Raw genomic sequence first — 71095 nt, 5'->3', positions numbered from 1 at the left:
AGCTGGTCCGTCTCATTGGGAAGAGAAGCTCTGAGGTGAAGCAGCAGATCAGATCCCAGCAGAAAGAGGAAGCGAGTTGGGCCGAAGAACTTCAGGTGAAGCTGGAGCAGGATATCTCTGAGCTGAGGAGGAAACACACTGAGCTGGAGCAGCTCTCACACACAGAGGATCACATCCACTTCCTCCACAGTTACCCCTCGCTGCCACGTCTCAGTCAATCTACAGACTCACCCAGGATCGATATCCGTCCTCTGCGCTACTTTGAGGATGTGACTGCAGCTGTGTCAGAGGTCAGAGATAAACTACAGGACATTCTGACAGAGGAACGGCCTAAGATCTCACTGACAGTGACTGAAGTGGATGTTTTACTGCCACAACTAGAGCCCAAGACCAGAGCTGACTTCTTGCAATATTCATGTCAGATCACACTGGATCCAAACACAACATGCACAGCGCTGTTATTATCTGAGGGCAACAGAAAAGCAACAGGCATGAGAGAAGCACAGTCATATTCTAGTCACCCAGACAGATTCACTTACTGGCGTCAGGTCCTGAGTAGAGAGGGTCTGACTGGACGTTGTTACTGGGAGGTGGAGAGGAGCGGGGGGGGTGTTTTAATAGCAGTCTCATATAAAGATATTAGCAGAACAGGAAGTGAAAGTGGATTTGGATACAATGACAAGTCTTGGGCATTAGAGTGTAGCAGCAGGAGTTGTCACTTCAGACATAAGAGTATCAGAACTCCCATCTCAGTTCCTCTGTCCTCCAGAGTAGGAGTGTACCTGGATCACAGAGCAGGTATTCTGTCCTTCTACAACGTCTCTGAAACCATGACTCTCCTCCACAGAGTCCAGACCACATTCACTCAGCCTCTCCATGCTGGACTGTGGTGTTATTGCATTGGAGACACTGCTGAGCTGTGTATAGCTCAAGTAGACACTTATTAAAGCAACTGTGTGTGTGTGTGTGTGTGTGTGTGTGTGTGTGTGTGTGTGTGTGTGTGTGTGTGTGTGTGTGTTTTCTCTCCATCTTTGGTGCTTAGCTGTCATTGTTGTGGTGTTTCTGCACTGCACTTCCCACAGATCACCTGTCAATCAAACAGTGTGGGCGGGACTGTGATGTATTTTTCCAAGTTGCATTTTCTGTTGATTATGTTTGTTTCCTGTAGGTGGCGCTCTTTTCTTTGCCTTATATCAGTCAGTGATACCGAGTATCCAAACACACCTTCTTATTGTTGTGTATTTCTATTTTCTTTAGTGATTGATTGAATGTGTGATCAAAGTGAATGTTTGCAAAGATCAATAAAGAAATCCCCAAGAATGAATACAATATGTCTTCTGATTCATTCCAGGAAGTACATACTGTACATAACACTTGCATGAATGTAGAAAATAAGGACTTTAACATCGGGGGTTGATATGTTCCAGTTGTCACCTTTACAGACACACGTGTTTACAGATGTTCTCTTTTGAAACACCAAAAAAGTTTAGGAATTTTAACTTTAAACTCATGTTGAAACAGATGGTCTGCTGTGTGAGGATGGTCTACTGTGTGAGGATGGTCTACTGTGTGAGGATGGTCTACTGTGTGAGGATGGTCTACTGTGTGAGGATGGTCTACTGTGTGAGGATGGTCTACTGTGTGAGGATGGTCTACTGTGTGAGGATGGTCTACACTGTGTGAGGATGGTCTACTGTGTGAGGATGGTCTACTGTGTGAGGATGGTCTACACTGTGTGAGGATGGTCTACTGTGTGAGGATGGTCTACTGTGTGAGGATGGTCTACACTGTGTGAGGATGGTCTACTGTGTGAGGATGGTCTACTGTGTGAGGATGGTCTACTGTGTGAGGAGGGTCTACTGTGTGAGGATGGTCTACTGTGTGAGGATGGTCTACTGTGTGAGGATGGTCTACTGTGTGAGGATGGTCTACTGTGTGAGGATGGTCTACTGTGTGAGGATGGTCTACACTGTGTGAGGATGGTCTACTGTGTGAGGATGGTCTACTGTGTGAGGATGGTCTACTGCAGGGATACTCAACTTGCTTTGCCCGGGGGCCACTTTGGTGAAATGATAGAAGGCCAGGGGCCAGTTGATAAACAAACAATTTTCTTTCCAGAAATCATGACCCCGTTACTCAAGATAATCCACAGAGCTTGTTCTGAGCAGTTTCATGGAGGAACTATTTTCTTTTGACCGAACTACACCCGAGTATTCGACGACCTGGGAATGAGAACTATGTCGACTCAATCTTTCTCCAAAATCATAATATGTAGTAGGGTGAGGGTTAACAGAACACCTCGGGAGGCAAAACAGCTCTCTCATGATGACAAATTTGAAAGGCAAGGGCACTACCATTAACCTGACGCTGCCAGATGGATGTAAGTTCGTTCACATTTGTTTCACAACCAACATCCACAGGTGGGATTGTGAATTTGTGGAACAATACCGCCCCCATCTGGCAGAGTCAGGCTACACTACCATAGGTCCAGTCAATAACCGCCCCCACGGTGGCAATTACCCCTCCCTCTCGCTGTGATGCCCTGAGATCCCTAAGGCCACCTTGGCAGCAGTGCCCTGCTACCAGCCTGAGTGAGGAGCATAAGATATTATTTCTGAATGCTTGACTGTTTTATCTTTATGTTTTTTTAAATATGCAGATGACACGGCGCTGGTAGGGTTTTTGAAACCAGATAACTCTTCTATGGAGAGTTTTAAAAATGAAATAGAAGGTTTTATGAAGTGGTGCTCTGACCACTTTCTAGAGGTCAATGTCAAGAAGACCAAAGAGATGGTCATAGACTTCAGTAAAAATAAGAAAGAAGTCCCGCCCTTCGTGATCAATAGTCAGTCACTTGAACGGGTCTCCACCTATAAATATCTGGCTGTTGAAATTGATGACTGCCTGAAGTTTAACGAATGCGCACGGAACAAATCCAAGAAATTACAACAGAGGTTGTTTTTTCTTAGGAAATTGAATCATTTTAGAGTAGACCGTCGCATTCTTCAGATTTTCTATAAAGCAGTGTTTCAGAGTGTTCTCTCTTTTGGCCTAATCTGCACCTTTGGTAACATGCGTGTCCAAGATCATGTCAAATTACAGCGCTTGATCAAGACAGCAAGCAGGATCATTGGGGTTGATCAGGTGTCTGCAGCACAGCTGTATGACGACCTTATTAAAAAAAAGGCTGATCAGATCCTAGATGATCCTACCCACCCCCTCCACCTGAAATTCCTCAGGAGCAGCAGCTCAAATGGCAGAATTCTGCAAAGAAAAATCAGAACAACCAGGTACAGTAAATCTTTTGTGCCAACAACAATCAGAGCGCTAAACAAGAAATAATTGATCAAACTGTGTATATTGTTTGGACTGCACATACTGTATTGGATATTCAAGATTCAAGATTTTTTTATTGTCACTCCATGGTACAAGTATCACGTGTGAAATTCTTGTGCTGTGGACTCCGTTTACGACATAGTACAAATAGGCAACAAGCAATGAGCAATAGGCAATAAGAAATAGGCATCAATAAGCAATACTAAGCAGCAATAGGCAATGAGGCAGAATAGCGATAAGACAAGTCAGTGGCATATTCATTGCACATAGGTGCACATGTCATGTGCATACGTTAGACGTGTTCGGACATTTTAATTCGACGTATTTGACATACAGTGCAAATAGCATGTACCTTATTAAACATACAATTAAACATTAGGCATTGTGCATACGTTAGACGTGTTCAGACATTTTAAATTTGACGTAATTGACATACAGGTGCAAATAGCATGTACCTTGTTAGACATACAATTAAACATTAGGCATACATAATGGTAGCAGCTGCAGTACGGTACGGTACGACTACTACACTATTTGTGTATGTTAAGGAGTCTCGTGGCCTGCGGGAAGAAACTGTTCCTCAAGCGATTTGTGCGTGCTTTTGGAACCCTGTATCTCCTCCCTGAGGGTAGCAGGGAGCGGATATTGTATGCCGCTGTGTAATTTCTAAAAGTCTCTGCACCTTTAATGTGCTCAATGCACTCCCAGAATGCACTTTGCACTTGCACTTGTAACTTTTAAACCTATGTAGGACACTGTTGTAGTTTTATATTTTTGATATTGCGTGTGTGTGTATGTGTGTGGCTATGTGTATGTGTATATGTTGTGTACAGTGTGTACACGACATGTACTGCAACAGACGTGTATGACTACCACCTGAGTTTCCCCTTGTGGGATAATAATAAAGTTGACCTTGACCTTGACCTTGTACTTATCGTTTTACTCATTATACCATTACAGCTACGTAAAAAAATCACTTATAAAAGTTACACTTACAAGGCTTTGGAACTTTATTTTGAAATGTTGCACTTAAAGTGAGGGGGATAAGGGGGGGAGAGAGATTCATTGTAAGTTTGTATTTAAACACACACTGCCTCTTTAACGCTCCTCTTCCTGGAATAAAGCAAAGCCTGATAGCCCCTCCCTCTTCTCCCCGGTCTCAAACACAGCCAGTTCTATTCTCTCCACATATTTCCTGTTCCTCCCCTTTCACAGATCTGCCAGTTTAAAGATGGGTGTAAACATGCTGTGAAGTGCAAGAGCTGACCAGCCCATTCACTGCAGATCAGCGCATGAACATGAAGAAAACAACAGCGGTTTGGTTTGAACCAGAGCCTGCAGCTTGTTTCAGTTCAGTGGAAGTGAAACTATCTGACTCACTGTCACTGAGAAGTGAAATGGCGCAGCAAGGATTTCAGCTGGACGAGGAGAAACTCTGCTGTTCGATCTGTCTGGATCTACTGAAGGATCCGGTGACTATTCCCTGTGGGCACAGCTACTGCATGAGCTGTATTAAAAGCTGCTGGGATGCAGAGGATCAGAAGAAAATCCACAGCTGCCCCCAGTGCAGACAGACCTTCACATCGAGGCCTGTCCTGGTGAAAAACACCATGTTAGCAGAGTTGGTGGAGGACCTGAGGAAGACCGGACTCCAAGCTGCTCCTCCTGATCGCTGCTATGCTGGACCTGGAGATGTGGGCTGTGATTTCTGCACTGGGAGAAAGCTGAAAGCCCTCAAGTCCTGTCTGATGTGTCTGGCCTCTTACTGTGAGCAGCACCTCCAGCCTCACTATGATGTAGCTCCATTAAAGAAACACAGGCTGATGGAAGCCACCGTGAAGCTTCAGGAGAACATCTGCTCTCGTCACGATGAGGTGATGAAGATGTTCTGCCGTACTGATCAGCAGTGTATCTGTTATCTCTGCTCCTTGGACAAGCATAAGGGACACGACACAGTCTCAGCTGCTGCAGAAAGGGCCGAGAGGCAGAAAGAGCTTGGGGTGAATCGGCAAGAAATCCAGAAGAGACTCCAGGGCAGAGAGAAAGACGTGAAGGTGCTACAACAGGAGGTGAAGGCTATGAATCTCTCTGCTGATAAAGCAGTGATGGACAGTGAGAAGATCTTCACTGAGCTGGTCCGTCTCATTGAGAAGAGAAGCTCTGAGGTGAAGCAGCAGATCAGATCCCAGCAGAAAGAGGAAGTGAGTCGGGCTGAAGAACTTCAGGAGAAACTGAAGCAGGAGATCTCTGAGCTGAGGAGGAAACACGCTGAGCTGGAGAAGCTCTCACACACAGAGGATCACATCCACTTCCTCCACAGTTACCCCTCGCTGTCACGTCTCAGTCAATCTACAGACTCACCCAGGATCGATACCCGTCCTCTGCGCTACTTTGAGGATGTGACTGCAGCTGTGTCAGAGGTCAGAGATAAACTACAGGACATTCTGACAGAGGAATGGCCTAAGATCTCACTGACAGTGACTGAAGTGGATGTTTTACTGCCACAACCAGAGCCCAAGACCAGAGCTGACTTCTTACAATATTCACGTCAGATCACACTGGATCCAAACACAGCACACACAGGGCTGTTATTATCTGAGGGGAACAGAAAAGCAACACACATGAGTGAAGCACAGTCATATTCTAGTCACCCAGACAGATTCACTCAGTGGCGTCAGGTCCTGAGTAGAGAGGGTCTGACTGGACGTTGTTACTGGGAGGTGAAGTGGAGCAGGGGGGGTGTTTTAATAGCAGTCTCATATAAAGATATTAGCAGAACAGTGAGTGAAAGTGCATTTGGATACAATGACAAGTCTTGGACATTACAGTGTTACAGCGATAGTTATCAGTTCATACATAAGAGTATCACAACTCCCATCTCAGTTCCTCTGTCCTCCAGAGTAGGAGTGTACCTGGATCACAGAGCAGGTATTCTGTCCTTCTACAATGTCTCTGAAACCATGACTCTCCTCCACAGAGTCCAGACCACATTCACTCAGCCTCTCCATCCTGGACTGATGTGTTATATCACTGGAGCCACTGCTGAGCTGTGTAAGCTCAAGTAGACACTTATTAAAGAAACTGTGTGTGTGCGTGTGTGTGTGTGTGTGTGTGTGTGTGTGTGTGTGTGTGTGTGTGTGTGTGTGTGTGTGTGTGTGTGTGTGTGTGTGTGTGTGTGTGTGTGTGTTTTCTCTCCATCGTTGGTGCTTAGCTCTCATTGTTGTGGTGTTTCTGCACTGCACTTCCCACAGATCACCTGTCAATCAAACAGTGTGGGCGGGACTGTGATGTATTTTTCCAAGTCGAATTTTCTGTTGATTATGTTTGTTTCCTGTAGGTGGCGCTCTTCTCTTTGTGTTATATCAGTCAGTGTATCCAAACACACGTTCTTATTGTTGTGTATTTCTATTTTCTTTAGTGATTGATTGAATGTGTGATCAAAGTGAATGTTTGCAAAGATCAATAAAGAAATCCCCAAGAATGAATACAATATGTCTTCTGATTCATTCCAGGAATCCGACTTTAACATCGGGGGTTGATATGTTCCAGTTGTCACCTTTACAGACACATGTGTTTACAGATGTTCTCTTTTGAAACACCAAAAAAGTTTAGGAATTTTAACTTTAAACTCATGTTGAAACAGATGGTCTACTGTGTGAGGATGGTCTACTGTGTGATGATGGTCTACTGTGTGAGGATGGTCTACTGTGTGAGGATGGTCTACTGTGTGAGGATGGGCTACTGCAGGGATACTCAACTTGCTTTGCCCGGGGGCCACTTTCGTGAAATGATAGAAGGCCAGGGGCCAGTTAATAAACAAACAATTTGCTTTCCAGAAATCATGACCCCGTTACTCAAGATAATCCACAGAGCTTGTTCTGAGCAGTTTCATGGAGGAACTATTTTCTTTTGGCCGAACTACACCCGAGTATTCGACGACCTGGGAATGAGAACTATGTCGACTCAATCTTTCTCCAAAATCATAATATGTAGTAGGGTGAGGGTTAACAGAACACCTCGGGAGGCAAAACAGCTCTCTCATGATGACAAATTTGAAAGACAAGGGCACTACCATTAACCTGACGCTGCCAGATGGATGTAAGTTTGTTCACATTTGTTTCACAACCAACATCCACAGGTGGGATTGTGAATTTGTGGAACAATACCGCCCCCATCTGGCGGAGTCAGGCTACACTACCATAGGTCCAGTCAACAACCGCCCCCACGGTGGCAATTACCCCTCCCTCTCTTGCTGTGATGCCCTGAGATCCCTGCAGCAGTGCCCTGCTACCAGCCTAGTGAGGAGCATAGGATATTATTTCTGAATGCTTGACTGTTTTATTGTTTTACTCATTATACCATTACAGCTACGTAAAAAATCACTTATAAAATATACACTTACAAGGCTTTGGAACTTTATTTTGAAATGTTGCACTTAAAGTGAGGGGGATAAGGGGGGAGAGAGATTCATTGTAAGTTTGTATTTAAACACACACTGCCTCTTTAACGCTCCTCTTCCTGGAATGAAGCAAAGCCTGATAGCCCCTCCCTCTTCTCCCCGGTCTCAAACACAGCCAGTTCTATTCTCTCCACATATTTCCTGTTCCTCCCCTTTCACAGATCTGCCAGTTTAAAGATGGGTGTAAACATGCTGTTAAGTGCAAAAGCTGACCAGCCCATTCACTGCAGATCAGCGCATGAACATGAAGAAAACAACAGCGGTTTGGTTTGAACCAGAGCCTGCAGCTTGTTTCAGTTCAGTGGAAGTGAAACTATCTGACTCACTGTCACTGAGAAGTGAAATGGCGCAGCAAGGATTTCAGCTGGACAGGGAGAAATGGTGCTGTTCGATCTGTCTGGATCTACTGAAGGATCCGGTGGCTATTCCCTGTGGGCACAGCTACTGCATGAGCTGTATTAAAGACTGCTGGGATGCAGAGGATCAGAAGAAAATCCACAGCTGCCCCCAGTGCAGACAGACCTTCACACCGAGGCCTGTCCTGGTGAAAAACACCATGTTAGCAGAGTTGGTGGAGGACTTGCGGAAGACCGGACTCCAAGCTGCTCCTCCTGATCGCTGCTATGCCGGACCTGGAGATGTGGGCTGTGATTTCTGCACTGGGAGAAAGCTGAAAGCCCTCAAGTCCTGTCTGATGTGTCTGGCCTCTTACTGTGAGCAGCACCTCCAGCCTCACTATGATGTAGCTCCATTAAAGAAACACAGGCTGGTGGAAGCCACCATGAAGCTTCAGGAGAACATCTGCTCTCGTCACGACGAGGTGATGAAGATGTTCTGCCGTACTGATCAGCAGTGTATCTGTTATCTCTGCTCCGTGGACGAGCATAAGAAACACGACACAGTCTCAGCTGCTGCAGAAAGGAGTGAGAGGGAGAAAGAGCTCGGGGTGAATCGGCAAGAAATCCAGAAGAGACTCCAGGGCAGAGAGAACGACGTGAAGGTGCTACAACAGGAGGTGAAGGCTATGAATCTCTCTGCTGATAAAGCAGTGATGGACAGTGAGAAGATCTTCACTGAGCTGGTCCGTCTCATTGAGAAGAGAAGCTCTGAGGTGAAGCAGCAGATCAGATCCCAGCAGAAAGAGGAAGCGAGTCGGGCTGAAGAACTTCAGGAGAAGCTGGAGCAGGAGATCTCTGAGCTGAGGAGGAAAGACACTGAGCTGGAGCAGCTCTCACACACAGAGGATCACATCCACTTCCTCCACAGTTACCCCTCGCTGTCACGTCTCAGTCAATCTACAGACTCACCCAGGATCGACACCCGTCCTCTGCGCTACTTTGAGGATGTGACTGCAGCTGTGTCAAAGGTCAGAGATAAACAGTGTTGGGAAAGTTACTGAAAATTGGTAATTAGTTACAGTTACTAGTTACTTCTCTCAAAAGGTAATTTAATTACTTGAAAGTTACCAGTTACTTCAAAGTAATTAGTTACTAGGGAAAGTAACTTTTGCGTTACTTTTAAAAGTCTGCTTCGATTGTTATTAATGCACACATTATGTTAGTGTTGCTGTGCCACAGTGTGGCATTGAACCTTCGCTTATTGGGGAGGCTTATAGCCTATCAAGGTCATTAGCCTCTGGGGCTCTGGCTGCAGCTCTCTCCCCGGACTAGGTCTGAGGATCAGAAACTGGGTAATCCTCTGAAGTTGTCCGTTATTTTCATGTCCTAAAGTAACTAGTAACTAGCCCAGTTACTATTTTAGTAACTGTAACTGAGTTACTGAATTTGAAAAAGTAATTAGTTAGATTACTAGTTACTGAAAAAAGTAGTTAAGTTACAGTAACTAGTTACTTAGTAACTAGTTACTCCCAACACTGGAGATAAATTACAGGACTTTCTGACAGAGGAACGGCCTACGATCTCACTGACAGTGACTGAAGTGGATGTTTTACTGCCACAACCAGAGCCCAAGACCAGAGCTGACTTCTTACAATATTCACATCAGATCACATTGGATCCAAACACAGCACACACACAGCTGTTATTATCTGAGGGGAACAGAAAAGCAACACACATGAGAGAAGCACAGTCATATTCTAGTCCTCCAGACAGATTCACTTTCTGCTGTCAGGTCCTGAGTAGAGAGGGTCTGACTGGACGTTGTTACTGGGAGGTGGAGTGGAGGGGGAGGGGTTTAATAGCAGTCTCATATAAAGATATTAGCAGAACAGGGAGTAAAAGTGAATTTGGATACAATAACAAGTCTTGGGCATTAGAGTGTATCAGCTGGAGTGACTTCATACATAACAGTATCAAAACTCCCATCTCAGTTCCTCTGTCCTCCAGAGTAGGAGTGTACCTGGATCACAGAGCAGGTATTCTGTCCTTCTACAACGTCTCTGAAACCATGACTCTCCTCCACAGAGTCCAGACCACATTCACTCAGCCTCTCCATGCTGGACTGATGTGTAATATCACTGGAAACACTGCTGAGCTGTGTAAGCTCAAGTAGACACTTATTAAAGAAACTGTGTGTGTGTGTGTGTGTGTGTGTGTGTGTGTGTGTGTGTGTGTGTGTGTGTGTGTGTGTGTGTGTGTGTGTGTGTGTGTGTTTTCTCTCCATCGTTGGTGCTTAGCTGTCATTGTTGTGGTGTTTCTGCACTGCACTTCCCACAGATCACCTGTCAATCAAACAGTGTGGGCGGGACTGTGATGTATTTTTCCAAGTTGAATATTCTGTTGATTATGTTTGTTTCCTGTAGGTGGCGCTCTTCTCTTTGTGTTATATCAGTCAGTGATAGCGAGTATCCAAAACACACGTTCTTATTGTTGTGTATTTCTATTTTCTTTAGTGATTGATTGAATGTGTGATCAAAGTGAATGTTTGCAAAGATCAATAAAAAAAATCCCCAAGAATGAATACAATATGTCTTCTGATTCATTCCAGGAAGTACATACTGTACATAACACTTGCATGAATGTAGAAAATAAGGACTTTAACATCGGGGGTTGATATGTTCCAGTTGTCACCTTTACAGACACACGTGTTTACAGATGTTCTCTTTTGAAACACCAAAAAAGTTTAGGAATTTTAACTTTAAACTCATGTTGAAACAGATGGTCTGCTGTGTGAGGATGGTCTACTGTGTGAGGATGGTCTACTGTGTGAGGATGGTCTACTGTGTGAGGAGGGTCTACTGTGTGAGGATGGTCTACTGTGTGAGGATGGTCTACTGTGTGAGGATGGTCTACTGTGTGAGGATGGTCTACTGTGTGAGGAGGGTCTACTGTGTGAGGATGGTCTACTGTGTGAGGATGGTCTACTGTGTGAGGATGGTCTACTGTGTGAGGATGGTCTACTGTGTGAGGATGGTCTACTGTGTGAGGATGATCTACTGTGTGAGGAGGGTCTACTGTGTGAGGAGGGTCTACTGTGTGAGGATGGTCTACTGTGTGAGGATGGTCTACTGTGTGAGGATGGTCTACTGTGTGAGGATGGTCTACTGTGTGAGGATGGTCTACTGTGTGAGGATGGTCTGCACTGTGTGAGGATGGTCTACACTGTGTGAGGATGGTCTACACTGTGTGAGGATGGTCTACACTGTGTGAGGATGGTCTACTGTGTGAGGATAGTCTACTGTGTGAGGATGGTCTACACTGTGTGAGGATGGTCTACTGTGTGAGGATAGTCTACTGTGTGAGGATGGTCTACTGTGTGAGGATGGTCTACTGTGTGAGGATGGTCTACTGTGTGAGGATGGGCTACTGCAGGGATACTCAACGTGCGTTGCCCGGGGGCCACTTTCGTGAAATGATAGAAGGCCAGGGGCCAGTTAATAAACAAACAATTTTCTTTCCAGAAATCATGACCCCGTTACTCAAGATAATCCACAGAGCTTGTTCTGAGCAGTTTCATGGAGGAACTATTTTCTTTTGACCGAACTACACCCGAGTATTCGACGACCTGGGAATGAGAACTATGTCGACTCAATCTTTCTCCAAAATCATAATATGTAGTAGGGTGAGGGTTAACAGAACACCTCGGGAGGCAAAACAGCTCTCTCATGATGACAAATTTGAAAGACAAGGGCACTACCATTAACCTGACGCTGCCAGATGGATGTACGTTCGTTCACATTTGTTTCACAACCAACATCCACAGGTGGGATTGTGAATTTGTGGAACAATACCGCCCCCATCTGGCAGAGTCAGGCTACACTACCATAGGTCCAGTCAACAACCGCCCCCAAGGTGGCAATTACCCCTCCCTCTCTCTCCATGATGCCCTGAGATCCCTAAGGCCACCTTGGCAGCAGTGCCCTGCTACCAGCCTGCTGCTGTCAGGTGCTTTAAAAGCATCAGTGGTCTCAGTTTAATGTAGCCTGTCCTGTGCAAAGGATGTGTCATTTCATCATTTTAACCAGTGGTGTTAATGGCCAGGTTTTACTCTAGGAACCCTACTTACGCAGGACGGGGGTCCCTGGACGTGGGGAGCATAGGATATTATTTCTGAATGCTTGACTGTTTTGTCATTTTACTCATTATACCATTACAGCTACGTAAAAAAATCACTTATAAAAGTTACACTTACAAGGCTTTGGAACTTTATTTTGAAATGTTGCACTTAAAGTGAGGGGGATAAGGGGGGAGAGAGATTCATTGTAAGTTTGTATTTAAACACACACTGCCTCTTTAACGCTCCTCTTCCTGGAATAAAGCAAAGCCTGATAGCCCCTCCCTCTTCTTCCCGGTCTCTAACACAGCCAGTTCTATTCTCTCCACATGTTTCCTGTTCCTCCCCTTTCACAGATCTGCCAGTTTAAAGATGGGTGTAAACATGCTGTGAAGTGCAAGAGCTGACCAGCCCATTCACTGCAGATCAGCACATGAACATGAAGACAACAACAAGAGGTTTGGTTTGGAGGAGAGCCCAGCTTGTTTCAGTTCAGAGGCAGTGAAACTATCTGACTCACTGTCACTGAGAAGTGAAATGGCGCAGCAAGGATTTCAGCTGGACAGGGAAAAATGGTGCTGTTCGATCTGTCTGGATCTACTGAAGGATCCGGTGGCTATTCCCTGTGGGCACAGCTACTGCATGAGCTGTATTAAAGACTGCTGGGATGCAGAGGATCAGAAGAAAATCCACAGCTGCCCCCAGTGCAGACAGACCTTCACACCGAGGCCTGTCCTGGTGAAAAACACCATGTTAGCAGAGTTGGTGGAGGACCTGCGGAAGACCGGACTCCAAGCTGCTCCTCCTGATCGCTGCTATGCTGGACCTGGAGATGTGGGCTGTGATTTCTGCACTGGGAGAAAGCTGAAAGCCCTAAAGTCCTGTCTGGTGTGTCTGGTCTCTTACTGTGAGCAGCACCTCCAGCCTCACTATGATGTAGCTCCATTAAAGAAACACAGGCTGGTGGAAGCCACCGTGAAGCTTCAGGAGAAAATCTGCTCTCGTCACGACGAGGTGATGAAGATGTTCTGCCGTACTGATCAGCAGTGTATCTGTTATCTCTGCTCCGTGGACGAGCATAAGGGACACGACACAGTATCAGCTGCTGCAGAAAGGAGCGAGAGGGAGAAAGAGCTCGGGGTGAATCGGCAAGATATCCAGAAGAGACTCCAGGGCAGAGAGAAAGACGTGAAGGTGCTACAACAGGAGGTGAAGGCTATGAATCTCTCTGCTGATAAAGCAGTGATGGACAGTGAGAAGATCTTCATTGAGCTGGTCTGTCTCATTGAGAAGAGAAGCTCTGAGGTGAAGCAGCAGATCAGATCCCAGCAGAAAGAGGAAGTGAGTCGGGCTGAAGAACTTCAGGAGAAACTCAAGCAGGAGATCTCTGAGCTGAGGAGGAAACACACTGAGCTGGAGCAGCTCTCACACACAGAGGATCACATCCACTTCCTCCACAGTTACCCCTCGCTGTCACGTCTCAGTCAATCTACAGACTCACCCAGGATCGATACCCGTCCTCTGCGCTACTTTGAGGATGTGACTGCAGCTGTGTCAGAGGTCAGAGATAAACTACAGGACATTCTGACAGAGAAATGGCCTAAGAGCTCACTGACAGTGACTGAAGTGGATGTTTTACTGCCACAACCAGAGCCCAAGACCAGAGCTGACTTCTTACAATATTCACGTCAGATCACACTGGATCCAAACACAGCATACAAACAGCTGTTATTATCTGAGGGGAACAGAAAAGCAACATGCATGAGTAAAGCACAGTCATATTCTAGTCACCCAGACAGATTCACTTACTACTCTCAGGTCCTGAGTAGAGAGGGTCTGACTGGACGTTGTTACTGGGAGGTGGAGTTGAGCGGGAGGTGTGTTTCAATAGCAGTCTCATATAAAGATATTAGCAGAACAGGGCATGCAAGTGGATTTGGATACAATGACAAGTCTTGGGCATTAGAGTGTAGCAGCAGTAGTTATAGACATAACAGTATCAAAACTCCCATCTCAGTTCCTCTGTCCTCCAGAGTAGGAGTGTACCTGGATGGCAGAGCAGGTGTTCTGTCCTTCTACAACATCTCTGAAACCATGACTCTCCTCCACAGAGTCCAGACCACATTCACTCAGCCTCTCCATGCTGGACTGTGGTGTTGGAACACTGGAGCTGCTGAGCTGTGTAAGCTCAAGTAGACACTTATTAAAGCAACTGTGTGTGTGTGTGTGTGTGTGTGTGTGTGTGTGTGTGTGTGTGTGTGTGCGTGTGCGTGCGTGTGTGTGTGTGTGTGTGTGTGTGTGTGTGTGTGTGTGTGTGTGTGTGTGTGTGTGTGTGTGTGTGTGTGTGTGTTTTCTCTCCATCGTTGGTGCTTAGCTGTCATTGTTGTGGTGTTTCTGCACTGCACTTCCCACAGATCACCTGTCAATCAAACAGTGTGGGCGGGACTGTGATGTATTTTTCCAAGTTGAATTTTCTGTTGATTATGTTTGTTTCCTGTAGGTGGCGCTCTTCTCTTTGTGTTATATTAGTCAGTGATAGCGAGTATCCAAACACACGTTCTTATTGTTGTGTATTTCTATTTTCTTTAGTGATTGATTGAATGTGTGATCAAAGTGAATGTTTGCAAAGATCAATAAAAAAAATCCCCAAGAATGAATACAATATTTCTTCTGATTCATTCCAGGAAGTACATACTGTACATAACACTTGCATGAATGTAGAAAATAAGGACTTTAACATCGGGGGTTGATATGTTCCAGTTGTCACCTTTACAGACACACGTCTTTACAAATGTTCTCTTTTGAAACACCAAAAAAGTTTAGGAATTTTAACTTTAAACTCATGTTGAAACAGATGGTCTACTGTGTGAGGATGGTCTACTGTGTGAGGATGGTCTACTGTGTGAGGATGGTCTACTGTGTGAGGATGGTCTACTGTGTGAGGATGGTCTACTGTGTGAGGATGGTCTACACTGTGTGAGGAGGGTCTACTGTGTGAGGATGGTCTACTGTGTGAGGATGGTCTACTGTGTGAGGATGGTCTACACTGTGTGAGGATGGTCTACTGTGTGAGGATGGTCTGCACTGTGTGAGGATGGTCTACACTGTGTGAGGATGGTCTACTGCAGGGATACTGAACTTGCTTTGCCCGGGGGCCACTTTCGTGAAATCATAGAAGGCCAGGGGCCAGTTAATAAACAAACAATTTTCTTTCCAGAAATCATGACCCCGTTACTCAAGATTATCCACAGAGCTTGTTCTGAGCAGTTTCATGGAGGAACTATTTTCTTTTGACCGAACTACACCCGCTAGCTGCTAGCTAGTTCCTACATGAGACTGCAAAAGAAAATAGTTCCTACATGAAACTGCTCACAACAAGAGACATTGGACCAGTGTAGTTACACACACACACACACACACACACACACACACACACACACACACACACACACACACACACACACACACACACACACACACACACAGACAACTACAGTGTGACCTTTTTACTGGCTGGCTTTTTGCTGACTGTGTTCAGGCTGCACACCGTTTCAGCGACGATGACTTCTTTTTTTAATGACTCTTGCTGGTTAAAGCAAACGTCATTAGGTGGTAGAGCAGAGAGCAAGACATGAACTTTAAGTATAGCTCAAATTCAATAAAGTTGATGTCATTATTATTCAAGCCTAACTGGCACACACTAGTATTATTATTATTAAGTATTGTATTAAAGTATTAAAGTACTGTCATGCCTAAGCATCTGAGAATCTACTCTAGATTAGAATATACAGTAGCTTAGTGTCTTTGAGAAGTTTGAAGCTACATAGAATATGCCACCAAGTGGAGAGTGGAGGCTAGTTACTTGTATATTTGTGAGTATATTTGTACTGTATGGTAGAAATTGGGTACACAGGACACGTTCATTCAAAATAATCCTAATAATAGTAATCATGAAACCGTTTCTCAAGTGTAAAGCATCCTTAAGAGCCAATATGCAGCAATGTCACTCTAGTCTTTTTAACAATGATCTGGTTAGCTGGTTAACACTGTTTAGGCCAGACATGGTTCTCAAAGTGGCCCCCACAGGTCCTTGAGGGGGTTCCAGGGGGTCCCCAGCCAAAAGGGTAATAATTTATTATCACCAGAAATCCAACCATAAGTAAAACAATACACTTTCTGTAATACTAAATTATTGTTTTAACTAAAACTAAGGGAAAATGACTAAACTACATTAACCAAAAAGGTGCATCAGTGAGGAGGGAGAGAGAGAGTGAGTGGTCTACTCTAGGCTTTTAAATCCCACAAGGAGTACACACCAGGCCCCAGGTGCACCCAATCACCCTAATGACCCCAACACCAGGCTCCTGTAAGACAGGGCCACTGAGAGACGGCATAATTCATCATCATCATTCAGATATGCATGTGTGTGGTAGGCTTGCATGTGTTGCATTATTACCTTAAGCATGTTGAAAAACTATATAACACACACACACACACACACACACACACACACACACACACACACACACACACACACACACACACACACACACACACACACACACACACATATATATATCACACACACACACACACACACACACACACACACACACACACACACACACACAGATATATATATATACGGTATGGCAGTCGAGTTCCTACATGTAGGCCAATGCTGAGCGGTATTTTGCGTATATTACGTATGACGTCAGTACGTCAGCTGGCCGAATGTTTACATCCAGCAGTGGTGTGTTTCTGGCTGGATCCCCCCCCAACAACAAAAGGCTGAAGGAGAAGGAAAATCGCAAAGACAGTGAATAACAGCGGGCATTTCCACAAGGTACAACGTTAGTTTGATCAGGTGTCAATACGTAGACTCATGGATAGCTAGCTGATTGTTGCTACAGCTCTGGCAATCTTGCTGTTGTGTTGTCACAATCCGCAGCTGGTGGTTATCGATCGCTGGTGCGCCAGAGTGGACCACCAACCCAAAGCGTCAGTATTCGACGACCTGGGAATGAGAACTATGTCGACTCAATCTTTCTCCAAAATCATAATATGTAGTAGGGTGAGGGTTAACAGAACACCTCGGGAGGCAAAACAGCTCTCTCATGATGACAAATTTGAAAGACAAGGGCACTACCATTAACCTGACGCTGCCAGATGGATGTAAGTTCGTTCACATTTGTTTCACAACCAACATCCACAGGTGGGATTGTGAATTTGTGGAACAATACCGCCCCCATCTGGTGGAGTCAGGCTACACTACCATAGGTCCAGTCAACAACCGCCCCCACGGTGGCAATTGCCCCTCCCTCTGGCTGTGATGCCCTGAGATCCCTAAGGCCACCTTGGCAGCAGTGCCCTGCTACCAGCCTGAGTGAGGAGCATAAGATATTATTTCTGAATGCTTGACTGTTTTATCGTTTTACTCATTATACCATTACAGCTACGTAAAAAATCACTTATAAAAGATACACTTACAAGGCTTTGGAACTTTATTTTGAAATGTTGCACTTAAAGTGAGGGGGATAAGGGGGGAGAGAGATTCATTGTAAGTTTGTATTTAAACACACACTGCCTCTTTAACGCTCCTCTTCCTGGAATAAAGCAAAGCCTGATAGCCCCTCCCTCTTCTCCCCGGTCTCAAACACAGCCAGTTCTATTCTCTCCACATATTTCCTGTTCCTCCCCTTTCACAGATCTGCCAGTTTAAAGATGGGTGTAAACATGCTGTGAAGTGCAAGAGCTGACCAGCCCATTCACTGCAGATCAGCGCATGAACATGAAGAAAACAACAGCGGTTTGGTTTGAACCAGAGCCTGCAGCTTGTTTCAGTTCAGTGGAAGTGAAACTATCTGACTCACTGTCACTGAGAAGTGAAATGGCGCAGCAAGGATTTCAGCTGGACGAGGAGAAACTCTGCTGTTCGATCTGTCTGGATCTACTGAAGGATCCGGTGACTATTCCCTGTGGGCACAGCTACTGCATGAGCTGTATTAAAAGCTGCTGGGATGCAGAGGATCAGAAGAAAATCCACAGCTGCCCCCAGTGCAGACAGACCTTCACATCGAGGCCTGTCCTGGTGAAAAACACCATGTTAGCAGAGTTGGTGGAGGACCTGCGGAAGACCGGACTCCAAGCTGCTCCTCCTGATCGCTGCTATGCCGGACCTGGAGATGTGGGCTGTGATTTCTGCACTGGGAGAAAGCGGAAAGCCCTCAAGTCCTGTCTGATGTGTCTGGCCTCTTACTGTGAGCAGCACCTCCAGCCTCACTATGATGTAGCTCCATTAAAGAAACACAGGCTGATGGAAGCCACCGTGAGGCTTCAGGAGAACTTCTGCTCTCGTCACGACGTGGTGATGAAGATGTTCTGTCGTACTGATCAGCAGTGTATCTGTTATCTCTGCTCCGTGGACGAACATAAGGGACACGACACAGTCTCAGCTGCTGCAGAAAGGAGCGAGAGGCAGAAAGAGCTTGGGGTGAATCGGCAAGAAATCCAGAAGAGACTCCAGGGCAGAGAGAAAGACGTGAAGGTGCTACAACAGAACCTGAAGGCTATGAATCTCTCTGCTGATAAAGCAGTGATGGACAGTGAGAAGATCTTCACTGAGCTGGTCCGTCTCATTGAGAAGAGAAGCTCTGAGGTGAAGCAGCAGATCAGATCCCAGCAGAAAGAGGAAGAGAGTCGGGCTGAAGAACTTCAGGAGAAACTGAAGCAGGAGATCTCTGAGCTGAGGAGGACAGACACTGAGCTGGAGCAGCTCTCACACACAGAGGATCACATCCACTTCCTCCACAGTTACCCCTCGCTGTCACGTCTCAGTCAATCTACAGACTCACCCAGGATCGATACCCGTCCTCTGCGCTACTTTGAGGATGTGACTGCAGCTGTGTCAGAGGTCAGAGATAAACTACAGGACACTCTGAAAGAGGAACGGCCTAAGATCTCACTGACAGTGACTGAGGTTTTACTGCCACGACCAGAGCCCAAGACCAGAGCTGACTTCTTACAATATTCACGTCAGATCACACTGGATCCAAACACAGCACACACAAAGCTGTTATTATCTGAGGGGAACAGAAAAGCAACAGGCATGGGAGAAGCACAGTCATATTCTAGTCACCCAGACAGATTCACTTACTACTTCTCTCAGGTCCTGAGTAGAGAGGGTCTGACTGGACGTTGTTACTGGGAGGTGGAATGGAGCGGGTATGTTTCAATAGCAGTCTCATATAAAGATATTAGCAGAACAGGGCGTGAAAGTGGATTTGGATACAATGACAAGTCTTGGGCATTGTGTAGCAGCAGTAGTTATGCCTTCACACATAAGAGTATCATAACTCTCATCTCAGTCCCTCCCTCCTCCAGAGTAGGAGTGTACCTGGATCACAGAGCAGGTATTCTGTCCTTCTACAGCGTCTCTGAAACCATGACTCTCCTCCACAGAGTCCAGACCACATTCACTCAGCCTCTCCATGCTGGACTGTGGTGTTGGAGCACTGGAGACACTGCTGAGCTGTGTAAGCTCAAGTAGACAGGAGTTATTAAAGCAGCTGTGTGTGTGTGTGTGTGTGTGTGTGTGTGTGTGTGTGTGTGTGTGTGTGTGTGTGTGTGTGTGTTTTCTCTCCATCGTTGGTGCTTAGCTCTCATTGTTGTGGTGTTTCTGCACTGCACTTCCCACAGATCACCTGTCAATCAAACAGTATGGGCGGGACTGTGATGTATTTTTTCAAGTTGAATTTTCTGTTGATTATGTTTGTTTCCTGTAGGTGGCGCTCTTTTCTTTGTGTTATATCAGTCAGTGATAGCGAGTATCCAAACACACATTCTTATTGTTGTGTATTTCTATTTTCTTTAGTGATTGATTGAATGTGTGATCAAAGTGAATGTTTGCAAAGATCAATAAAAAAAATCCCCAAGAATGAATACAATATATCTTCTGATTCATTCCAGGAAGTACATACTGTACATAACACTTGCATGAATGTAGAAAATAAGGACTTTAACATCGGGGGTTGATATGTTCCAGTTGTCACCTTTACAGACACACGTGTTTACAGATGTTCTCTTTTGAAACACCAAAAAAGTTTAGGAATTTTAACTTTAAACTCATGTTGAAACAGATGGTCTACTGTGTGAGGAGGGTCTACTGTGTGAGGATGGTCTACTGTGTGAGGATGGTCTACTGTGTGAGGATGGTCTACTGTGTGAGGATGGTCTACTGTGTGAGGATGGTCTGCTGTGTGAGGATGGTCTACTGTGTGAGGATGGTCTACTGTGTGAGGATGGTCTACTGTGTGAGGATGGTCTACTGTGTGAGGATGGTCTACTGTGTGAGGATGGTCTACTGTGTGAGGATGGTCTACTGTGTGAGGATGGTCTACTGTGTGAGGATGGTCTACTGTGTGAGGATGGTCTACACTGTGTGAGGATGGTCTACTGTGTGAGGATGGTCTGCACTGTGTGAGGATGGTCTACTGTGTGAGGATGGTCTACTGTGTGAGGATGGTCTACTGTGTGAGGATGGTCTACTGTGTGAGGATGGTCTGCACTGTGTGAGGATGGTCTACTGTGTGAGGATGGTCTACTGTGTGAGGAGGGTCTACTGTGTGAGGATGGTCTACTGTGTGAGGATGGTCTACTGTGTGAGGATGGTCTACTGTGTGAGGATGGTCTACTGTGTGAGGATGGTCTACTGTGTGAGGATGGTCTACTGTGTGAGGATGGGCTACTGCAGGGATACTCAACTTGCTTTGCCCGGGGGCTACTTTCGTGAAATGATAGAAGGCCAGGGGCCAGTTAATAAACAAACAATTTTCTTTCCAGAAATCATGACCCCGTTACTCAAGATAATCCACAGAGCTTGTTCTGAGCAGTTTCATGGAGGAACTATTTTCTTTTGACCGAACTACACCCGAGTATTCGACGACCTGGGAATGAGAACTATGTCGACTCAATCTTTCTCCAAAATCATAATATGTAGTAGGGTGAGGGTTAACTTAACACCTCGGGAGGCAAAACAGCTCTCTCATGATGACAAATTTGAAAGACAAGGGCACTACCATTAACCTGACGCTGCCAGATGGATGTAAGTTCGTTCACATTTGTTTCACAACCAACATCCACAGGTGGGATTGTGAATTTGTGGAACAATACCGCCCCCATCTGGCAGAGTCAGGCTACACTACCATAGGTCCAGTCAACAACCGCCCCCACGGTGGCAATTACCCCTCCCTCTGGCTGTGATGCCCTGAGATCCCTAAGGCCACCTTGGCAGCAGTGCCCTGCTACCAGCCTGAGTGAGGAGCATAAGATATTATTTCTGAATGCTTGACTGTTTTATCGTTTTACTCATTATACCATTAAAGCTACGTAAAAAATCACTTATAAAAGATACACTTACAAGGCTTTGGAACTTTATTTTGAAATGTTGCACTTAAAGTGAGGGGGATAAGGGGGGAGAGAGATTCATTCTAAGTTTGTATTTAAACACACACTGCCTCTTTAACGCTCCTCTTCCTGGAATAAAGCAAAGCCTGATAGCCCCTCCCTCTTCTCCCCGGTCTCAGTTCTATTCTCTCCACATATTTCCTGTTCCTCCCCTTTCACAGATCTGCCAGTTTAAAGATGGGTGTAAACATGCTGTGAAGTGCAAGAGCTGACCAGCCCATTCACTGCAGATCAGCGCATGAACATGAAGAAAACAACAGCGGTTTGGTTTGAACCAGAGCCTGCAGCTTGTTTCAGTTCAGTGGAAGTGAAACTATCTGACTCACTGTCACTGAGAAGTGAAATGGCGCAGCAAGGATTTCAGCTGGACGAGGAGAAACTCTGCTGTTCGATCTGTCTGGATCTACTGAAGGATCCGGTGACTATTCCCTGTGGGCACAGCTACTGCATGAGCTGTATTAAAAGCTGCTGGGATGCAGAGGATCAGAAGAAAATCCACAGCTGCCCCCAGTGCAGACAGACCTTCACATCGAGGCCTGTCCTGGTGAAAAACACCATGTTAGCAGAGTTGGTGGAGGACCTGAGGAAGACCGGACTCCAAGCTGCTCCTCCTGATCGCTGCTATGCTGGACCTGGAGATGTGGGCTGTGATTTCTGCACTGGGAGAAAGCTGAAAGCCCTCAAGTCCTGTCTGATGTGTCTGGCCTCTTACTGTGAGCAGCACCTCCAGCCTCACTATGATGTAGCTCCATTAAAGAAACACAGGCTGATGGAAGCCACCGTGAAGCTTCAGGAGAACATCTGCTCTCGTCACGATGAGGTGATGAAGATGTTCTGCCGTACTGATCAGCAGTGTATCTGTTATCTCTGCTCCTTGGACAAGCATAAGGGACACGACACAGTCTCAGCTGCTGCAGAAAGGGCCGAGAGGCAGAAAGAGCTTGGGGTGAATCGGCAAGAAATCCAGAAGAGACTCCAGGGCAGAGAGAAAGACGTGAAGGTGCTACAACAGGAGGTGAAGGCTATGAATCTCTCTGCTGATAAAGCAGTGATGGACAGTGAGAAGATCTTCACTGAGCTGGTCCGTCTCATTGAGAAGAGAAGCTCTGAGGTGAAGCAGCAGATCAGATCCCAGCAGAAAGAGGAAGTGAGTCGGGCTGAAGAACTTCAGGAGAAACTGAAGCAGGAGATCTCTGAGCTGAGGAGGAAACACGCTGAGCTGGAGCAGCTCTCACACACAGAGGATCACATCCACTTCCTCCACAGTTACCCCTCGCTGTCACGTCTAGATGATTTTACAGACTCACCCAGGATCGATACCCGTCCTCTGCGCTACTTTGAGGATGTGACTGCAGCTGTGTCAGAGGTCAGAGATAAACTACAGGACATTCTGACAGAGAAACGGCCTAAGATCTCACTGACAGTGATTGAAGTGGATGTTTTACTGCCACAACCAGAGCCCAAGACCAGAGCTGACTTCTTACAATATTCACGTCAGATCACACTGGATCCAAACACAGCACACACAGGGCTGTTATTATCTGAGGGGAACAGAAAAGCAACACACATGAGTGAAGCACAGTCATATTCTAGTCACCCAGACAGATTCACTCAGTGGCGTCAGGTCCAGAGTAGAGAGGGTCTGACTGGACGTTGTTACTGGGAGGTGGAGTGGAGCAGGGGGGGTGTTTTAATAGCAGTCTCATATAAAGGTATTAGCAGAACAGGGAGTGAAAGTGCATTTGGATACAATGACAAGTCTTGGACATTACAGTGTTACAGCGATAGTTGTCAGTTCATACATAAGAATATCACAACTCCCATCTCAGTTCCTCAGTCCTCCAGAGTAGGAGTGTACCTGGATCACAGAGCAGGTGTTCTGTCCTTCTACAACGTCTCTGAAACCATGACTCTCCTCCACAGAGTCCAGACCACATTCACTCAGCCTCTCCATCCTGGACTGATGTGTTATATCACTGGAGCCACTGCTGAGCTGTGTAAGCTCAAGTAGACACTTATTAAAGAAACTGTGTGTGTGTGTGTGTGTGTGTGTGTGTGTGTGTGTGTGTGTGTGTGTGTGTGTGTGTTTTCTCTCCATCTTTGGTGCTTAGCTGTCATTGTTGTGGTGTTTCTGTAGCCTAGGTAAACCCAGCCCCCACGTGACCTGCTCTCTCAGTTCCCAGTCACTAGCACATAGTGCCTGAGAACAGGTCTGAGAGCAGGTCACGTGGGGGATGGGTTTACCCAGGCTAGTGTTTCTGCACTGCACTTCCCACAGATCACCTGTCAATCAAACAGTGTGGGCGGGACTGTGATGTATTTTTCCAAATTGAATATTCTGTTGATTATGTTTGTTTGCTGTAGGTGGCGCTCTTCTCTTTGTGTTATATCAGTCAGTGATAGCGAGTATCCAAACACACGTTCTTATTGTAGTGTATTTCTATTTTCTTTAGTGATTGATTGAATGTGTGATCAAAGTGAATGTTTGCAAAGATCAATAAAAAAAAATCCCCAAGAATGAATACAATATATCTTCTGATTCATTCCAGGAAGTACATACTGTACATAACACTTGCATGAATGTAGAAAATAAGGACTTTAACATCGGGGGTTGATATGTTCCAGTTGTCACCTTTACAGACACACGTCTTTACAAATGTTCTCTTTTGAAACACCAAAAAAGTTTAGGAATTTTAACTTTAAACTCATGTTGAAACAGATGGTCTGCTGTGTGAGGATGGTCTACTGTGTGAGGATGGTCTACTGTGTGAGGATGGTCTACTGTGTGAGGATGGTCTACTGTGTGAGGATGGTCTACTGTGTGAGGATGGTCTACTGTGTGAGGATGGTCTACTGTGTGAGGATGGTCTACACTGTGTGAGGATGGTCTACTGTGTGAGGATGGTCTACTGTGTGAGGATGGTCTACTGTGTGAGGATGGTCTGCTGTGTGAGGATGGTCTACACTGTGTGAGGATGGTCTACTGTGTGAGGATGGTCTACTGTGTGAGGATGGTCTACACTGTGTGAGGATGGTCTGCTGTGTGAGGATGGTCTACACTGTGTGAGGATGGTCTACTGTGTGAGGATGGTCTGCACTGTGTGAGGATGGTCTGCTGTGTGAGGATGGTCTACACTGTGTGAGGATGGGCTACACTGTGTGAGGATGGTCTACTGTGTGAGGATGGTCTACACTGTGTGAGGATGGTCTGCTGTGTGAGGATGGTCTACACTGTGTGAGGATGGTCTACTGTGTGAGGATGGTCTGCACTGTGTGAGGATGGTCTGCTGTGTGAGGATGGTCTACACTGTGTGAGGATGGTCTACACTGTGTGAGGATGGTCTACACTGTGTGAGGATGGTCTACACTGTGTGAGGATGGTCTACACTGTGTGAGGATGGTCTACACTGTGTGAGGATGGTCTACACTGTGTGAGGATGGTCTACACTGTGTGAGGATGGTCTGCACTGTGTGAGGATGGTCTACTGTGTGAGGATGGTCTGCACTGTGTGAGGATGGTCTACTGTGTGAGGATGGTCTACTGTGTGAGGAGGGTCTACTGTGTGAGGATGGTCTACTGTGTGAGGATGGTCTACTGCAGGGATACTCAACTTGCTTTGCCCGGGGGCCACTTTCGTGAAATGATAGAAGGCCAGGGGCCAGTTAATAAACAAACAATTTTCTTTCCAGAAATCATGACCCCGTTACTCAAGATAATCCACAGAGCTTGTTCTGAGCAGTTTGATGGAGGAACTATTTTCTTTTGACCGAACTACACCCGAGTATTCGACGACCTGGGAATGAGAACTATGTCGACTCAATCTTTCTCCAAAATCATAATATGTAGTAGGGTGAGGGTTAACAGAACACCTCGGGAGGCAAAACAGCTCTCTCATGATGACAAATTTGAAAGACAAGGGCACTACCATTAACCTGACGCTGCCAGATGGATGTAAGTTCATTCACATTTGTTTCACAACCAACATCCACAGGTGGGATTGTGAATTTGTGGAACAATACCGCCCCCATCTGGCAGAGTCAGGCTACACTACCATAGGTCCAGTCAACAACCGCCCCCACGGTGGCAATTACCCCTCCCTCTGGCTGTGATGCCCTGAGATCCCTACGGCCACCTTGGCAGCAGTGCCCTGCTACCAGCCTGAGTGAGGAGCATAAGATATTATTTCTGAATGCTTGACTGTTTTATCGTTTTACTCATTATACCATTACAGCTACGTAAAAAATCACTTATAAAAGATACACTTACAAGGCTTTGGAACTTTATTTTGAAATGTTGCACTTAAAGTGAGGGGGATAAGGGGGGAGAGAGATTCATTTTAAGTTTGTATTTAAACACACACTGCCTCTTTAACGCTCCTCTTCCTGGAATAAAGCAAAGCCTGATAGCCCCTCCCTCTTCTCCCCGGTCTCAAACACAGCCAGTTCTATTCTCTCCACATATTTCCTGTTCCTCCCCTTTCACAGATCTGCCAGTTTAAAGATGGGTGTAAACATGCTGTGAAGTGCAAGAGCTGACCAGCCCATTCACTGCAGATCAGCGCATGAACATGAAGAAAACAACAGCGGTTTGGTTTGAACCAGAGCCTGCAGCTTGTTTCAGTTCAGTGGAAGTGAAACTATCTGACTCACTGTCACTGAGAAGTGAAATGGCGCAGCAAGGATTTCAGCTGGACGAGGAGAAACTCTGCTGTTCGATCTGTCTGGATCTACTGAAGGATCCGGTGACTATTCCCTGTGGGCACAGCTACTGCATTAGCTGTATTAAAAGCTGCTGGGATGCAGAGGATCAGAAGAAAATCCACAGCTGCCCCCAGTGCAGACAGACCTTCACATCGAGGCCTGTCCTGGTGAAAAACACCATGTTAGCAGAGTTGGTGGAGGACCTGCGGAAGACCGGACTCCAAGCTGCTCCTCCTGATCGCTGCTATGCTGGACCTGGAGATGTGGGCTGTGATTTCTGCACTGGGAGAAAGCTGAAAGCCCTCAAGTCCTGTCTGATGTGTCTGGCCTCTTACTGTGAGCAGCACCTCCAGCCTCACTATGATGTAGCTCCATTAAAGAAACACAGGCTGATGGAAGCCACCGTGAAGCTTCAGGAGAACATCTGCTCTCGTCACGATGAGGTGATGAAGATGTTCTGCCGTACTGATCAGCAGTGTATCTGTTATCTCTGCTCCTTGGACAAGCATAAGGGACACGACACAGTCTCAGCTGCTGCAGAAAGGGCCGAGAGGCAGAAAGAGCTTGGGGTGAATCGGCAAGAAATCCAGAAGAGACTCCAGGGCAGAGAGAAAGACGTGAAGGTGCTACAACAGGAGGTGAAGGCTATGAATCTCTCTGCTGATAAAGCAGTGATGGACAGTGAGAAGATCTTCACTGAGCTGGTCCGTCTCATTGAGAAGAAAAGCTCTGAGGTGAAGCAGCAGATCAGATTTCAGCAGAAAGAGGAAGTGAGTCGGGCTGAAGAACTTCAGGAGAAACTGAAGCAGGAGATCTCTGAGCTGAGGAGGACAGACACTGAGCTGGAGCAGCTCTCACACACAGAGGATCACATCCACTTCCTCCACAGTTACCCCTCGCTGTCACGTCTCAGTCAATCTACAGACTCACCCAGGATCGATACCCGTCCTCTGCGCTACTTTGAGGATGTGACTGCAGCTGTGTCAAAGGTCAGAGATAAACTACAGGACATTCTGACAGAGGAACGGCCTAAGATCTCACTGACAGTGACTGAAGTTGATGTTTTACTGCCACAACCAGAGCCCAAGACCAGAGCTGACTTCTTACAATATTCACGTCAGATCACACTGGATCCAAACACAGCACACACAGGGCTGTTATTATCTGAGGGGAACAGAAAAGCAACACACATGAGTGAAGCACAGTCATATTCTAGTCACCCAGACAGATTCACTCAGTGGCGTCAGGTCCTGAGTAGAGAGGGTCTGACTGGACGTTGTTACTGGGAGGTGGAGTGGAGCAGGGGGGGTGTTTTAATAGCAGTCTCATATAAAGATATTAGCAGAACAGGGAGTAAAAGGGCATTTGGATACAATGACAAGTCTTGGACATTACAGTGTTACAGCGATAGTTATCAGTTCATACATAAGAGTATCACAACTCCCATCTCAGTTCCTCTGTCCTCCAGAGTAGGAGTGTACCTGGATCACAGAGCAGGTATTCTGTCCTTCTACAACGTCTCTGAAACCATGAATCTCCTCCACAGAGTCAAGACCACATTCACTCAGCCTCTCCATCCTGGACTGATGTGTTATATCACTGGAGCCACTGCTGAGCTGTGTAAGCTCAAGTAGACACTTATTAAAGCAACTGTGTGTGTGTGTGTGTGTGTGTGTGTGTGTGTGTGTGTGTGTGTGTGTGTGTGTGTGTGTCTGTGTGTGTGTGTGTGTGTGTGTGTGTGTGTGTGTGTGTGTGTGTGTGTGTGTGTGTGTGTGTGTCTGTGTGTGTGTGTGTGTGTGTGTGTGTGTGTTTTCTCTCCATCGTTGGTGCTTAGCTGTCATTGTTGTGGTGTTTCTGCACTGCACTTCCCACAGATCACCTGTCAATCAAACAGTGTGGGTGGGACTGTGATGTATTTTTCCAAGTTGAATATTCTGTTGATTATGTTTGTTTCCTGTAGGTGGCGCTCTTTTCTTTGTGTTGTATCAGTCAGTGATAGCGAATATCCAAACACACGTTCTTATTGTTGTGTATTTCTATTTTCTTTAGTGATTGATTGAATGTGTGATCAAAGTGAATGTTTGCAAAGATCAATAAAAAAATCCCCAATAATGAATACAATATGTCTTCTGATTCATTCCAGGAAGTACATACTGTACATAACACTTGCATGAATGTAGAAAATGAGGACTTTAACATCGGGGGTTGATATGTTCCAGTTGTCACCTTTACAGACACACGTGTTTACAGATGTTCTCTTTTGAAACACCAAAAAAGTTTAGGAATTTTAACTTTAAACTCATGTTTTCGGGATTCCTTCATGAACTGACCTTTGTTCTGATCCTGTCACTGCCTTGTTTTACTGTTTATATTGTTCTATTTTTGCTAGTCTCTGACTTGTATTCTTGCTGGTTTTTTATTGTAAATAACTTGTTGTACGTCGCTTTGGATAAAGCAAGGCGTCTGCCAAATGAAATAAAGTAAAGTAAAAGTATGTTGAAACAGATGGTCTGCACTGTGTGAGGATGGTCTACTGTGTGAGGATGGTCTACTGTGTGAGGATGGTCTACTGCAGGGATACTCAACTTGCTTTGCCCGGGGGCCACTTTCGTGAAATGATAGAAGGCCAGGGGCCAGTTAATAAACAAACAATTTTCTTTCCAGAAATCATGACCGCGTTACTCAAGATAATCCACAGAGCTTGTTCTGAGCAGTTTCATGGAGGAACTATTTTCTTTTGACCGAACTACACCCGCTAGCTGCTAGCTAGTTCCTACATGAAACTGCTCACAACAAGAGACATTGGACCAGACACACACACTGACAACTACAGTATGACCTTTTTACTGGCTGGTTTTTGCTGACTGATTTCAGGCTGCACACTGTTTCAGCGACGATGACTTCTTTTTTTAATGACTCTTGCTGGTTAAAGCAAACGTCATTAGGTGGTAGAGCAGAGAGCAAGACATGAACTTTAAGTATAGCTCAAATTCAATAAAGTTGATGTCATTATTATTAAAGCCTAACTGGCACACACTAAAGTATTGTATTAATGTATTAATGCATCTGAATCTACTCTAGATTAGAATTGGCTTTAGTGTCTTTGAGAAGTTTGAAGCTACATAGAATATGCCACCAAGTGGAGAGTGGAGGCTAGTTACTTGTATATTTGTGAGTATATTTGTACTGTATGGTAGAAATTGGGTACACAGGACACGTTCATTCAAAAGAATCCTAATAATAGTAATCATGAAACCGTTTCTCAAGTGTAAAGCATCCTTAAGAGCCAATATGCAGCAATGTCACTCTAATCTTTTTAACAATGATCTGGCGAGCTGGTTAACACTGTTTAGGCCAGACATGGTTCTCAAAGTGGCCCCCACAGGTCCTTGAGGGGGTTCCAGGGGGTCCCCAGCCAAAAGGGTAATCATTTATTTTCACCAGAAATCCAACCATAAGTAACACAATGCACTTTCTTTAATACTAAATTATTGTTTTAACTAAAACTAAGGGGAAATGACTAAACTACATTAACCAAAAAGGTGCATCAGTGAGGAGGGAGAGAGAGAGTGAATGGTCTACTCTAGGCTTTTAAATCCCACAAGGAGTACACACCAGGCCCCAGGTGCACCCAATCACCCTAATGACCCCAACACCAGGTTCCTGCAAGACAGGGCCACTGCAGACGGCATAATTCATCATCATCATTCAGATATGCATGTGTGTGGTAGGCTTGCATGTGTTGCATTATTACCTTAAGCATGTTGAAAAACTATATATAACACACACACGTGTGTGTGTGTGTGTGTGTGTGTGTGTGTGTGTGTGTGTGTGTGTGTGTGTGTGTGTGTGTGTGTGTGTGTGTGTGTGTTTAAGCTTGAGGGAAGCCATTTAACTAGCTATTACTAATTAATAATAAAGTATGGAACATGAGATACATACCGGTATTAACATTTGCGTTCTGTTTTTATTGTGGTAATAACGACCCCCCTTGAGTGGCAGTCGAGTTCCTACATGTAGGCCAATGCTGAGCGGTATTTTGCGTATATTACGTATGACGTCAGTACGTCAGCTGGCCGAATGTTTACATCCAGCAGTGGTGTGTTTCTGGCTGGATCCCCCCCAACAACAAAAGGCTGAGGAGGAGGAAAATCGCAAAGACAGCGGATAACAGCGCGCATTTCCACAAGGTACAACGTTACTTTGATCAGGTGTCAATGCGTAGACGCATGGATAGCTAGCTGATTGTTGCTACAGCTCTGGCAATCTTGCTGTTGTGTTGTCATTCTTGTCTCGATTTTTCTCCTCTCTAAAAGAAGACGGGATTCTGCGGTTGTTTTTCCGTCTTCACCTAACCTTGCCAGTGCACGTACAGGCCGTTATAAACGTGTAATTTTATTGTTATCTGTATCCGCCGATTGTTAGATCGAGATCTGCTTCAATGTTATGGGTTATACAAAATTAGCTTACTGAGTGGTGGCGAGGGGGGGGGGGGATAGCAGCCGCAGCGTGTGAACGTTCAATGTATGCGGTGAATTCAGATCGTGTGACTGCTGATGCGTAATAACAATGTAAATAAAGGAGTGATCATAGTCATTCATTGCCTCAACAACTGATTTGTGAAATATAAATACAGTAGCATTATTTCGCAGGAAGTGTGTACCCTACTAGCCTACTAAACCAAATGGTGTGTTAGAGGATGGGTTACAGTGCCACCCTGTGGTTACTTAGCGTTAGGAATTCATAGTCCTAACAAGCCATTTATCATAGAGGTGAGGTGATATGTGACATGGTTGCCTGATTCTCTTCCCTGCACGTAGGCGTTTAAGGGATGCCAGGTCTGTTTTTTCTCAGGAGAATGGGCTCACAACATCCCCTTCAAACTCAACCAACTGGCATCAAACGCAGGAGGACCAGCAGTGATATTTAAATGGCCGGGCTCCTTTGTTCTTTATGACCTGGCAAGCATTTGGCTGTGATCTTTGTCCCTCCCGTCCTTTGGCATGACCCTTGACCCTTGCTGTTGTTTTTAACACCACAGCCACTGCAGCAGAAATCACACATCAGCCCGCTGCTGCCAAAAGCTTAATTTAGGCCTCTGAAATTTTGGTTGGCTCAAGTCAGGTCAAGTTTAATCAATCAATCAATCAACCAATCAATCAATTTTATATTTATATAGCGCCAAATCATAACAAAAGTTATCTCAAGGCGCTTTACAAATAGAGCAGGTAGAAGACCAGGCTCTTTATTTTAGAGTAGACCCACCAATTGTAACAATTCTCCGGCTATTTAACTGCACAGGTCATGTGGCAAGCAGTAACTCAGTAATATAATTTATAATCAATAGGATTTCAGTAATATTATACCAGTTACTTTTTCAAGTAACACAAGTTACAAATGCATTTATTTTTTAAATCAAAGAACATATTTAAATAAAGATTTAATCATTTCCTAATCAAATTGTGTGGTTTTATGCAAATAACCACTATAGATAACAACAAACAAAGGAAAAGGATAACATTTAGACTTCAAGAGTTTAAATTATTTTTCGGGATGCTTCCGGCACGGCGATGGCATTCTGCTACTGCAGTTATTTTGGTGAAAGTAATGCAAAAGTAGTGTAATAAGTAATGAGTTACTCTACACAGACAGTAATATTGTAAAGTCACCCATTAGTTTCAAATGAAAGTAACTAGTAATAATTACATTTTGAAAGTAACTTGCCCAACACCGAGTCTTGGACTGTGACTGTGTTGTGGACTCATGCTGTAGTCCATCTGGTCCATTATCTGTTCCAGCAGGTTCTGGTCGTTGGGGTTGAGCGGAGCCACGCTGATGTCTCTGACGGCCCTGAACTCACCGCAGTTGTTCAAATGCTCGTTCTCCAGTCGGAAGAAGTTCCACACAAAACGCCTGAAGACCTCCATTGGGGCCAGTATGGTCGCCAGTAGGTCTGAGATGCTGGGGTAGTTACAGACTCGGCTGAGGGTGACGGTTAAAGTCCACGAAAAACGCAGCAGCACATCCTCCACTATGGCGCTGTAGTAATACGCCTTATGTGGGTAGACGATCTCCTCTCTCAGGAAGGTGTTCTCCCCGGCATTTCGGTCAAACAGGCCCCAGTCCATCTTCAGGTCCCAGATCAGCGTGTAACACGAACTGACCACCAAACAGCCGATATACAAGTAGAAGAAGATCTGGGTGTCGGCGTGCTTTTCGGCTTCATGGCTGCTGTAGAGGCCGGCGAAGGTGGCGACGAAGAAGGAAGTGGAGTACTTCCCGGCGTTCACCAGGTGAGGGAAGGCGCGCTTGGTGTCGCGGTAACGCCGCAGACACTGGACGAATCGAAACCAGGCGGGAAGACACTGGATCACGGCGCGAACGCCGTACGAGTACGAGTGGCACACGTCTTTACTTCCGCCGCCGATGAGTCCGTCGCGCTTGTGCCAGTCCAGCTCGAAGCTGTAGAAACAGATCATGTACTCCAGGTCCACGAGGACGACCACCAGAGAGTTCAGCTGGTCGGCCAGCCAGAAGTCGGCGAACTCCACGCGGTGGAACGGCGCCGTCACCACTCGGAAGAGCAGCTTGAGCAGCCAGACGCGCGACTTGTAGTAGCAGGTCTGGAAGGGGTTGATGAAGAAGAGGAGGAAGAAGCCGTACAGGGCCAGGGGGTTGGCCTGCATGGGCACCAGGATGCTGCCGCTGAACATGCAGGACAGCAAGCTGACGCACCACGACACGCCCAGCAGACCGGCGATCTCAAACAGATGCTGGTGGGACAGGTTGTTCCTGGGGTTGATTTCAAATATGAGCACATGGTTGACTCCTGCCTGTCTCCAGCCGTAGGTGTTGATGCCTAACAGGAAGAGGAACTCTATTAACAGGAAGCCTCCTCGATAGATCCGGACCATAGGCCAAACATCATCGCTATCGATCACCACAGCTCCTGTGATGACCACGGTGACGATGACGACCAGGAATATTCCGCAGTAAAGCCCGACTCTAAAGGTGGTCCAGGCAGGAGCAGGCTGTGCAGCTCCCAGGGGCGGTACCCTCAGCCTCTTCATGGCCTTCGGCCTGTCGCCCCCCTCCAACTCTGTTGTCACCAACGCCTCGGTCTCCGAGATGATCTGTGTGATCTTCTTGCAGGTGTAAAACGGAGCCACGTCGACGCGCGACGCGCGCCAGTCGTCCCCGCTCGACGTCTCCAGGATCTTGTCGTGCTTCTTCAGGAGCTTCCTGAAGCCGGTGAAGTTCAGGTTCTGGTAGTTCTGCAGCAGTATGAGGCTGAGGTAGAACTCGGAGAAGGCCAGCCGCAGGTCCTTGATGTTCCTGTGTTTGCATCGCTCCTGCTGCGACAGGGCGAACAGGCCCTTCCTCCTCAGGCCCTGGGCCTGGGCCGAGCTCATCCTCTGGGTCTCCAGCGACGACTGCAGCTCCCTCTGCAGCGTGGCGAAGCGCCGCTGGGCCTCCGCCAGCTTCTCCGAGTAGAACGTGTTGATCTTGGTCAGCTCCTCTTCGAACATCTGGAAAAGCTTCTCCTCAAACTCGGCGTAGTACCTCTTGACCGTGTACTCGTCTGTGACCTGGAGAGACGGGGCCTGGTCCTGAGCAGAATACAGCATCTCTTTGAAGGCCTCGTACTGAAGGTACTGTGTTCTCCACTCCGGCGTGATGTGCACCGAGAGATGCTCCGTGAATCTCATCTCGGCGCTTTCGGTGGCTTTCCCCCCTCGCCGGGTCTGACCGTTTTATCAAGCCGTCAAAGAAACGTAATATGATATCTGGCCACTGGGGCCACGGGATGTCATCGGTGATGTCACTCGGTCATCCGTGAGGTCACTCGAGCCATTGTGATGTCATCGGTGATGTCACTCATGCACTTGTGATGTCACCGGGGATGTTATCAGCAGGCTTGGGCGCGCTATCTATTTTTTCATACCTTCATACCTTCATACCCTGGTATTCACCTTATGTAGTAGCCCCGTCCACTTGACCCAGTTGTGTTAACTTTATGTGTTGGTTATTTGTGGTCTGATTCGCAACAGAGGCCTACTAGTATTTAGCCTTTCTGATGAAATCAGTGATTTTTGTTTTAATGAATGGGGGGCGGGAAGTTGGTAGCCACAGTGGGAAGTGGTACTTGTGAAATTTGGTACTTGGTCTGAAAAGTTTGGGAACCTCTGCTCTACAGCGTTGTGTGTCCAGCTGTCTTGAATCCACAACGTCGGTTGTAGAGCCACTTACAGAATGAAAACAATACAGGCGGTGCATTATTCTTAAGATATATTTTATTAAGGGAAAATGTTTAAAAATCTTTAAAAGTAAAAGTAAAAATCTTTACTTTATTGGCATTTAGCAGATGCTTTTATCCAAAGTGACGTACAGAGACTATGTACAGCACAGCAATAAAACAGATAGAAAAGCAGTAAAAATCAGCAGCAGACAAACAGAATAGACAGCACAGTCATAAAAAACAGATTCACAACACAACCAGAGATGAAACGAGATATAAAAGTGCACACAGTTCAGTGTTTAAAAACAGTGAATAGGTGGTGGATGAAGAGTTCAGTCAGTTGGGAATCAAATGGAATCTAAAAAGATGTGTTTTTAGTTTTTTTTCTCGAAAGGAGGGTAGTGTTTCTGCGGTTCTGATCACGGGGGGGAGTTCGTTCCACCATTTCGGCGCAAGGTGTGAGAAAAGTCTTGATGAAGATGCATACATGGTCCATGAAGCGGTGGAGGGGCGAGACAGCATGCACTGGTGGAGGGGCGGAGGGAACGGAACGGTGGGGGGGTTTGGAATTTGATCATGGATTGTAGGTATGGAGGAGCTGTGGAGTGAACTGATTTGTAGGCCAGTACTAAAGTCTTGAATTTGATGCGTGCTGAGATGGGTAGCCAATGAAGGTCACGGAAAAGGGGAGTGACATGGAAAAATTTTGGATTGTTTTCCCCTTGTGTGTGAGGAAGAGCGTGAGCACAGGTGTGCTGAGGTCCTTGGCTTGAAGCAACTCAAGCAGAGTCCATCTTCTCCTTTTTCTTCTTCTTCCTCGGACGGATAAAGAGATTGATGAATCTTCTCATCATGGAAGCCTTCTTGGGTTTTCTGAAGAGCACATCTGCTGTGCTGCTGTATTTGATGACAAATTCAGCAGAAGTCTTCTTCTTCAATCCTCTCCTCCTGAAGAGGTTCCGGTTTGTCAAGTCCTCCCGTGCATGGAGCGTTTTCAGCTCTTCGGTTTCTTTTCGGAGTGCCTTCACCAGACTTTCCATCTCATTGGCTTTGTACCACCTCATGTACAGGCTCGTCTTCATCGTCTCAATTTCTTGCATGAGGTTAGTGACCTGCTCTTTGAGCTTCTCGTTCTCTTGGCGGAGGAACTCCTGCTCCTCTGCCTGCTCACTTCTGTAGAAGCCCACCTGCTCTGTCTCACACGCCTTCAGCTTGCTGGCTAGCTTGATGTAATCCATGGGTCCATCCTCCTCATTGTGGAGCTGTTGATCGATGCCTCTCTTTGATAAGGCCTCCATTGGCATGTGCAGCATACCATTTGCCCAACTTTGCATCACTGATGACATCACAATGCCTATGACATCACTGCTGATGTCACAATCCCTATGATGTCATCAGGGTCTATGACATCATCAGTGATGTCATAAGATGATTTTGGTCAATAATTATGTCACTGATGACATCACTGATGATGTCATATACACTGTGACATCATCAGTGGGACAAAAATTGAAATAGAGTCCACTTTTATATAACTAGGCATCTCACGCTCAACGCGCGCTCGATTCCTAGGCTCGCCCGCACTGCAGCTCGCCCAGCTGGCCCTGCGGCTCGCATACGCAGCTCGCCCGCTTCGCGGCCTCGCCCTGGCTGCTCCTTGGTGGCATACTTCAGGAATGCTGGATCACATGTCCTGGCGCTGGCAACATACAGCTGTCCATGGCTGAAGACGGGGGGTCTGAAGCCAGACTCCCACTTCTTTTTTGTGACATCAATGATCACTGATGATGTCACAGTGGGATTTATGACATCACTGATGATGTCACAGTGAGATTTATGACATCACCGATGATGTCACAGTGGAGAGACAGAGAAACAAACAGAGCCCCAGCTCCCATTTATATACTGCCTGATGATAAAGCATGCCCATTCCTCTCTTTCTCTTCAGTCAAGATGGGCGGAGCTGTGAGTGCCGGCGAGGACAACGACGAGTTGATTGACAACCTGAAGGAGGCGTACTACATCCGCTCGGACCTGGTAGAGCGGGCCTTCCGTGCCATCGATCGGGCCGACTATTACCTGGATGAATACCGGGACAACGCGTACAAGGTGAGTGATGTATAATTATAGTGGGGCTAAAACGAAAGCCAGCGCTTTTAAATGAAGCTTGTATTCTCACAACAACACAGCCAAAGACAGAATGGACTGTTTTCTGCACTTGGCCTACATCATGTAACAGGGGGGGCGGGGCATAGTGGGTAGAGAGAGACTGTCCTTCAACTGGAACTGAAGGCCTTGGCGAGAGGAACCACGGCACCCACCCTGCTGAAGTGTCCTCGAGCAAGACCCTCCTCCCTCTTCTGTCGCTGAAGCTGCTCTAATCTGCCTGTGGAGTGGAACGAGACAAGTGAATCTGCCTACAGGGACCAATCATAAAGCATCAGTTTGCAGCATTTATGATCATAGTGGTTTTGGGGGGGAAATGGCGGCGGATGAGACAAGTTATTCCTGACTCACCCTTTAGAATCAGAATCAGAATCAGAATCACTTTTATCGCCACAGTATGCAAGTTACATACGAGGAATTTGTCTTAGTGTCTGTATGCAGCGTAGCGGTCACATCAATATACAGAGAGATAAGAAGTAGGAAGATAACTAAAGACAATCACAAAGTTGCAAGTGCAATCAAATCGAGTAAATATATATAAAATATGTACATGAGTGGTGAAGTGTTCTGTGGATAATAAATATGAATTTACGTTGGATTTACATGAGATTTACAGACTGAGTTAAATAGACGTTAAATAGGCAGTGGATTTACATGAATTTACAGTCTGAGTTAAATAGAGTTTACATTGAATGTACAGGAAATTTACAGGCTAAGTTAAATAGGCATTAAATGTGCAGGGAATTTACATGAATTTACAGTCCCAGTTAATCAGGCATTAAATTAGATATGAGTTACAGTTTTATGGGGGGGGGGGGGGGTTGTTCAGTTGAGTTTTGGTGAGGTCCTTGGCGGAAGGGGTTTACGGGCCTTGTTGGTGAGGCTGATGGCGGTTGGGAAGAATAATTTAATAGTGATTTGCATCATGTGAATATAATAATAATAATATTTGTGAGGACACAGTTAGTGGTGCACAATGAGATTCGTAGGCATTTTGGGTGTGCGGAGAAACTGCTCAACGTTGACTCTTGTTGTTGCCAGGACTTGGCGTGGCGGCATGGCAACATCCACCTGTCTGCTCCATGTATCTACTCTGAGGTGATGGAGGCTCTGGATCTCCACCCCGGCTTCTCCTTCCTCAACCTGGGCAGCGGCACCGGCTACCTCAGCACCATGGTCGGCCTCATATTGGGTAGGTGGTAAACGCAGATTTGCATTTTTGACATGGTTTAGTATAATAATAATAGATAAAGGAGTGAGGATAATACAGTACATGCTTTGAATCCCTTAGTTTGAGCTATGCAGTGTTCTAAGCAGACTGGATGACATGCAGCAGATGATAGAACTCTCATCCATAGGGACTTGAGACTTGACTTGGACTTGTGACCAAAGACTTGAGACTTGACTTGGACTTGCCCCTCAAAGACTTGAGACTTGACTTGGACTTGAGCTCAAAGACTTGAGACTTGACTTGGACTTGCAAAAAATGACTTGTGAACATCTCTGGCTTATTGTGAGTATGACCAAAAAAAAACGGAAAGAAAACACACACACACACACACACACACACACACACACACACACACACACACACACACACACACACAAACAAAAGTATGATGTTTATATGCCTGCCCTTTCTCACACTATTGTCTTCATCGCATCACAATGACATGTCCAGTGTTTGTGTCAATATGGTGAATGTAACATTGTGGCGTGCTGACTGTTCCAGGACCGTTTGGAGTAAACCATGGTGTGGAGTTACACGCAGATGTGGTGGAGTATGCCTACCAGAAGCTCGACTATTTCATCAAAACCAGCGAGAGCTTCGACAAGTGGGTCTCCCAACTGTAGTCTCCAGTAAATATTTGACGGTACTCGTCACTCGTTGGCCGCTTGCGTACAGCGTTTGCATTGTCTTCGCTTCAGGTTCGAGTTCTGCGAGCCGTCCTTTGTGGTGGGAAACTGCCTGGAGATCCCTCCGGAGAGCCGGCAGTACGACAGGGTGTACTGCGGGGCGGGGGTGCAGAAGGAGCACGAGGACTACATGAAGAACCTGCTGAAGGTGGGGGGGATCCTGGTGCTGCCGCTGGAGGAGAAGGTGGGTGTCCCATCTGGTCAGATTTAGTCTCTCAGACCCAAATCTGACAATATTTTGTATTGTTAGATAAGATTTTATTGTTTGATATGGTTTTATCGTTAGATATGATTTTATTGTTAGATATGATTTTATTGTTAGATTATGATTTTGTCCAGAATTCCATGACTATATAGAACTAGCGGAATACCTGTCCCCATGTGACTGGCCATTTAGTCAGGCCTCGCTCACAGAGTTGGCATCATGATGCCTCATGATGTCATATATATTGTGACAACACTGATGATGTCATAGACGTTGCGACATCATCAGTGGGACAAAAATTGAAACAAACAGAGCCCACTCACTCACTTTTATATATGATGATGATGATGATGATGATGATTATAGGATGTAGGTAGAGAGAGAACAGATAAACTATGATCAAAACACTCATTCTTCCACATTCTGTGTTAACTCATTGTACATTAAGTAATGGCGAAGTTGAACAATTCCTCGCTTTACTGGGGACCCCCTCAAGGACCCCATGGTGGTCCCTGGTGGTCCCTGGACCCCACATTGAGCACCACTGCCCCAGGTAACCCAGGTTGTTTAGCCCCCCCCCCCCTTCTGGTTTGGGACGGGTGACACACACAGCCCATGGTGGCACAAGCTATTGTCAAGTATGCCAGTCACAACCAACAATCAGGAGAAAATATTTAAAAATTTGAATTTAAATAATGAAATATTCTACAATGTGTTCAGATGCTGCGGTCGAGTGGAGTCGAGTTGCAACAGTTTGTTTTTTCATGTGGAAACAAGATCTCAAAATAGCTAACAGTCTTAATTTTGTAATTTTGTCAACATTTATACAGTAAGTCTCACAATATTCATATTCATATTGATTTAATTTTGATTGAAGTCAGCTGTTTATGTTTAGTCACATTAGAGAAATTAGAAAATGTAATATACTCTACACGAGCAGTAGAAGCACTCACACACAGCTCCTGACTTCAGTGCTGGTGTAATAACCCCGTACGTCCTCCTGTATTCTCTCCAGTTGACCAAGATCACCCGTACGGGGCTGAGCAGCTGGGAGACCAAAAAGATCATCTCTGTGTCCTTTGCTCCTCTGGTCCTGCCCAAACACAGCAGCACTAATGGCAAACCCAAGACCGTCCCGTTACGTGAGTCTCACTTCAACCTCTTCCATGCATGACTAAAGGCACATTGGAGGACCTGTGTTTTTCACATCAGAACGCTTTGGAAATCGTGTCGAGACTAGTCAAGTCAAGTCAAGTCAAGTTTATTTGTATAGCACATTTCATACACAGAGGCAATTCAAAGTGCTTCACATAAAATGGTTGACAGGAAAAGAAAAGAAAAGAAGAGAGTAAAACGGACATTTAAAAGCATCACAACAAAACTTTAAAAAAAAGAGTATAAAAAGTGTATTACAGGAAAATAAACGAAAAGAAGAAATAAAATGGACATTTAAAAGCATCACAACAAAACTTAAAAAAAAAAGAGTATAAAAAAGTGCAATAGGCAGCAGGCGCAGCAGTTGCAGAAAGAGCTAAAACTTATAGAGGACTCATTGGGTTTGCATAGTAGCTGTCAGCAGTTAAAAGCGACGGTAAACATAAAAGTCTTTAGTCTATTTTTAAAAGTAAGTAAGGTTGGGGCAGATCTGAGGTCTTCTGGCAATTTGTTCCAGCTAGCAGAAGCATAGTGGGTAAATGCAGCCTTCCCGTGATTTGATTTGATCCTAGGGACAGTTAATAAGCTGGACCCTGTTGACCTAAGAGTTCTAGACGGTTCGTAGCGTGGGAGCAATTCAGCTATGTATTTTAGGCCTAGGCCATTAAGTGATTTATAGACTAATAACAGTATTTTAAAATCTATTCTCTGACACACTGGCAACCAATGTAAGGACTTAAGAACTGGAGTGATATGCGCTTCCACTGCGCTTCCACTGCGCTTCCACTGCGCACAAAAAACAGCGCACGGAGCGTTTTCTTTGTGTGTGTTTTGTTTTGTTTTTCCCTGCGATCGTACGCAGTACAGTTCAGGACGCAACGATCACACGGACGGTAGCCAGCTAGTTTAGTCTGTTTGATGTTGTTGAGTGTTCGCACTGTAAACATGAAAGCCAGATTATTGGCTTATCTGGCAGCAGCAGAGGTTGAAGATCCCCCCCTCGCAGAAGAGGTAGGAGGAGTGAGATTGACGAGCAGCGCGCTTTTCCTCCAAATGATTAACTTTTTTCAGCTTGAGACACCCAGAGCGCCCCGCCCCAAAAAACACTAGCTGCCCAAGAGCGCTTAAATGCAAATAAATTCATGTTAGCCATACTTTACATTTGTCAAAATTCGAATCTAGTTGCATTCTTCATGAAGTGTTTTGGTCATGAAATAACAATAGTGTTATTGTTGCCCTCTAATAACGTTAGCATCCCTCCTGTTCACTTTGCAGCCATCTACGAGGTGCGGACGTTACAGGAGCTGGCTCGCATCTCCATCCGCCACACTCTCCGGGTGATGCCGGACGGCGCGGACGGGCAGCCGCGCGGCCGCGGCTCGTCGTTCAGCGTGGGGCGTGGCCTGGCGGTGGCCGGCCTCCACAAGTACGGCCCGCGTTTCAAGCGGCGCCGCGTCCACCGGCGCCACTGCAACGCCCTGGTGCTGGCCACGCGCCAGGTGGTGGCCAGCGGGGGCGGCATGGGCCACCCTGCGGTGCCGGTGCCCCTGGACGGCAACAACAACCAGGGCGGAGGAGGAGGAGGAGGAGCAGCGGGGAGGGTGGAGGAGGAAGACGAGGAGGAGGAGGAGGCGGACGCCGGCGGCGCGAGGGAGTCGGCCAGGCGGGGGGCGAGGGGGGGAGGAGGAGGAGGAGGAGGGAGGAGAGCGGGGGGCAGGGGGCGAGGTGCGAGGGGGCTGGTGGAAGAGGAGGAGACGGTGGAGGAGGAGGAGGAGGAGGAGGAGGAAGAGGAGGAAGAGGAGGAGCGGGAAGAGGAGGAGGAGGAGGAGGACAGAGGAGAGACGGGCGAGCTGCTGCGGGCCGAGCCGCAGGTCAACGTGCTGAGAGAGCGGGTGCTGGGCCTGCCGCTGCCCGAGCCTCTCAAGATGTACCTGCTGTACTACAGGGAGAAATGAGCCAGGGGGCGCCGCTGAGCTGGAACCAACAACCCTATCGCCGAGGGTCCGAAGCCTCCGTTAACCCCACCGCCACCTGTACGAGGCAGGGCAACAGGCCGCCTACCTTACTGACCCCGCCCTCCCGCCCCGAACCCAAATCCCCCCCACCTCCCCACCTCCGATCCGGGTCTTCCCACACACTGTCCTCCTCATCCTCTCCATCTTTCGTTGTCTCCCGCTCACTTTCGTGATTGATTTGCTGACGCCGTACAGCGTCAGCTCAATTTGTCCAGAGGAGGAGGAGGGGAGGGAGGGGTTTTCTACGCCGGGAATAGCGACACTTCAGCAGTCGGACCACAGATAGCTCTCTCAAGTCACGCCGATGTGTCCGACAAACAAACACTGACGTGTATTATAGCCCCCCTGTGTTCTCCTCTCTGTCACCGTCAGTCTCCTCTCCAGTCACTGACTGTATTATAGCCTGTGTTCTCAACCCTGTCGCCCGCCGCCAGTCTCCTTCGAGGCGGACAGAAATAGAATCTGTATATCGGTTCATAATGCATTTATACTCAAGTTTATCCGTTGTCTTTCTGCAGAGCTCTTCGATGCTAACGTGCTAAGTCCGGCACGGCCTAACAAAACAGTCGCCGGGAGCGCTCGGGGTCGGCAGATCATCGAAGGAAAAGGCAGTTTGGGCAGCGACGAGAAAGAGCAGCCGTCGTCATTTTTAGTCCAGCAGACTAGACCTTCTAGTTCAGGTGTGTGAATGTATGAGCTGTGGCACCAAAAGGGAGAGAGAGTCTTTACCAGGGAGCAGATGGCTTTTTGAGTAGAACAGAGAAATGGGAGGGGGAGGGCTCTCTCTCCCTCTCACTGACTCACTCTGAGCCCACTATTCGAGGTGTGTAACCTGTGTTGTGTAGGAGGGTGTGTGTGTGTGTGTGGGGGATCTCTGAGCTGGCCTGTCCATGTAAGGTAGTGTGTGATATTGGCGAGTGGGGGAAGGTGTATTTTTCCCGAAAAACAATTTGTTTTTGTTTTTAGAAAGGACCGCTGGACATAAAGTCCGCCATGTGAGTGAGAAACGTGCAGGTTGAGCGGTTGAAGATGACGTGAGAAAATCCAGTAGATACGCCAACATCACGTCGAAGGATACCGTAGCTACAGCTAGCGGGTTTTAGCTACAGCTAGTGAGTTTTAGCTACAGCTAGTGAGTTTTAGCTACAGCTAGCGAGTTTTGGCCGTGATGGTGTGGCGGCGGTTGTGATGATTTTCTACTGATTTCCAGATAGAAGAGGCGTTTTTGTCTTGAGTTCCGACCCCCCCCCCCCCCCCCAACCAATTAGATAATTTAACATTAAATTATCTGCTTTTCCAAGGGTGGTAAATGAATTTCCATTTGAATTTGCTGGACACTAGTTGAAATTTGATTCATGCGTTTTTCTATCCAGATGTTTCATGTAAATGTAATGCGTTGCAGTCCATCTCTGCCGTATGGACTATAAACTGAGCTAAACCCTGTAATCGAGTATCCAAACAAGGCAGCCTCAATGTTTCTCTCCACATGCCATCGCAATCTCTCACCCAAAAGAGAATGACCATAAACGATCACATAAGTACTATAATATTCCAACTTACATTTGGAAACCAGCATGATGAAGACATAATAGTGAAACCCATCTTTTTGATTGACTGTGCAGGTTTTTCCCCCCCGCCACCGTCAACACATTTCGTTGATGCTTGCTAGTGCGCTAATCTTTTTTTTTTCGTGTTCTTGTATTATTAATACTTTTATTTTCTGAACTTTATTTGAGACTTGAAGTGGTGTGTGTACACACGTTTTGATTTGTGAGTCATAAAAACAATACAAGATGTTTTTGATGAGTAGAAGAATATCCTATGGACATATTATTCCTGTATAGTTTCTAGATAGATGGGGCATTATTATTGTTATTCCTTTGTACTATTGCTTTGGTACCAAACTCTCTTCTCCCTTCTGTGCCAAACTTATGTTGCATGGACTCTCAATTCTTGACAGGAATCTCTCTTTTTTTAATAACAGATCAACAGGAAGTCGGTCATTTGAAGAAAAAACAAACAAACTCTCTGTGTAGTACTATAAAAATGAAATAAAGTGAAACACTACTGGCACTGGTGAAGCGACATTTTTGAGAGGTTGTTTTTACTGTTCATCATGTGATCAGTTCCGTCAGTTAAAAAGCCTTAAATCGTTCCTAGTCTGATTTGAAAGGTCGAGTCTGCGGTACGGAGAGCAAGGTGATCTTTGCACAAGGCAATAGAGAGGCAAAGTGAACGTCTACTTCCTGCTTCAGCACTGTACCAGAGGTTTTCTTCCGCAATTTATTTCCCCATAGACATTGCGTAAAAATGCTTATAAAAAATAGTTTTACTTGGTCAAACCAAACGGGTTCAGCTATATTTAGAATCGGGAGAGACCGTAGAACATTTCGCACGCACAAAAAAACGTTGAAAAAGTATTTTCTTTAAACCCACATTTTCTTTGAAACATTTTGGTCTGAGTGAAATGCTATGCATCTCTCCTGCTTCTAAATATATCTGAACCGTTTGGTTTGAACCAGTAAAACTATTTTTATAAGCATTTTACGAAATGTCTATGGGGAAAATAAATGGCGGATGAAAATCTCTGGTACAGTGCTGAAGCAGGAAGTGACGTTCACACTTTGGCTCTCAATGCAGGAGCGGGTCAGTGTTACAGAGTTCATTGGCTAGATTAGGGAAGTGAGCGATCACAACAATGGAAGGAGCCGATTGTCCAAAAAAGGAAGTCTTTATCAGGCCAGGAGAATGACATCCCATAATATCTCCTACTGAGATATTATATATATATATATATAATATGCTTCAGGTTATTTTTTTTATTTGATATTCTGCCATTACTGCTGCCGGATCGACCTTGGGAGTACTGTATGTAGGACCATTCCTTCCTTTGACTTCAAATACCATTCATGTTCAGTTGTGATTATCTGCTGAATGTATATCATGTTGTACCTTTTTGCACTTAAACATCAAGTTTGGGTAAGGATGACCTGTTTGTTTTTAAATTTGAGCTGTATTATATTGACTGCTGTTAATAAAGTCTATTATACAGAAATAGTCCCTGTGCAAACTAGTGTACCTTTTGATTAGGAAATGAGTTGTGGGACAAAGTCTTAATGCTTGATCAACGTCTTTTATAGACGTGTTTAGATGGGACACATCATCTTTGTAATCATATATTTGTCTTTAATAACGAAAAGAAACTAAACGAGTAAAAGACAAGCCAGATTGAAGTGCACCAGCATCATCTTGATTTGGCTACAAAACAATCTCGGCACATAAAACGTTGGGTCACAAAAGTCTTAGATGTGGAGTTTGGGGGTCCAGTGGTGTAGCTATGGGATAAATACGCAACCAAAATTAAGACGTTCACATTTTTGTTGAGCAAATTCCTATATGGATGAATGAATACTCAATCAAACTTAATCACGCTTGCTAAAATCATGCGATATACAGCATTGCAATGTTACGCCTTACCTCAATCAGGTTCAAAGAGATTATCTTTGTCTTTAGATTAACTTGTGCGACCTATGAAGCTAAATGTACAGTACACATGTTCAAATACTCAACTCTGGTGTCGATGAATGTCACATTTCTTTTTATATGCGCAGCCTCCACACTCCGCCTGAGGACACTGTGCAACAGCTGATCCAAACGTTCCACAAGTTACTGAAGTGGAGGAACTTTATAAAGACTAAAAGCCATAGAGAGGCAAAGTGACCGCCTACTTCCTGCTTCAGCACTGTACCAGAGATTTTTATCCGCCATTTATTTTCCCGTAGACATTTTGTAAAATGCTTATAAAAAATAGTTTTGCTTCATCAAGCCAAACGGTCCAGCTATATTTAGAATCAGGAGACCATAGAATATTTCACTCAGACCAAAACTTAAAAAAAACTACACAGAAAAAATATTTTCTTTAAATCCACAATTTCTTTTTACGTTTTGGTCCGAGTGAAATGTTATGTGATCTCTCCTGTTTCGAAATATATCTGAACAGTTTGGTTTGATGAAGTAAAACTATTTTATAAGCATTTTACAAAGTGTCTATGGGAAAATAAATGGTGGATGCAAATCTCTGGTACAGTGCTGAAGCAGGAAGTAGGTCACTTTGCCTCTCTATTTGAAGTGTGCACAAACAAAACATAAACCTGTACCTTTCTGGATTTAAAAAAAATAAGATGACATACATGTGTGATGCAAAAAAACAAAACAAAAATACATTTAAATTACAAAGCTCCAAAAATAAAACCGTCTGTTTTTAAAGAAAACAATAAACTGTGAATAAAAAAAATTGTATCTACATCTGTTTATAACAAAAAGAACAAAGCGTGGATGTAATAAGTTAGATATTTTTTTTTCAATATGAAAACCCATTTTCTTTTTTTTTACATCTGCAAAAGTGACTGAGGATTGCCTATCAACAAGTCTATATTCAATGTTACATGATCTAAATACATAAGGTATGCAGCCGCGGGTCAAACAGCATTTTGAAATCAGCAAATAAGCATTATTTTTTTTAAGTACTTTCGAGGTTTCGCTTGTCTACTTGGACCGCCAAACGAGATGTGCTTGATGGGTTTGGTGGTTCTGAGACAAGATGGATTTGAGTATTATCTCAGTGGATTTCACCTGCCGTTTGTCCCGGGCCTGAAGCAATGTCACAGTGGTGCTGTGGAACCTTACACAGTATAGCAGCAAAGCGGGCAGCACACACCCCCTCACAGAGGAGCATCAGAGAGAGAGGCACACTCAACAATGGTTGGATTGCAACTGCATAATATTCGTCGTGTTTTGCACTAGGCTCTATGGCACCGGTTAGCACTCGATTGGGGACTTCTTTTACACCGTTTGGTTCATTCCAAGGACCGCTCGGACCAATAGCAAGGTAGATGAGGTCAAAACAGACCTGATCAACCTTACCCCGTAGACCTGTGTGTGTGTGTGTGAGGGGGCAGTTGAATGTCGTGTCCGAACGCTCTGCCTCTCCATCTAAAGTGTGCACTTGATTTGGACTTGAAATGAGAGGAAAAAGCTGCCCAGCGCTCCTGGCCTGCCCTGAGGAGGAAGGACCTGCCCTGAGGAGGAAGGACCTGCCCTGAGGAGGAAGGACCTCCTCTGTAATTGCACGCATGTGTGTGTGTGTGTCGGCGCCTGCATGCGTTGTGTGGTGGTCGTCTGTGACGAATAAAGACGGGCTTGTCCGTCCTGCGTTTGTTTTGTGTTTTGTTTTATTTATTTTTAAATGTCAGGACCATGCTAGTCTCAACGCCAGACCCATGAGAGTTCTTACGCTGATACACTACGTTACTGCATGCTGCAGAGCTCTCTCTGGGTCTGATACACTACGTTACTGCATGCTGCAGAGCTCTCTCTGGGTCTGATACACTACGTTACTGCATGCTGCAGAGCTCTCTCTGGGTCTGATACACTACGTTACTGCATGCTGCAGATCTCTCTCTGGGTCTGATACACTACGTTACTGCATGCTGCAGAGCTCTCTCTGGGTCTCATACACTACGTTACGGCATGCTGCAGAGCTCTCTCTGGGTCTGATACACTACGTTACTGCATGCTGCAGAGCTCTCTCTGGGTCTGATACACTACGTTACTGCATGCTGCAGAGCTCTCTCTGGGTCTGATACACTACGTTACTGCATGCTGCAGAGCTCTCTCTGGGTCTGATACACTACGTTACTGCATGCTGCAGAACTCTCTCTGGGTCTGATACACTACGTTACTGCATGCTGCAGAGCTCTCTCTGGGTCTGGGATGCCCCCCCCCCCAGCGGGCTGGTTATGGGAGGGAACCATTCACTTGGCCACTGATTGGCCAGTGGTGGATTCAGTCCTCCCCAATCAGTAACGACTTTGCGATCAGACGACACGGGAGGCGCCGCCCATTTTTCGAACCGCTCTCTCATCGGTGCTACGACCTGTCACTCATTCAATTTCAACCCCGCCTTCAAAAACCAGCAGTGGTTGTGAAGTGGCACAGACTCACTTGTGTAGTATGCAGAGCGCAGCGATTCAACGTAATATTTGAGTCTGTGGGGCGAGACTAGCACCATGCTATCGCCAGTTCCCTGCTACAGGAGGGAATGATGAACGCAGCCGTTAAAAGGACTGGTGGAGAAGAATAGAAGTGCACACTTCAAAGAAAGAGGCAGGGCTTAAAGGACGCAGGTTTAAGGCACCTTGGAACCCTGATAAATCGGGGGGCACGTTCCAGTTCAGAAACATTGCAGCGACCCGGGCTGTGATCAGCGATCGTGATTGAACATGCTCGCTAGAGAGAAGACCCCCCCCCCCCGGTGGCCAACTGCAATACGTGCAACCTGGAATGTGCCCCTAGTGGGTGTAATGTGTTGAGCGCTCTCTCCCGTCATTCCCCACCTCCGTCGTGTGCGCCCCCCAGGAAGAACAGCATCTACTGATTACAGCAACTCCAGTCGTGACAGAGGCTAAGTCTGTTAGTGTGCTTGGCTTCCCGGGCCTGTACACTTACAACCAGACAGGTTCACTTATCTAAGACAACCACAAACAAACGTCAAAGACCTTAAAGGGACAGATCACCCTAAAATCCAAAATACATATTTTTCCTCTCACCTGTAGTGCTATTTATCCACCTAGATCGTTTTGTGTCAGTTGCCTGAGTTTTGGAGATATCGGCCCTAGAGATTTCTGCCTGCTCTCAAATACAATGGAACTGGATGGCACTCGGATTGTGGTGGTCGAAGTGAAAAAGAAAATACATTTGATAAACTCAACAGCAATGTCTCTTTCCAGAAATCAAGACCCGGTTATTCAAGATAATCCACAAACCTTGTTGTGTGCAGTTTCATGTAGGAACTATTTTCTTTAGACCGAACTACACCCGCTAGCTGCTAGCTAGTTCCTACATGAAACTGCTCATAACGAGGTCTGTGTTATCTTTGGTAACCGGGTCATTATTTCTGGAAAGAGACATTGCTGTTGAGTTTTTCAAATGTACGTTTTTGGCGTTTTGAGCACCACAAGCCGAGTGCCATCCAGTTCCATTGTATTGGAGAAAAGGCAGAAATCTCTACGCCCGATATCTCCAGCAACCAACACTAAACGATATAGATGGATAAATAGCACTACATGTAAGAGGAAAAACATGTCATTTTGGATTTTAGGGTGAGCTGTTCCTTTAAAGCTCAGCTCTAACAGTTACAGAAGTCCAACCACGGGGGAAAGACAACAGCGCAATATAATGTGTAAACCTAAAAGTCAACATTCAGGAGAGATAGCAACTTATAGACACACCCCTCCCCCGAGTTCACGCTTAAGAAAGGACTACAGCTCCCAGCAAGCAACACATCTGGGAAGATATGAGGAAGTAGTAGTGCATTGGAGATACTGCAGTTCACCAAGGGGGGGTCAAAGCCCGCCTTCAACACCTCCCCCCCCCCCCCTCCCCCCCGTACATTAAGAATATAATGAAGTAAAGACAATAAGACGTAGTTGGCATTCAGGCCAGGGAAAGGTAACATCAGTGTTTCGAGTGATTTGGGGGCGGGGCTTCATGCGTGGCTGCTGGTCCTGGTACTGTACTGACTCAGGATCAGTTGAGTGGTTTCAAATCCCCCCCCCCCCCGCCCGAGATAACGGAGAATGACAACAGTTACTGGTCTTGTTGTGGTTATAAGTCAAGTTCAAACCCTATGAAGCAGCATGATGAATCTTTGAAGTGTTGTATCTTTTCTTTGCAAGTCTGCGAGATTGTGTAGGAAACATGTCTCGACCTAAAAAGAAACAGAACCAAACCCAATGTGTCAAAGTTCTGGGTTCCGAAGGTGAAAGATGTGCGTGAGATGTGGGTGGGTGGGTGGTGGTAGTAGTAGTTGTGGTGGTGGTGGTAGGGGGGCCGTCACTTGGGCACCAGGCCGCGGGACTGCGGGTAGAGCGGGGATCCAGGACTGGAGGGGCTGAACGGAGAGGTCGGGGTGCTCGACTTCTTGCCCGTTCTCGGTCGACTGTGGGGGAGAAAGCAAAGCGAGAGAGATGATTACAGGGATTTGTGGCGATGACGGAAAACAATTTGGTTTATTCACGAGTTTCACGGTGAGACAGTGGGCGCTTCCATGACACCCTCCCTCTCCCTGTTGACACTTTCCAGCTGCCGGTTGCCTGTTTCCGCCCAGGACCGTTCATAGCGAAAGAGACTGAAAATATTCATAATAATTGTTGTGACTTTGTACCTACCTACATGTAGGTCTTGTAATGGAGCCCCCCAGCACAATAATTTCACACGTGCATAATTGTACAACGGAGTGACAATATCTTAAATCTTGAAAGAGAGAAACCGCTAAAGCTCCGTTCAATGAGCAAATATTAGAGTTCCGGTTTGGACGTTTAGCCTTCAAAATAAAAGCGGCCACTATGCAACCACATACTATTTTGAGCAATTTCGGCTAAAATAAGCCCATACAGTACCAGTGAATTGTCATTCACCTCGTTTTTGTAAAATATCGCCGCTATGTAACCACACAACGTTACTATTTTTAGCCATTTCGGATCAAATAAGCCCTACGTTCCCACTCTTTGACAGCGGCGCGCACCTCCTTGCTAGTGAAACAAAATGTAAACAGGAAGTCGACAACCGGCTACCGCTGAGAATCATGGGAAACGTAAGTCCAGCAAAAAGGTGAATACTTATTTCACTCTTTCTTTCCTTTATTCGCTGACAAAGGTAACTAATCCAAAGACGAGTATGAGCAGCGGGTGTGAATAACTGAGGTTCTGGCCCAGCTGGAGTAGAACTCCAGAGGACGGCTTTGTCTGTGGTGTGTCTTACCCAGACTTTGGTTTCTTGAGGCTGCTGCTGCTGCTGGCGCTGAGCGGCGCCGTCGGGCCCAGGCTGCTGTGGAAGCCCGAGGCGTCCACCTGGATCTCGTCCTCGTCCCTGAGCGCGTCCTCCAGAGCCGCCGCCACCGTGGGGGCGATGACCGGCTCCTCGTACTCCTTGGTGGTCCGAGCCGGCAGGTCCATCTCCAGCATCAGGATGTTCTCAGCCTGCGTGTGTGTGTGTGAGTGAGAGACATCTGAGTCAGACTGGGGATATGGTGTGTGTGTGTGTGTGTGAGACATCTGAGTCAGACTGGGGATATGGTGTGTGTGTGTGTGTGTGAGACATCTGAGTCAGACTGGGGATATGGTGTGTGTGTGTGTGTGAGAGACATCTGAGTCAGACTGGGGATATGGTGTGTGTGTGTGTGTGTGTGTGTGTGTGTGTTATGGCTGCACGATTAATCGTATTTTCATCGTCATCGCGATATGAAAATGCGCAATGAACACATCGCAAAAGTCACGTATTATCGCAAAAAAAGAAAAAAAAAAAAGAAAGAATAAGTGTCCAAATGTCATTCTGGCCAACAATCCACTTCTGTTATAACATTTCAGTCTGGAATATGGAATATCTTTCAATAATCGTTATGACTAAAAGGCTAAAAGTAATCTCATGTGTAAGAAATTACTGTTCTACATTGAAGTAAAAATGTAAATAATTAACTTGTTGGTTTTGGATTTTTTTTAGCTTTAAGAGTGCATTTTTGTTCGTATGACCCTCAACACAGGCTTTGAGAATCCCGTGCCCCTTACTGATACGTATGCTTAAATTAACACACTCATATTGCAAAATGAACTTAGGCCCTCACTGTAATACTTCAGAAGTTGAATTTGAAGTTCAGCATTAATACATTTGTCATTTTTTGTCTTAGATTTACCTTTGTGTGTTATTGCAATATAAAGCGACATAATTGAGAATCAATTCTAGATTCTGGAATCGAGAATCGTTGGAATCGAGAATCGATTCTGGAATCGGATCGTGACCCCAGGAATCGGAATCGGATCGGATCGTGGCTTAGCCGGATCGGAGCACCCCTACTCATTAATATTTTTGTTTATAGCATTTTTTTATTTATCGCAGGTCATATTGTCGTCATCGCAATATTGAACAGTGTTATCATATCGAGTCAGACTGGTGATATGGTGTTAATGTGGGTGTAAATTGTCACACGTTGCAATGTTGGCTTTAAAAATATTGCATGTAACTGTAAGCTGGCACACTCGTCACTCGCTGAATGATATTTATCGTTAAACCTTTAAAATGTTTCACTTTATACTACCTTGTTGCTATGCTGCACTTCTGCTATTGCTGGAGGATTCAAATGACTAGAATCAGTTCCTCTATGGTTTATAGATACTGTAACTAAGACCATTCATTATTTGCGAGGTTAAAGTCGAGCTGAACCCAAAAATGACTTTACTTTATTTTAGTTCAAATACCTGCGTATTCAGTGCACCTATTTAATAATGTATGCCAAAAAAGAAATCACAAAAATCTAATTTCTTTAGTTTTTCACACTTTTTCACATCAAAAGTTCATTTTTCATGGTTTCATTCATAACAGTAATCTACAGTTTGCTGACGTCACCTAGTACTATCAAATTTCTACCCCATTTCAACCAATCATACCACGATATGGCCGCTGTCAATCAAATCTTCATTTCAGGATAATTTTCTCTTCCAAATGAAGGAGAAAATGGCGCCTAGTGCCTGTCATCTGGCAGAATTCCTATCCCATAAACTAACTACTAACTTGGCCAATTGTATGTTGATACACACAATAAAGAAAACGGTAATGCCTAAGAATGCAAAGAAATGTAATTGGCTCGTTAAAACTCGCATTCCAGGAATATTGTATTTACCGCAATAGCGTTAATGGCACGCGCCTGAGAGCCTGATTGTCAGGGGTCGCACCTCGGAGATTCCAGGCCAACAGGCTGCACTCTCCGCTCCGGCAGCTGGCTGCCTGCGGCTCGCTGAGCTCCACTCAGCCACTAAACCTCGTGTCACCAGGCTCTTCCCGAGGAGAGCGCCACAACACGCTGAATCCCACTCGATTTGGGGGTGGAACACGCCAGGATTGGCCAAAGCCCAATCCAGTCCCCAGAATTGTCAAATAAAATCATCGACATGCTACTATGACCCGCCTCTCAACCTGTCATCTCAGACAGGTTATCTTTTCAGTCTGAAACGGACTCCGACCCACGCGCCACTTGGGCTCCGAACGGGTTCAGTTCGACTTGAATGTGTTGAAAGGGTTTTCGGTAGTGGCGGTGCAACCTACCTTGTATCTGATGTCGGGCCTCATAATCATGGCCATGCGTGCGTGGTGACTGAGGGGCCTCCTGTAGCCTACCGCCGACAACGGCCTGCTCATCATCTGATGGTCGCTGAGACACAAACACAGAGTGTTACAATACACAGTGTTACAATGCAAACACAGTGTGTTACAATGCAAACACAGTGTGTTACAATGCAAACACAGAGTGTTACAATGCAAACACAGTGTGTTACAATGCAAACACAGTGTGTTACAATGCAAACACAGAGTGTTACAATGCAAACACAGAGTGTTACAATGCAAACACAGAGTGTTACAATGCAAACACAGTGTGTTACAATGCAAACACAGAGTGTTACAATGCAAACACAGAGTGTTACAATGCAAACACAGTGTGTTACAATGCAAACACAGTGTGTTACAATGCAAACACAGTGTGTTACAATGCAAACACAGTGTGTTACAATGCAAACACAGAGTGTTACAATGCAAACACAGTGTGTTACAATGCAAACACAGTGTGTTACAATGCAAACACAGAGTGTTACAATGCAAACACAGAGTGTTACAATGCAGACAGTCAGGGAGAAATGTGTTGTTCTGCACGCGTCTCTGCAATACACCCTCTCTGTCGGCATGCGTTTCTCAGCGATGACGTGTGTTCAGAGTGAAGCACTGTGGTTGAAGTCATTTAACTGGATTAAGAATGTGCCCAAAGACATGTTATGCTACGTGCTATGCTACGCTATGCTACGTGCTATGCTACGGAGATCCTGCTACTTACTCCTCTATACGTGTGATGGGCCTCATTTTCCAGTGGTCGTCCTCCTCATCGATGAAGGCTCTGTTGACTATCTTGTTCTTCTCCTCCAGGGGAATGAAGTTCTCGATGATCAGATGCCTGAAAAACAAGAGCAGACAAGACAGTTACAGACAGATAGACGGGCAAGCAGACAAGAAAATATTATTGACGTGCAAATTAAATCGCACGAAAAAAAAACGCCCCAGATGTGTAAGAACCTTAATTCAACCGGATGCCTGGGTGACTAGGGAAGAACCCAGGACTGAAACGACCTAAGATCCTGCTGATGTCTACGTATAGAACACGATAAAAGCATAACCGGAAGATTAGTTAAGCATGTACAATCAATTCAGTGAAAGAATAATGCATCCACGACTTTTCTCTGATAGCCTGCATTAGCATCATTAGCATTAGCATGCAGTACAGCATGTCATTCCCCCTCTTGCTAACGATGTCGGCGAAAGCCCTCGATCTCAAGCACACATTTTGATAACGGCGTGCGATCAGATACGGCCCGGGGATGATCGCATGTCCTCCTCTGCCAGAGCAGAGGGGCGTGTCCATAATACATATACTATTGATCGCCCCGCCCCCTCCCTCTGCTGTCTTCCTGTTGAGTGAGTCACGTGATATTAAGTCACGTGATATGCGGACTCCATACTTGAGTTTGAGCTCCCTGGTGAGCTCGTTCTGGGTCTGCTCCAGCTCCTGACGCTCGTTGATGTGCGCCTCCTGGACGTCGTGGATCTCCGACTTCACCGCCTGCAGTTTGGCAAAGAGCTGCAGACAGAGAGGAGGGAGGATGAGGAGGAGGGAGGCGCAAAGAGGAGACAGGGGGAGGGGATAGGGAGGAGGGAGGACCAAACAGGAGACAGGGGGAGGGGATGGGGAGGACCAAACAGGAGACAGGGGGAGGGGATGGGGAGGACCAAACAGGAGACAGGGGGAGGGGATGGGGAGGAGGGAGGAGCAAACAGGAGACAGGGGGAGGAAGCGGGATTAAAAAGGTAACCAATCAAAGATAAGTTAAGTAAAAGTAAAAAAAAAAAAAAAAAACGGTAAAAAAAAAAATAAAAAATAAAATGGAGGTTGATTTTTTTTTTTTTTAATCTCTCAAATTGTACTTGGCCAATTGCCTGTCCCAGTCATTGCTCCACCCCCTCATGCTTGTTCCCATACATGTGCGGTCGCCAGCCGCTTCTTTTCACCTGAGAGCGAGGGGTTTCACCGGCAGGACATAGCACGCTGTGGGAGGCTCAGACTATTCCCCCCAGTTCCCCTCCCCCCCCGACCAACCAGAGGAGGCACTAGTGCAGCGACCAGGACTCATACCGCACTGGCTTCCCACCCACAGACACGGCCAATTGTGTCGGTAGGAACGTCTGAAGATAGAGCCGGCCGCCGGCCAGGAAGTGAACCACAAGCCGCGGGCGGGACATCGTGACTAGCGACGTGTCTCAAATTACATGTCCCTTTGCATTTAGATTCAACTAAGATATTCTCATTTTATTTTATTTTTACATGGTTATTTGTGAAGTTATATTAACATTTATGGGCTAGCAGCAGTTAACCCATGTAGCCATGTTGGGAATTTTCTTCTAGCCCTGAAGTTTGATTGATGGGTGGATGTCATGATATTATTGGTTGAAATTGATTGGTGCCCTGCTGATGTAAGCACACTGCGCATTTTGTTTTACAGGAAGAAAACATGATTGAATTGTGACATAGAAATCAGAAGTTTTTTTTTTTGCATATTGTTGAATAGGTGCACAATATGACTGGGGATGTGATCTAAAAGAGTTAAGAAGGTATTTTTCATTTCAGCTGGACTTTAATGTCAAACTAAACCGGAATAACAATAGGCCTACTTGATTCGAAATCGATCTGAAGCATTTCATTACCAGACATATAAAACTTCCCAAGAGCATCAGACTTTCAGGGTGAAATAGCCACCACTGATGGTGGTGAGCAGGTTCTGGAAACAACACCCTAACCCTAAAACCACAGGCTGACGACAGACTGCCTTGTGCCCAGTTTGGATGGCTGACAGGACGGGATAGCGATTTCCTCGAGCAGCGAAGTAAGGCTAACCTGATGCTGCCAGATGGGGGCGGTAATGTGAGGCGGCCCTCTACCTTTTTCAGCTTCTTGGTTTTGATGTCCACCTCTTGCTGCAGAGAGCTGTAGGTCTCCTTCAGCTCCAGAGTCTCCTCATCACGACACTCCACCTGCTGCTGCATCTCGCGCTCTCGCCGTTTCTGCAAACACACACATCAGTCAGCCACTCTTCAGTGTATATATATTAGTGTATATACCGGTATGTATATAGTGTGTATATGGCAAGGCGTGCTTGAAAGTGAGCTAGTCTTCTGGCATACAATATATGCACGAATCGGCTAAGGAAGGGATAAACGAGCTGGTCAATATTGCTAAATAAGCCTGGACGGGGTCAGGACCCCGGACCCTCCCCCCCCCCCCCCCCCCCCCCCCCCCCCCATCAGATGGCCAATCACGACTGAGCATTCAACAGAGCCGTCCAAACCACATTTCCAACACAACAGAAAAAGACTCCCTTCCTTGTGACCTTCAGGCAATTAATGCATTCATTAGCTAATCTGAGCACAGCCTCCAGACTTTACCTGTCCAGCAATTTCCTGTTTACCTGTCCAGCGATTTCCTGTTTACCTGTCCAGCGATTTCCTGTTTACCTGTCCAGCAATTTCCTGTTTACCTGTCCAGCGATTTCCTGTTTACCTGTCCAGCAATTTCCTGTTTACCTGTTCAGCGATTTCCTGTTTACCTGTTCAGCGATTTCCTGTTTACCTGTCCAGCAATTTCCTGTTTACCTGTTCAGCGATTTCCTGTCTCCTGTGCTCCAGGATCCTCTGTTGCTCATTGGTGTGATCCACAATGTTCTTTCCTCCTACCAGGAGCTTGCTCTCCATTGACTGGATGGAGGAGGAAAAAAAAATAAAGCATAATGAGGGGATAAAATAAGATGAAGATCTATGTGGTTTTGTGTGTGTGTGTGTGTGTGTGTGTGTGTGTGTGTGTGTGTGTGTGTGTGTGTGTGTGTGGGTGTGTGTATTTAACAAATGATCATGTGTCGCTTATGGATCCAGGGAAATAAACAGCGAGGTTCAGGCCAGTAGACAGTGAGTGCTGTTCAAATTTTTGCCAGGTTTAGGCAAAAGTTACAAACACATAGGCTACTTAACTGTCAATAGGGACGGTCTGATTGATCGTCCGTTGATCTGATACTAATAAGACTGGTGGTGTGTGTAATTAATTTGTCCAATCAGAAGAAACAATCTGATGATGCAACACGTGAGCGAAGACTCGAGATCGGAGCCACCCTAATAGACCCTTTTCACGGGGACCATTTTGTGTGGAAAAGGCAGGGTAAACACAGGTGCAAGCAAAACACTAATGAGGGTTTCCAACTTACATTCATGGAAGTTGGAAACCCTCATTAGTGCTTTGACACAAAATGCTTTGACACAAAATGGCCCCCGTGAGAAGGGTCTATTGACACGTGTGTAGAACAGTCTGGCAAAGCCTGCTTTACCTTGACTTTGGCAGCGAGCATCTCTCCGGCCTCTCTCTCCCTCTTCAGGTCCTCCATCTTCTTCTCCTTCTGCCTCAGCAGCCGGAGTTTCTCCTCAGCCACCAGACTGTGATCCTCCATGATGGCCTTCCTCTCTCTCTCCAGCTTCTCCTGCTGCTCCCGCCAGTAGTCCCCTTTGTCGTCCCCTTCCTCCTCCTCCTCGTCGTCCTCGGTCTCGCCTTCCTCCCCATCCTCCCCTTCCCCCTTCCTCCTGCCCCCTTGCCTCCTCTTCTTCTTCTCGCCGGCCGTCGAGCGCTTCTGGAGCTGCTCCTTCAGCCGGGCGATCTCCTCCTGAAACTCCCTGAGCAGCGCGTCTTTGGGGTCCTCGTTGATGCGCGGCTTGTTCTTGATGTTCTTGGCCCGGTTGGAGTAGCGCAGCGTGGTCAGGGTCTCCTCCACGTTGTAGGACGCCGGGCCGATGTTGGCCACCATGACGGTGCGGGCGTTGCCCCCCAGAGAGTCCTGCAGCAGGCGGGTGAGTTTAGAGTCTCGGTAGGGGATGTGGGTGCTCCGGCCGTCCACCAGGGCCGAAATGACGTTGCCCAACGCCGAGAGCGACAGGTTGATCTTGGTGGCCTCTTTGAGCCTCTCCCCCTGAGCACCGGTCTTGTTCTGCCGCTCGCTACCGGCCAAATCCACCAGGTTCAGCTTGCCCACGCGGATGTGATTCTCCCCGTCCACGCCCAACTCGCTGCACTCGATGGTGATGACGAAGATGGCGTGAGAGCGCGAGCTGTGTTCGTTCATGTTGGTGGAGCCCACCGAGCGGTTCTGGTTGCCCACGTTCATGACGTGCTCGATCTCGCGCACGCTCTTGGTGACAAACGACGAGAGGTCCTTGACGTACACGCCCGTGTCGGGCCTCTCCTTGAGTTCCAGACGACGCAACTGGTCCTTGGCGAGCAAGTCTCTGATCTCCTCTTGATAGATCTCCAAATAGGAAGCTCTCACGAGGTACTGCTGATTCTGGGAGCGGGAGATGTGCGTGAAGACGTGGTCAAAGGAGTTGGGGATCACCCCTCTCCTCTCCGGGTCATTTTTCACCCCCTCCATAGTGTAGGTCTTCCCCGTACCCGTCTGGCCATATGCAAATATGGTCCCGTTGAATCCGAGAAGAACAGAATCCACCAGGGGCCTGAAGGTCTCATCGTAGAGATCCACTTGTTTGGAGTTGGAGTCATAGACTGAATCGAACGTGAAGATTTTGGGGTGACCGTGGGACGAGGCCTCCCTGGGGTTCCGGACGATAATTTGGCCCAATTTGACGTCGACAGAGACCACCCTGTTAAACTTGGCCAGCCGCTCCTTCTCGTTCATGGGCCGGCAGCGGACCACCACCTTGACCGCCTCAGAGCTCTTGCTCTTGGACATGGTGAGCGACTGCAAGCTTCAGTTACAGGTCAGTCAAGTGTCATAAATGCCCACATCAGAACCTGTTAAGACAAGACAATCGGTGATCAGTACCAGCCTGCTTGCAATGGCATTATTTTTATCCCCCCCCCCAGATGTTTTATCCCCCATTAGTGCTCATTTTAATTTATTTATCCTGGTTGCTGCTCCACCCTCTGCCGATCTGGGGAGAGCCGAAACTGGCTCCATGCTTCCTCCGAGACATGGGCAGTAGCCAGCCGCTTCTTTTCACCTGACAGGGGAAGCTTCACCTGTAGGACATAGCATGTGGGAGGATCACGCTATTCCAACGAGTTCCCCTCCGTCCGAACAGGCGCCCCTAACGACCAGAGGAGGCACCACATCAGCAACCAGGATATTGCATGTTTTGGTGAGGGGTTCCTATATGAAAGAAACCCCCAGGGGGCACGGGGAGAACATGCAAACTCCACACAGAAAGGTCCTTTCTGTGTCCGCCCGGGCGGTGGGCACTCGAGGACATGCGGGCTGGCATGCACGCACTCCTTCAGCGCTCACAGCGTCCCAGGTGGGAATCGAACCCAGGACCTTCTAGCTGTGAGGTGACAGCGCTTACCACTGCGCCCCCCTTGCAATGGCATTATTGCCATGATGATGACACACAACCTTGACAATTCCTTGCTATAAGGTGAATTGCTACATAGGGTTCAACATAATTAGATAGAGATTGACATCAGCTAGTTAGAGTAAAGTGACTGAGACAGAGTGACTGAGTCCACTCCACCCTTCTATTTTGCCGATTAAAATGGGAGAGGCTTGGTATTTTTGGATGGCAAGTCATAGTAGATCAATCAGGCGATGCAGGTACCATCAATCGCCTGTGCATGTTTGTACCATCTGAGCAAAGGAGGCCACACACACACACACACACCATCTCTCACTCAGTCTGTGTTCAGTAAGTTACATACAAGGAGGGGGGAAGGGAGCGGAGGAGCTGATCTGTAGCCTACATGGTTAAATGATAGTGAAGTCAACTGAGGTGGAAATGAAATACTCCCCTACTGGTTAGCTAGCCTAGCATGCCAGTGCCACTAACGTTAACGTTGCCCCAATTAGCTCCTTCACCGGTCAACTACCGTTAGCTCAAAGTCGGACCTCCGGGTCATCTCGAGTGACAATCGTTCTGCCGGGCTGTAGCAAGTTCATTAAACTATTTATGTTATGGTTCGTCATGTTAGCCTGCCAGCTAACGTTAGCTTGTGCAAAGTGCTCTCGCAAAAAGTCTACTGCAAGACCGGCCTAGCAACGGCAAACACTGAAACGTTAGCTAACTGCAAGTCTGGTTACCTTACCAATACCTGGCTAAACGCTAGCGAGAGCGGCAGCCCATGCGATTCACAGTGTCGCCATACAGAGATAACAAGCAAATTAGACTAACAAATCCGTTGATGTGTTTATAATCTGGCCACATCATAAATACATCGATTTAATAAAATAAAAAAATAATTACCAGCAGTCAACACAAACGTTAGCTAATCCAAAGCTCCCAGTCAGCCATTAGCCGCTGCTCATCACTGAACAACGGTCAAGAACGGAGTTGCCAGGTTATTGTAGTACTATCCCCCTTAAAGGTGCTCATGAAGACACCATCTTTAATATGTCCTTAACGAATTCCTGCGTTTCTGAAAGAAGAGTTATGGTACAGATTCCAACCATACGCTAGTGTGAACCAATTGTTTGTTTGAATGTAAATAGACAAAAGATACAACGCGCACTTATGCACACAGGAGGGAGCCTCGCAAACCTGGCAACCCTTCCAAAAAGCCTGTCAGCTGATTCTTCCAGCCAGAGCTTCCAATGGGGAAAGTAAACACACAGAGGCTGTTGTTTCTTGGCAAAATTATGCATCAATTTATTTATGAAAAACATTATAGAAAAAAACGAAACTACAAAATCAATGCATTCGTGGTTCCATACAAATAGCTTCCCGCCTGCATTAAATAAATTCAGCCAATTTCAACCATACACATCAACTCTTCTCTGCCCAGACATGTATTCATCACATTCATTGAATCACAACAGTGCTGCCGTCTGCTGCATAACATTCAAACCAGGGTCTGCAGACATTTTATCACTTTTTGGTCTTGGTAAATAGAGAGGTGGAAAGCCCTTCTCCTTTTTCCTCCCTATAATTAGTATGTGCAGGATCAGTTACTGTGCACTTCTTGGAAAGGAGAGAGAGAGAGAGAGTGAGAGTGTGTGTGAGAGAGAGAGAGTGTGTGTGAGTGTGAGTGTGAGTGAGAGTGAGAGAACATGATCAGTGACATTACAATCAGTGCAGGGTTCAGTGAGGTGACCCTACTGCTAACTTGACTGGAATGCAAAACATGGTTACAGCCTCAACACATGGAGCTGGAGCTAAAAGGAAATGTTACAGGAAACCGTATACTTCCCTGGTGGAAAGGAAAACTTGCTTCAATAATACATAGCCTACGCAGGGAAAGACAACTATGAAGAAGCCACCTCCCCCAGAGCGCGCATCATCACATACAAATACTGTTTTGAGCACTGACCCACTTCCAAGCAGGGAAACGGACTACAATAAATGGCCTCGATAGCAGCAGTGGTCCATGTCATGATGACACCATGCAAACATTTCAACTACACTCTCTACCTGCTACATCCTATCGCTTAAGCCCCGACGCCAATCTCACTGATTAAAACCCCATTCTAAAATTGGATCTGGGCTTTGCCTGTTACCTTAAATCCTACCTTTCCCATACAGACATATTACAAACCAGTGTTGTAGCCGCGTCACTCAGGCCATTTACACCTGGCGCTAACATGCGTTTTCTGTGATTAGATTGCAATCAGATTGCGTTTGATCACTTGAAATGCCAGGTGTAAACACCCCCAAAACGCATTGAAGAAGGATTGCAATCTGATCGGCCAAACCACCTCCGGAGGTGGTCAGGGATGCATTGTGTACACATTGAACACAAGTGTAAATGCAATGTGTCCTCTCAATCTGGATACAGCAACTTTATGCGGATTGAGAGGACAACCATTTCTGCAATCAGATTGCAGAAAACGCATGTTAACGCCAGGTGTAAATGGAATCAGGCTGAAGTGATAAAATACAATCTGATTGCAATCTGATCACAGAAAACGCATGTTAACGCCAGGTGTAAATGGCCTCTATATCTCAAGTCCGAGTCCACTCTCGAGTCCCCATTACCTGAGGCCGAGTCCAGAGTTACTGAACATGAGCGCGAATCCACACACGTGTCTGCCCCTGGAACAAAATTGAATGATGTCACGGACTGTATTAATATAGCTATCAATAGCTTATGACAAATGATTAGGGCCTATTAAAAAAAAACATATCAATTAACAAGTCAGAGTCCTCATCTCCAACTTCCTAGTCTGAATGCATGACTGCTTGAGTCCAAGTTCCGAGTCATCGGCGCTCAAGTCCAAGTCGAGTCACCAGTCCTGAAAATGACAACACTGTTACGAAACCACCACTCAAATGTACCACTGGCTTCCACCTGCACCAGTCAGCCAGCATCAGAGTTCCAGAGGTCCTTCATCGTGACACTTCAATGAAGTCAGTTCTTCCCAGCTCATAGCTCTTCTCTCTTGTTCACTTTGCCAGGCTTGTCCATGCCAAAGAAGGATGAGGGGCGACTGTGGACGTCCCGCTCCCTCTTCACAAAGGCGGAGAAGGAGGAGACACAGTTGCCGATGAAGTGGTCGGCTTGGCCCAGGATGTACAGGTCGATTTGGGCCGAGTCTGGCTGGAGACTCACCACCGTCACCTGCAGACGGCAGAGGGAAATATAGAAATATATACGCTAAGTATGGAGGGAAATGCAAGATTAGTCCCATTAAAACTATATATATATATATAGTTTAAACTATATAAATATAGTTTTAATATAGTTTTTTATTATATATATATATATATATATATATATATATATATATATATATATATATATATATATATATATATACTGTATATATATATATATATATCTGAAGTCTCCGTGATAGTAATAGCAGAAGTGTGCGAGGGTCTTTGATCTTCTATCTCCAAATTCCTGATAGATACAGCCTAAATAAATAAATACATAGGCCTACATACATACATGAATAAATAACGTTCTTCCTCTCTCTCTCTCCCTCCCTCATTCTTTCTCTCTCTCTCTCTCTCCTCGCATGGCGCACGCCCGACGTAGCCTACAATGTAGGTCTAACAAAATGCATTCTTATAATCATATAGGAAAATCTCTGGGAATTATGTTTTCCATCCTGAGAGGCTATTAGCCTACCGGAGTGTCTCCTGGTCAATCCAGGAGGCTTTGGCAATACTATTTGGACCGTTTGATTTGTGGCTGTGTGAACACAAACCAACCAAGGCACAAATGCAACAATTGTATCAATTAAGCCCCTGAATCGGGACAAAGCAAACGACCCAGAGGTGTGAACTGTGAATACACCCTCATTCTGTAGAAGCATGGTAGGAAAAATGCTGGAAGATTGGGTAGTACAATTATGGCCCAAAGAAAAGAACTCCGGCACACTGTCTCCACTTGCAAAACAAAAAAATAAAAATCAACAAAAGAATACAATTTTGGTACAACGACCTTCATCAGATTCTTCAAGAAGAATCCGACGAAGGTCGTTGTGGAGACAGTGTGCGGGAGTGCTCTTCTTTGGATGCAGTCGGGGATTTCCGTTCTCCGACGTCAACTTTAGGTGTGCAGAAGTTTTGCTCCTTCTAGTACAATTACGGTAAAATGACACTAAACTACCTCTATACACACAGAGGGCTGAACATAAACTCTGTTGGGTTCATGCATGTTGTTCTACATCAAATAGCTTCTGGGGGAACTATGTAAAGAACTTGGCGACGGTGACAAAACTCGTTTAACAAATTGTGCTCCAGACGAGTCAGTCACAGTCACACAGTAGAACCGGTCAGTTCAGGTTACATTTTGAGGACACACATACCAGGAAGAAATGGGTCATGTCAGGTTTAGACTAGAGCCAGAGTTAATTATCACATACCTGTAAACTCCACAAAGCAAGCCAAGCAAAACCCACCTTGCCCTTAAAGAGCTTGTCAATGTCCGCGCTGTGGGACTGGGAGTCTGTGGCGATGTAGACGGAGCGGGCGGAGGTCTTCTTCACCCACAGCCTGACGGCCCTGCGGATCTCCGTCAGGTCAGGGAGGCACATGGTGGCGGTGAGGGGCAGGGCCGTCTGCCGGGTGTAGCCGACACACTGGGGAGAGGCCATGAAGTGAGGGCCTGCCTCGCCGCTCTGCAGCATCTTGCAGGCGTTTTGCTGTAGGGGGCGATAGCAAACATTTAGGTTTTGCTGTAGGGGGCGGACAGCAAACATGACGGCGGGAAACTGGATGATGGAGGGAGGAAGTGACATCAGATTCTGTACAGTCCTACGGCACATCATGGTTTTGCAAACTAGCCGGCTAAAAAAGTGTTCAAGATCATCCAGAATCCATGTTAGGAGTTGGGAATCGTGACCAAAATGTTCTACCTTTTGGTGTATGAGTATTTCCAATAGTTTAATGGTATGCATCCCCAAAAAGACTTCACAGACAAGTGCATGAAAATCATAATGCATGATGAGTGAATCAGTAAATGAGAAATGAAATGAAAAGACGAAGGGAAAAATACTTTGTGTCTAAACGGTCTACTACGTCCATGCCTGTGTGTCATGAAGCCCGTCTCACCCAGTCGATGCCGATCCTGAGATGAATGGCGACGTAGGGCCTGGCCAGCAGGGCGGCGATGTGCCCCTCTCCCTCCTGCACCATGCTCTCTGACCACACCATGTAGCGCTGCAGGCCCACATGCTCCTCTAGCACTGGGAACTGGGCTGGGGCCCCGGGCATGGCCAGGACCGGGTGCTCTGAGGGAGGGAACCTATTACAACAGGGGACACAGAACACTCATTAAAAAAAACAAGAACAATATACTTACCGGCAGAGAGTAATAAAATCAGTATCAGGCTAGAAAACTTAATTACAAAACTGAGACAGAAAATTAACACAGCAGCCACCCCTCGTGTTATGATTCAAAGAACTCTAATAAGCATGTGATGATAAAAGTTTGGTATTTTATTTTAACGAAAAATATTGCACGTTCATTACGCTGACGTGCTCGCCTGGACGCCTCGCCTGAGTGTGCTGCGCGGAACCCCTCCGCCATATCTCCGTAGGGAGATATTTTATGCGAGATATAATTATCTCACCTGTGGCCATGGTACCTTAGGGTTGTAACATGTTGCAGGGAGAACACATAACGTTTATACTGACTTAGAATTATGAACTCAAATGGGAACTCACTTTTTCATCCACTGAGGTTGATGGTAGGGACTGAAGGAGATTCCACCAAACAAGACAGACTTGTCAAAATCCACACCAACATGGTCCCAGAATGGACCAAATGGGTTCCCATCCTGAAAATAAGCCAGAACCCATTCGTTCATGTCAGACAAGGCTGCAACTAACGATTACTTTCATGATCGATTCATCTGCTCATTTTCTCAAATCCTCAAATCTCGTGTTTTGTCCACAACCATACTGTCATAGAGGAGTAAAGAAACCAGAAAGTATTCACATTTGAGAAGCTGGAATCAGAGAAATGTGACGTTTCTTCTTAAAACATTTCTCAAAATGATTACGGTAATCGATTAGTAAAATAGTTGTTGATTAATTGTCTGTCTAATTTCAGTGAATGTGAGTGAATTCTGCATGAAGATATATCAATGAGCCTGGGGTTCATGAATGTTGGTCCGTGGGCCACCAGAGGGCAGCGTTTCAGCTGGGCGATGCAGGAATACTACCATCACACTCAACTGCTTTCAAATAGTATTATTTGTTTTGCCTGTTCAGCTTCACCTTGACCTCATTCGCACATATCTAATGAGGTAAAGGAAAGGGATACATGAAAAGCAGCGATAAACCCAGCTGGTCATAGTCCCTGGACCCTGACTACACCACTAACCGAACAAATTAGAATGATAATAATGATAATAATTTTATGATTTTATAATTATTATGATATTCTAGTGATTCTACTCGACCCCCCTCTCTCACCTTCATAGGGCAGGATTTCTTGTCTGCACTCCTCTGTGCAGCCGTCTCAAAGCAGTAGGCGCTCCTCTGTCCCGAGGGCCAGTATTTAGGAGCCAGCTGCTCCATGAAGGCCTCCAGACTGACCACACGATGATAGGCAGACAGGACCTCCAGCTGGAAGAACTCACTGTAAGGAACATGGACCTGGAGAGAATAGTAGACCTTTACTGTCCAATTCAGCTAAAAGGGTACATGCATGCACCACAGAGAGGAGATACGAGAGATACTGCATATTAGTCCCAGTATTGATGTGCGTGAATTTAGAGATTTGGGGAGCATAAGAGCCTGGGGCAGAGAGATGATAAATATTGATAAATGACACACGGAGTACTGATTACACGGTGTACTGATTGTACTTACATTGGTATAAGGGGCTGTATTGTGGCGGTACACAATCCAGGGAGGGACTGCCAGGGTGCGGTTCAACATCTTTGCAAATGCCAGGGACCCCAGGAAGTGGTCCGCCTGGTTTCCAAAGCGGCCTGAAAAATAACACAGGCCAAAGTGACTCATTTTGTGACACGACCTTTTCGAGTAGACTTTCTCATGTGCAGGAATTGGAAACTACTTGAGGGAATGGAGCAAAATGCAATATTGCAACTTTATATCATTTTAATTCCACATTCATAGTTGTTAACACAATGTAGCAAGCAATAGTTGCCATTACTGGCTAACTCAAAGCATTGACTGTAGCTATATATTTAACTCAAGCCAATGATGGTTGGTGCAGTGTGAGTGGTACAAAGTGACAACTTGTTGCACCTGTTGTCCCAGTTAGCTGCTAGCAACATCCGTTTTCTCTTGTGTTAGCATGTTATTCCCACAAACTTCTTCCACCAAAATACATGTGTGTTAATATACTGTGAAGGACGGTATCGAAAAGGGTTAATTTCTGAGAGTTAGACATGTGACTGACGTTAGTGTTTCATGGTGAACTGTGTAAGTTACACAGTTCGGCATGTTAACATGCCGAATTAAAATGTGGGTCCTAATAATAAAATAAAATAAACGCCTTGATGTCTTGGTGAAAGGTAGGCACGTAGCCTACCTGTAGCGAATAGGAAAGGCCATATTTTTGAACGGAGTTCGGCGTGAAGTCCTCTCCATAAAAGGTTTTCGCAGCTAAGAAAGTCTGGCAAGCTAATGTGCGTGCGACCAGAATCTCAAAGTTACAGTTCGGAACAGTGAATTACCCATGCAGGGGCAGTACAACACGTAGCCACTCTGGTCCCATGTCAGCTGCTCGGCAAAAGTCCCACACGTCTGGAGCAAAAGTGCAGAAAGTAAACACGCTGAGAGGCTGAGAGCAGAGACGACGGCTTGCTGGGGATTCGCCGCCATTGTGATTCATTCAGTATCCCAGCATGCATTGCTCGCATCAGTTTGGGTTAACCAGTGAGTTGCTGCTGCTGCTGCTGACAGATCTACAAGCAAGCATGGCTACAGGTAGGCTAAAAGCAGTCCAAATAACAGTAAGAAATATAAGAAATATTTACTGAAACCATGTTCGGGCGTGTCCACGCGTTTTTCTCTCTGTATAGGCGCACGAAACGAAAAGGAGTAGAGGCAAAGTGAGCGCCTACTTCCTGCTTCAGCACTGTACCAGAGATTTTCATCCGCCATTTATTTTCCCATAGACATTTCGTAAAATGCTTGTAAAAATAGTTTTACTTCGTCGAACCAAACGGTTCAGCTATATTTAGAATCGGGAGAGACCATAGAACATTTCACTCCGACCAGAACTTAAAAAAAACAACACAGAAAAAATATTTTCTTTAAATCCGCGATTTTTTTTACGTTTTGGTCCGAGTGAAATGTTAGGTGGTCTCTCGATCCTGATTCTAAATATATCTGAACCGTTTGGTTTGACGAAGTAAAACTATTTTTATAAGCATTTTACGAAATGTCTATGGGAAAATCAATTGCGGATGAAAATCTCTGGTACAGTGCTGAAGCAGGAAGTGACTTTGGCTCTCTCACTGTAGTAATCCTGCACACCACAGGCTTCAAATACTACAACAAACAAACAAACTCGAAACCCTTCCAGGACCTTAAAGTCACTATAAGTGTTGAGCACTGCAGGCACCTTATAACAATATTAGCTATGGGAATAATACAGATTTTTATTAGGGTGGATGACATCTGAATAAGTCAATCATATGCCATGTCATAACCATATAGTGTTATATTGATACCATATAGAAGATAAAACATTAAACATAAATAAAAGATACAATTAAAACTACAAAAAAGTCACTTAACTCACTATTGAGCACCAACACACACACACACACACACACACACACACACACACACACACACACACACACACACACACACACACACACACACACACACACACACACACACACACACACACACAAATCGCTGTAGTTAAATGATACACTAATTAAACACTCTAGAAATATAGTACCATAGGAGATGGTACAAATTAATTCAAAAACTACAGTAGTCACTAGGCTATAAAATCACTAGTGATGATCAGAGTCAGACACACTATAAACTCCTAGGACCATTATAGGAGTACTACTGTGATTTTTCATCAGGGTGGATATAAACGATGAAAAGTTTAATCCAAAATAAGCCATAAACCATTCACACATGTTCTCATAAAATCACTGCCATGCTACACTCTATTACTCAAGCATGTGATCGTGTCACTGAAATCATGCTATATCAACAGCATAAGAATTATTAATCCTATAATTCATTTTATAGCTTATTAATCACTGCATGTGTGAAGGTGTGTGTGTGTGTGTGTGTGTGTGTGTGTGTGTGTGTGTGTGTGTGTGTGCGTGTGTGTGTGTGTGTGTGTGTGTGTGTGTGTGTGTGTGTGTATTGTGTAAGAGAGAGAGAGAGAGAGGGAAGGGGAGGGAGGGATGATAGATACATTTACTGGCACATAGGTGATTCATGTTCCTGGCAATGCTAATTCTGCATATAGATCGACTTTCATAAAAGACTTGATTGCTCAATAAGCCCTGTGCCTACAGAGGTTATAGGGCCAATCAGAAACAAAAATGAAAAATGAATAATTGGAGACTGCTTATATAGGCTGCATCATATTTGCTTGAACCTTTGCCCTAATTCACAGGCTTTGAAAGTGAATTGCGACGGAAGTTCAAACATATCACTGCATGTTTAGAGATGGGAAGAAAGTCATATGGTTTTTTACAGTGAACCAAAACACAATCTATGAATTCGTCCGACTAGCTCATTGTTTGCCTTTAATCTCTTCCGGCTGCTGCTGCAGATAGAGATACACACAAAGTGGTCAGATAAAGTTCACGATGCAAACACACACACACACACACACACACACACACACACACACACACACACACGCACACACACACACACACGCACACGCACCTACACACACAAAAAATTGCATTATAGATCTTCCTGCTTTGCCGTGGATTCCCCCAGAAATCAGATGGAGGCAATCAGTGCTATGTCCAATGATGAACGCCCAGATGAAACAGGGAGCAGAGTCTCCAGATCTCTGTCATTAGCTCCTTCATTAGGCGCTCCACATGTGTGCAACATGCCCAAACCCAACCACTGTTACTGGGCTGGCATGGCAACATGTGGCCTGGGTGCGGTCGCAAAATCTTTGTTTCTTTAATTTAAATCTGTGGACTCTCTCTCTCTCTCTCTCTCTCTCTCTGCCTTCCCCTCTCTCTGTTTCAAATAACACGTCAAAGAAAAGCACATGCCAGCCTTGTTCGACTGAATTGAGTGATAATTGCTTAAATATGTCACATTAAAGAGATCATTATCTACCGTCAAAGGGGGGTATGACAACTGATCAAAATGTGCATACAATTTCGTGTATAGCCTATATTATGGCACCGAGAAATTGTATTCATCTTGTTGGCATCTGTTCCCAGTGGATGAAATAAAATGACCCAAAAAAAAATAACAGTTGTGGTGCAAAACACAAACCAAGAGGTGAGCTGCAGTGGAAATCAGAATCAGAATTATTTTATTCGGCCAAAATATGTTAGCACACACACACACACACACACACACACACACACACACACACACACACACACACACACACACACACACACACACACACACACACACACACACACACACACACACACACACACACACACGGAATTGACTTGGTGTGGTTGGTGCACTGCACACACAGGTTACATAAGTTACTGTACATAAGGCAACATGATAAGAAGATACTTAAGATAAGATTATAGATATAGATATAAACACAACAAGTGTGGCAAAGTAGCTACAATGTTAGCAAAAGGCAAAGTGGCAAAGTCTATACATTTCAAAGTTGGTAAAAGTGCAAAGTGATCAAAAGTTAACATATTGAACAAACTAAATAGCATGCTATTAACAGGTTATATGCATTGCATTGCACATGAATTGCATTGTATTATTGCCCATGTGGGAGGTGTGGAGGTGGGAGGTGTAAACATTTTCTCGTGTAAAATCTCCATTTTCTGTATCTCTAAATCTAAATCCACCACTTATTTTCTGCACGTTCCTCAGTGACACACTGCTTCTTCGAGCGGCTCACAGAGTCTGAATCAACCTCGGCTTATTCTGCCTCTTTATGCTTTGAGTCAAAAACGTTCTCTAATCCGTGGGCACATCCTCTCCAGCTCAGCCAAGCCCGTCTAACGTATTCTCTCTTCCTATTCAATCATGCTCGTCTTTCTCTTGTCTGATGCTCGACAGCTGGCCGCTCTCTCTCTCTCCCTCTTTTCCTGTGTCGTTCTGTGTGTGTGTGTGTGTGTGTGTGTGTGTGTGTCTGCTCCTCCCCCCCCCCATGCCTTCAACAACACACACTGTTTCTCATTGTTGGAGATGACAGCGACGATAACAAT

At 45.8% G+C, this 71095-nt stretch overlaps 7 protein-coding genes and 1 pseudogene across 8 annotated transcripts in view; 5 read left to right on the top strand and 3 right to left on the bottom strand.

The window, feature by feature from the left end:
* LOC310794936 (uncharacterized protein) overlaps positions 1-1309 on the top strand; it is a gene marked incomplete at its 5' end in the record, with an annotated part of 6825 nt that extends 5516 nt beyond the window's left edge. The window contains one exon of the mRNA XM_083656967.1: positions 1-1309. This exon is cut by the window's left edge and continues 737 nt beyond it. Within this exon, the coding sequence (XP_083513093.1) occupies positions 1-947 (947 nt within the window). The 3' untranslated portion in view covers positions 948-1309.
* Positions 1310-4733: 3424 nt separating this feature from the next.
* LOC310794935 (uncharacterized protein) lies at positions 4734-10622 on the top strand (the record flags this gene model as incomplete). Its single annotated transcript, XM_083656966.1, has 3 exons — positions 4734-6397; positions 8135-9168; positions 9675-10622. 3 exons carry the CDS (start codon positions 4734-4736, stop codon positions 10304-10306), a joined length of 3330 nt encoding a protein of 1109 aa, XP_083513092.1. The 3' UTR covers positions 10307-10622.
* Positions 10623-12784: 2162 nt separating this feature from the next.
* Positions 12785-23723, top strand: LOC310794934 (uncharacterized protein; the record flags this gene model as incomplete). Its single annotated transcript, XM_083656965.1, has 3 exons — positions 12785-14439; positions 18134-19792; positions 22052-23723. 3 exons carry the CDS (start codon positions 12785-12787, stop codon positions 23721-23723), a joined length of 4986 nt encoding a protein of 1661 aa, XP_083513091.1.
* Positions 23724-26379: 2656 nt separating this feature from the next.
* LOC310794655 (tripartite motif-containing protein 16-like) lies at positions 26380-28075 on the top strand (the record flags this gene model as incomplete). The annotated part of the gene is made up of 1 exon (XM_083656649.1): positions 26380-28075. One exon carries the CDS (start codon positions 26380-26382, stop codon positions 28045-28047), a length of 1668 nt encoding a protein of 555 aa, XP_083512775.1. The 3' UTR covers positions 28048-28075.
* A 1111-nt stretch (positions 28076-29186) lies between these two features.
* LOC310794933 (xenotropic and polytropic retrovirus receptor 1 homolog pseudogene) lies at positions 29187-34122 on the bottom strand (annotated as a pseudogene). The gene is made up of 2 exons: positions 32138-34122; positions 29187-29196 (listed from the first exon to the last, which is right to left on the bottom strand). The product of its transcript is annotated as a xenotropic and polytropic retrovirus receptor 1 homolog pseudogene (transcript).
* Positions 30497-45167, top strand: pcmtd2b (protein-L-isoaspartate (D-aspartate) O-methyltransferase domain containing 2b). The gene is made up of 7 exons (XM_083656345.1): positions 30497-30603; positions 36601-36761; positions 37860-38010; positions 38551-38653; positions 38748-38919; positions 39956-40082; positions 41371-45167. The coding sequence occupies exons 2-7, from the start codon at positions 36606-36608 to the stop codon at positions 42048-42050; spliced, it is 1389 nt and encodes a 462-aa protein (XP_083512471.1). The 5' UTR covers positions 30497-30603; positions 36601-36605; the 3' UTR covers positions 42051-45167.
* A 4836-nt stretch (positions 45168-50003) lies between these two features.
* On the bottom strand, positions 50004-59041 carry kif3b (kinesin family member 3B; the record flags this gene model as incomplete). The annotated part of the gene is made up of 8 exons (XM_083656337.1): positions 50004-50109; positions 50931-51148; positions 53265-53370; positions 54046-54162; positions 54725-54843; positions 56199-56321; positions 56910-57011; positions 57632-59041. The coding sequence occupies 8 exons, from the start codon at positions 59039-59041 to the stop codon at positions 50004-50006; spliced, it is 2301 nt and encodes a 766-aa protein (XP_083512463.1).
* A 3400-nt stretch (positions 59042-62441) lies between these two features.
* On the bottom strand, positions 62442-67455 carry pofut1 (protein O-fucosyltransferase 1). The gene is made up of 7 exons (XM_083656821.1): positions 67403-67455; positions 66570-66691; positions 66171-66353; positions 65418-65530; positions 64803-64995; positions 64151-64393; positions 62442-62859 (listed from the first exon to the last, which is right to left on the bottom strand). The coding sequence occupies exons 1-7, from the start codon at positions 67404-67406 to the stop codon at positions 62665-62667; spliced, it is 1053 nt and encodes a 350-aa protein (XP_083512947.1). The 5' UTR covers positions 67407-67455; the 3' UTR covers positions 62442-62664.
* Between the last annotated feature and the right edge of the window lie 3640 nt (positions 67456-71095).

The sequence above is a fragment of the Poromitra crassiceps genome (genome assembly GCF_964638095.1).
Source record: "Poromitra crassiceps genome assembly, chromosome: 20".
Taxonomy (NCBI): domain Eukaryota; kingdom Metazoa; phylum Chordata; class Actinopteri; order Beryciformes; family Melamphaidae; genus Poromitra; species Poromitra crassiceps.
This window is presented reverse-complemented; position numbering and strand designations above follow the sequence as displayed.

Excerpts from the sequence above, each read along its gene's own strand:
- pcmtd2b (XM_083656345.1), top strand. The coding sequence starts at position 36,606 with ATGGGCGGAGCTGTGAGTGCCGGCGAGGACAACGACGAGTTGATTGAC. Across the intron at positions 38,011-38,550 it reads CATGGTCGGCCTCATATTGG|GACCGTTTGGAGTAAACCAT; the intron begins GTAGGTGGTAAA and ends TGACTGTTCCAG. Across the intron at positions 38,920-39,955 it reads TGCTGCCGCTGGAGGAGAAG|TTGACCAAGATCACCCGTAC; the intron begins GTGGGTGTCCCA and ends TATTCTCTCCAG.
- pofut1 (XM_083656821.1), bottom strand. Across the intron at positions 64,996-65,417 it reads CAACCTCAGTGGATGAAAAA|GTTCCCTCCCTCAGAGCACC; the intron begins GTGAGTTCCCAT and ends CTGTTGTAATAG. Across the intron at positions 62,860-64,150 it reads ACAAGCTCTTTAAGGGCAAG|GTGACGGTGGTGAGTCTCCA; the intron begins GTGGGTTTTGCT and ends TGCCGTCTGCAG.